Genomic DNA, 72,089 nt, shown 5'->3' with positions numbered 1-72,089 from the left:
TAACCAATACAGCAGCCTGACTTGAATTATCTCAGTAGAGAGGAATGGCTTCTCATGCAATTTGCAGAGCTTCATTAGTGAAGAGTACATTAAAGGCAAAGGGCTGTAATAAGGCATAAAGTTTGTTTTGTAGATATTTTTGCTGTACTTCACTAAAAGAACCTGTGGCTGTTTATTGAAGTTGTTTATCTAGACTTTTCAGGAATAACTGGGCTCTATTTGATTGATTGATTGATTGATTTTTGCTGTGTTGGATCTTCATTTCTGTGCATAGGGCTTTCTCTAGTTGTGGCAAGCGGGGGCCTCTCACTATCGCGGCCTCTCTTGTTGTGGAGCACAGGCTCCAGACGCGCAGGCTCAGTAGTTGTGCTTCACGGGCCCAGTTTGCTCCGTGGCATGTGGGATCCTCCCAGACCAGGGCTCGAACCCGTGTCCCCTGCATTAGCAGGCGGACTCTCAACCACTGCGCCACCAGGGAAGCCCCTGGGCTCTATTTGGATGCTGAGGCTTGCTGCTTAAATACCACTGCTTTCTACCAGTTACAGTTGGGGCTTACGGAGCTCAGGTGATAAACGGAGTTTTATCTTGACGCTGTCTCATAGTGGACATAATGGCTCCGCAAACATACCCTGGTTATTTCCGCCATTTATGAATATAGATTTTAAAATAGGAACATTTGGCAAGTAGCAAAATACATACATTGGCTCACTAACTTCTGAAGTAAAGCCTATTTTGATGTAAGTGCCAAGAGGAAGCATTTGTAATCACCCTTCCCTATCAAAAGGGTTAACCAAATGCAATATAGATTTTCTGGGTGATTACAGATGTTAACGTCATCGTTAAACACTTGAAATAAGTAGAAGTGGCTTTTCCTATCATGTTCCCTTTTAACTTGGGTTTTGTCTTAGAGAATAAAAAGGAATTTTTCTGAAATTAATAAGGCGGTGACTCAAATCATAATTGCTGTTCCAGATGTGCTCTATTGACAACACTGCTGTTAACATATGGTATGCAGCCATTGATTTGGAAACTGCTTACACTGAACCAGCTGGAAAGACTTCTAATGCCCAGGGCCAGTCAAAGCTGGCAGCTTTATGGCTTATCTGAGAGAGAGTAACACACACATACATATATATATATATATATATATATGCATATTATATACACACACACACACACACTCACAAACATACATCACAAATGCGACGTATGCTTCTTTCAAAATCCAAATCCTTTATAAAGGCCTTTCAAGCCTTATGCTTCTTCTTATTGGTGGTAGTGTGGAGTGGGGCAAGATGCAGCACTTTGTTTCATATCTTCACTTTGGAGATCGTATTCTGATATGTCCCAGACTCCAAAAAAAAAAAAAAAAAATCACTGAGATTGAAAGAATCTGCACTTTACCAGGTTATATCTCTTTCTGGCACATGACTATTTTACTAAGGTGTTTAGGAAGTTATAGCTACATCCTACTCCTAATGGCCTATTGTAATGATATCATCAGTATAGCTGTTCAGAAGGATGTCCTGTGAGGTTGATGATTCCATTAAAACGTGGCTACTGGGCTTCCCTGGTGGCGCAGTGGTTGAGGGTCCGCCTGCCGATGCAGGGGACGCGGGTTCGTGCCCCGGTCCAGGAAGATCCCACATGCGGTGGAGCGGCTGGGCCCGTGAGCCATGGCCGCTGAACCTGCGCGGCCACTTCACAACGGGAGAGGCCACAACAGTTAGAGGCCCGCGTACTGCAAAAAAAAAAAAAAAAAAAAAAAAAAAAAAGTCAGAAATATCCCAATAACCATAAAATATAAAAATATAAATATTTTAAAATTTTACCCTCCCTACACTTATCTTCTCTGCAGCTTTGGTCACTGTGAACCATTCCCCTTTCTGATCCTCTCTCTGCTATTTCTCTGTTCTTATGCTATAAATGCCCCCCTCTGAACATCTGCCATGATGTTCTGTAAGAATACCTATAACTTAGGTGTTTTCCTAGGGAGAAAGTTGTAACTCTTTCTAAACCTTAAATATCTGAGAATTGGGATTCCTTGATCATATGCTCTGTTGTCATGATGAACGGCAGTAAGAGGCAGAGAATTTGTAGAAAATTTTTTAAAAAGCAAAATCTTTTGCACAACTGAATATGCATGAGTGAAATGTCCCACGTGGTAACACACTGTAGTTCAACTGTTGGGTTGCAACCCATTAGATAGTCATTAATTTTGTGTGTTGCGTCCAGCATCTAAGATTCAGGGCAGGTTTCATAGGCTAACTGAAATACAGATGATTTCCAGAACAAAAATGATTATTATTTATCATACATGACTGAGAAGTCAGGAAACTAGATTATTGCATCCAAGCCATGAAAACAAAACCCCTAATACAGCTGGGTCCGTTCTAGAGAAACAGGTTGAATTTTCCTTAATTCCAGTCACAGACTTTCCCACCTAACTAGTGGTATTTATACAGGTGCAACAAGAGTGTTAGTTATAACACACACTACCCCAGTCCTGCCAAGACAAATCAAGAGCTATATAACTATCAGTGATAATCCTTGCTAGTAAATTTAAATAGTTTTGGGAGCACCTCAAGAACACTTGCAATACTACTAATAACTTCTTCCTGGGTTAGAAACAAATTTCATCCATATTTTCTAATTCAATTATGCCTACTGTTGGAATAACAGCCCATGCAGTACACATGGAGTGGGAGCCTGACTCCCTCATGTGCCCCTTCATGTAGTTCTCCTGAGAAGTCCTTATTTTACTCATTTTGGAGGTATCTAGGTATCCTCTGAAAGTCTCTAGCTATTATGCTATATACACAAGAGCATTTTGTGCATGGTAAGTAAATAAAGTTTGGTGTCCACTTAAGAAGTATTGATAGTATCTTAGTAGGGCACAGATGATCAGAAGAGGAGTAAGTCAATTACTGATCCTCTGCACTGGCTGGTAGATTTCTTAAGTGGAATTAAATAGGTACTACGAAGCTGGCTGGAGAATCTTAAAAAAAGTAATAATAATAACAGACTAACTACTACAGCCAAAATTATTGACCCAATACCTATTCTCAATGTGGTGAGGTCAACGCCACTGAAATGGAGGTATAGATTTCAGTAGAAGTATTTTGTTGGTTTGTGGTCCACATTCAATTTCCCTTAAGGCTGAAGACTGGCTCAATAATGTGAGGACACTGCAAGTACCTGAAGAGACCATTGAAAGGAAGTACACTTTCTGATATTGCAGCCTAATAGTTATTAAAGTTTTGTTAGGGGCTTCCCTGGTGGCGCAGTGGTGGTGCAATCTGCCTGCCAATGCAGGGGACACGGGTTCGAGCCCTGGTCTGGGAAGATCCCACATGCCGCGGAGCAACTGGGCCTGTGAGCCACAACTACTGAGCCTGCGCGTCTGGAGCCTGTGCTCCGCAACAAGAGAGGCCCCGACAGTGAGAGGCCCGCACACTGCGATGAAGAGTGGCCCCCGCTTGCCGCAACTAGAGAAAGCCCTCGCACAGAAACGAAGACCCAACACAGCCAAAAATAAATTTTAAAAAAATAATAAATTTTGTTAGCAGGATCAGATGGGAGAATAACAAATCCAGTAACCCATTAGATTCTCTCTCCTTTGCTGGTAGAGAAAAGTTATGGGAGGTCAAACTTCTGAAAATTATACGTATGTATAAAAACATATTGATAAACCATTTTGGGCAATTCTAGGGGTTACCAGAGTACAATAGCAAGTAAGATTAACAATAAAGAAAGGATAAATAGGATAGGAATGCTATCAGAAAAATAATCTTGTTGCATCATTTAAGATGGAAGCTGTCCACTTTGTCTTATCCTCAGCTTGATCTAAAGATCTTGGGTTAACAAGCTTGTTATGATTATCTTCAGTCTTCTGGATTCTCCAGAATCCTTGGTTTAAAGCGTCCTGATGAAACGGATGTCCAATGGTCCAGGGAAGACGATTTGTGTTTTTTAAATTAGAAAACAGGAATCCAAGGATTCCTAGGAGCTTACCATGGTACTATTATTAACAATATCTGATAAGTTCTTTTTCATCAAATTTTGAGGGCAATCTACTTCTAGAAGACTAAATCTCTGGATTTTAGATCATTCAGAGGCTGCTTAGTAGGACGGGGAATAATATGGGGAGGCTGCTTACACTTGCTGATGCTAAGATTGGGTATGTGAAGCCACCAATAAGGAATTAACCTCCAAAATATACAAAGAGCTCGTGCAGTTCAATATCAAAAAAACAAACAACCCAATCAAAAAATCAGCAGAAGATCTAAATAGACATTTCTCCAAAGAAGACATACAGATGGCCAAAAAGCACATGAAAAGATATTCAACATCGCTAATTATTAGAGAAATGCAAATCAAAAGAAACTACAATGAGGTATCACCTCACACCAGTCAGAACGGCCATCATCAAAAAATCTACAAACAATACATGTTGGAAAGGGTGTGAAGAAAAGGGAACCCTCCTACACTGTTGGGAATGTAAATTGATACAGCCACTACGGAGAACAGTACAGAGGTTCCTTAAAACACTAAAAATAGAGCTACCATATGATCCAGCAATCCCACTCCTGGGCATATATCCGGAGAAAACCATAATTTGAAATGATACATGCACTCCAATCTTCATCACAGCACTATGGAAGCACCTAAATGTCCATCGACAGAGGACTGGATAAAGAAGATGTAGTACATATATAATATGGAATATTACTCAGTCATTAAAAAGAATGAAATAATGCCATTTGCAGCAATATGGATGGACCTGGAGATTATCATACTAAGTGAAGTAAGTCAGACAGAGAATGACAAATATATGATATTGCTTATATGTGGAATCTAAAAAAATGGTACAAATGGGCTTATTTACAAAACAGAAATAGATGTAGAAAACAAACGGTTACCAAGGGGGAAGGCTGGGGTGGGGGGGAGGGATAAATTGGGAGATTGGGATTGACATATACACACTACTATATATAAAATAGATGACTAATAAGGACCTATTGTGTAGCACAGGGAACTCTTCTCAATACTCTGTAATGACCCATATGGGAAAAGAATCTAATAAAAGTGTATATATGTGTATGTAAAACTGATTCACTTTGCTGTACAGCAGAAACTAACATAACATTGTAAATCAACTAAACTCCAATAAAAATTAAAAAAAAAAAAAAAGACTGGGTATGTGCAGGAGTCCATGTAGTGCTTGGCTATATCAACTTGCAACAGGGATTGAAAGTGACATTCCTACACGCAACAGTCTCTTAAAAATGTAAAAGGACAAAGTTGAGGAATCCTGCATGTAGTTGACTTCACTGGCATTAAAGCTAACGAAATACCTTCGGCCAAGGGAAGTTGACTACCTCTGAAAGCATTGCTGATGTTAGTCTGAGAATTTCATTTATTTGCTCTACTTTTCCTGAAGATTGAGGATCAAGTTTTTGTTAATAAAAGCCAAGGCTTTGCAAAGTTCATTAGTAAAAGCCCCAGTGAAACGTGTGCCCTGTCATGGAGAGATGGGTTATATTTCCCCATATCAGAAACAAAAACATCAAAATTTTCACAACCATCAAAGCCTTCCTTTCCAGCAAAAAAAGCCTCAATGCATCCTGGAGAATAAGCAACTAATGACCAAAATATACTTGTTCCCAGTTTCTGGGGGTAGATAGCATTGGAAGTATTCAAAGGAGCTTTGAGGCTCTGAGTCTTGTCCATGTCCCACCTTTATAGTCTTGCCAGGATTATGTTGCTAGCAAGTAAGACATACACTGGAAACATCCTTGGCAATACTCTTAAAATTACCTAGCCAATGAGGATTCAATATCATGGCCAGTTTAGATATGCTATTATGGGTAAAATAATGAAGCATTTTTTCTAAACTCCAGAAGATCATTTTGTATGACCAGAAAACAGTTTTGTGAACACAGTTATCTTCAAGCACTTAGCATTCTGATCTTCCCCAATGTTTTTTCTCTGAATCAGGGGATTATCTTCAGCAATTAAGAATGGGCTTTTTTGGGGCTTGCCTGGTGGCGCGGTGGTTGAGAGTCCACCTGCCGATGCAGGGGACATGGGTTCGTGCCCCGGTCCGGGAAGATCCCACATGCCGCGGAGCGGCTGGGCCCGTGAGCCATGGCCGCTGAGCCTGAGCGTCCGGAGCCTGTGCTCTGCAGCGGGAGAGGCCGCAACAGTGAGAGGGCCGCGTACCGCAAAAAAAAAAAAAAAAAAAAGAATGGCCTTTTTTGAATCCCTTTGAGTGGTACGGGTGCAGTAATTTTAGTTACTGCTGCTTGTTCAGCGTCGTGACCAGGTAGGTAATTATCATGAGATTCTGGATCATTCTGCTTTGATTGAGTCTCCAGTTTTATTATGGCTGAATATTTAACTTGTTTTCATTTCTATGTGAGTGTCTGAAGAGATCAGCTCTTTGATTGGGGAGCATTGCCTCACCATGGCCTATCCTACAAGGTTACCTGCCCTCAGAGTAAACATTTGCTCTCTAACTCCTGTGATTTGATTGTCTCAGGGGAGAGTGATTAACCATTTGGCAGATTCAACTTGACAGAAGTTCATATTCTAACGGTGAATTTTGATCTATGATAATATAACCTGCTTAACATTTTTTTATTTCTTTTTTTAAAATTATTAATTAATTTTTGGCTGCGTTGGGTCTTCGTTGCTGCACGTGGGCTTTCTCTAGTTGCGGTGAGCGGGGGCTACTCTTTGTTGCGGTGCGTGAGCTTCTCGCTGTGGTGGTTTCTCTTGTTGCGGAGCACAGGCTCTAGGCGCACAGGCTTCGGTAGTTGTGGCACGCAGGCTCAGTAGTTGCGGCACAAGTGCTCTAGAGCACAGGCTCAGTAGTTGTGGCACGTGGGTTTAGTTGCTCCGCTGCATGTGGGATCTTCCCGGACCAGGGCTGGAACCCACGTCCCCTGCATTGGCAGGTGGATTCTTAACCAGTGCCCCACCAGGGGAATCCTTATTTCTTAATTTTAGGTGCAAACAAATGAAATTAGGATTAACCAAGGGAATTTCAAAAAAAAAATTCTCCCATAAAGATCAAAAGATTATAAGATTCTCCTTCCTAAGGTAGAGAGTTGCTGGGTTCCAGGTTTTGTTTTTTTTTTACTGTTCTTTTCATACTTTAAAAAAATATATTTTTTTAACTCTTCTTTTAATGTTCTGAGCATCCAGTTTCCCATGTGGGAAGTGGTGGTCGGTTCCCCCATACCTCCAATAAAGGAATTCTCAAGCACCAGCAGGGAGTTCAGGAATTCAGATCGATTCTGACATTATCTACCTGGAGATAGCATCAGATTCTACAGACTGAGGGCTCAATCCTACGAGACTGGCCTGCTCCATCCCCTCTTAAGACTTTGGACACCAGTCAGAAGCCCAGGTTATTACCTGTACTTCTGACCAAATGGCGATAAATCAGAGGTTCCCGAGACCCCATCCCTGGGTTTGAATAATTTGCTATAGAGGCCCAGAGGACTCAGAGAAACATTTTATTTACTAGATTACCAGTTTATTATAAACTGGTGTATAACTCAGGGACAGCTAGATGGAAGAGATGCATAAGACAGGTATGGGGAGAAGATGTGGCTCTTCCATGCCTTCTCTGAGTCACTCTCCCAACACCTCCATGAGTTCAGCGACCCAGAAGCTCTTCAAACCCTGTCCTTTTGGGGTTTTATGGAGGCTTCTTTGCATAGGCATGATTGATTATACCTCTAGCTCTTTCCCCTCCCCAGAGGTCAGGGGGTGGGATTGAAAGTTCCAACCCTCTGATCACATGGTTGGTTCTCTTGGCAAATCAGCCCCCATCCTTAGGTGCTTTCCAAAAGTCACATCATTCATATAACAAAAGACAATTATTATCACTCTCAACACTTGGGAAATTCCACAGGTTTCTAGAGCTGTGAACCAAGAACTGTGGATGAAGAACAGATATATATATGAGAAGTATATTTTGGTTATCTGAATGACCAAATATATATTTCTTATAAATCACAATATCACAATTAGTCTCCTATTGGTAGACATTGGGTTATTTCTGGTCTTTTGTTATTAAGTAATAAAGCCATGAATTCCCTTGAATATTCCACACGTGTGCCAGTCGAACTAGAGGTGGATATGGCTTCAGGAATCACTGGATCTGGGGCCAAAAAAAAAAAAAAAAAAATGATGGCAGAGCCTGCTTCTCTGTCCAGCCCCAGCTCTCCTTGTCTGGCTCTAGTCTCTAGCTGGCTCTTCCCACATTGCCTGGTGTGGGCTCTGTAGTCACACTCCGCAAATTTAAATACTGGATCTACCACTTACTGGTCATGCAATTTGTGGAAGTTCCTATATTTTCTATCTTTCAGGTGCTTCATTTTGATTTTTTTTGTTTTTCGGTACTCGGGCCTCTCACTGTTGTGGCCTCTCCCGTTGCGGAGCACAGGCTCCGGACGCGCAGGCCATGGCTCACGGGCCCAGCCGCTCCGCAGCATGTGGGATCTTCCCGGACCGGGGCACGAACCCGTGTCCCCTGCATCGGCAGGCGGACTCTCAACCACTGCACTACCAGGGAAGCCCTTCATTTTGAAAATGAAGGTAAAAATAATTACTATTTTATAGGATTACTTGAGGAATTAAAGAGATTATAAATGCAAATTACTAATACATATTTATTAGAGTTCCTGAAACATAGTAAGCACAAAATAAATATTAGCTTTATTATTGGTGGTGTTGTTTTTCTAAATGATTATTGAACCAATCACCACGACTACGGTTAAATGCCCTTGAAGGAGAAAAATCAACCCATGTAAACTATATGGATTGAGAATGGTGAAGTTTCTCAAAAGATATGCTAGAAAAAATTTATATATGTATATATGTGTGTATGTACATATACATCCATACACACATATATCTAATACATCCTGTCATAATCACAGAATACAACATAAAACTAAAATCTGAATAAAGGTGTATAGAGAACGAAAGCAAATTTATCAGAAATGTAATAGTGATTATGTTTGAATGGTTGAATATTGGTACCTTTTTTCAATTCCTCTGTTTTAAAAAATGTTAACTATGTATTATGTTTTTAATAATAACATCACCAATAGTACATTCAATAAAATCTTGTTGGGTGCCTGCCAGCTAGGCACTCATCTGGGCATTAGGGATAGAGAAGTGAGCAAGAGACAGAAAACTCCCTGCCCTGTGGAGCTCACATTCTAAAGACAATAGCACTCTACTAAAAATTAAAAGAGAAGCAAAACTGGCTTTGACAATAGAACTGTCAGCACAATCTTAAGTCTGCTACTTGCAGCTGTGTGACCTCCAGGGAGTCACTTAATGTCTCTGAGCCTCAGTATCCCGACCTAAGGATAGGGATAAAAGACTTACGTAACAAGATGACTGTGACAACTAAGTAAAATAATGAGTATATGACTGCTCTGAAGTGTAAATCATTGTACAAATATATAAGGTGTGATTACTGTGGACTTTTCCAAGAATAATACTGTCAAATTATTTTTTATGACAAATTGTGTCTATAGGAAGTACTGAATGATGCAATATTTAAATCCTTTTTATTGAAATTGCTTAATAGCATGAAGAGCTAACTGAATGTAAAATTGTGTCTTAAGTTTTATTTGACGAGGAACCTGGACACTAAAATATCCAAGATCTCTTTTATTACTTAAAATTGGAAACAAGAAAGAACATTTGGATAACACTCATAGTGGAAGTTTTTATTATCTAGGAAAGATATCTAATTTTTACCACTCCTGAAAGTGATTTCCTAATTTCTGCCTAATTTGCTAAGAATTCTATTCAACTTAAGCTATAATGAATTCCTTTTGACTTAAGTATCGTTGAATCCATAAAACGTTGCTTTTTCGTTGCTTTTTGATTTTCACCAAATACAATTTTCAGTGATCTCAGGCAAGTAAAGAGTGCATGGAGTTACTTATGCTATGAATCATAGAATTTTATTATTAGAAGGAACATTAGGGAAGCTCTAACCTAACCCCTCATTTTGCGTTGAGAAAGTGAAGCTCCTGAAAAAGGAAGTCACTTTCACCCACAGCCAGTGAGGTTTCCACCTGGGCAGAGCCCTCAGCTCTAGGCTCCCAGTTCAGCACTGCCAGCTTAGGCCTTGTTCCAATTCAGCCCAGCCTCTCAACAGTTTATGCCCTTTCATAAGTTTCACCGCATCCCTGGGGCAGAGCCCCTGGTGATACAGGAAATGAAAACTTAACAGTTACACTGTTAGATAACATCAGTGGGTTTTCTTTTTCCCATAGAAATGTTAATATTTCTGGGGTTGAAGTTTTTAAAAGTTTTCCTAAGAGAACTTGTCCTTCTTGGTCCGAGTTGCATTGTCACCCAATGCACCCCTTCTTTTTTTTTTTTTTTATTTAAGCCTCTTTATTTATTTATTTTTTAAACATCTTTATTAGAGTATAATTGCTTTACAATGGTGTGTTAGTTTCTGCTTTATAGCAAAGTGAATCAGCTATATGTATACATATATCCCCATATCCCCTCCCTCTTGCATCTCCCTCCCACCCTCCCTATCCCACCCCTCTAGGTGGTCACGAGGCACCGAGCTGATCTCCCTGTGCTATGCAGATGCTTCCCACTAGCTATCTGTTTTACATTTGGTAGTGTATATATGTCCATGCCGCTCTCTCACTTCGTCCCAGCTTACCCTTCCCCCTGCCCGTGTCCTCAAGTCCATCCTCTAAGTCTGCATCTTTATTCCAGCGCTTCCCTTCTAACAATCCAGCTCTGGCATTCAAGAGCAGAGCAATAAAACATCTCACCCTCAACTCTCCTTTTAGGTTAGATTTGTATCTTCATTTAGAAGGAAATAAAAGGATAGCTTTCGTACCATAAGCTTTTATACTTACTTTTAAAGCAGCCCATGCCACTAGCTTATCACTAAGATTGTCGTTTGACCCAATACTCTTATTTGAAATCCCTCAAATCTATATATTAGAGATGGGAAAAATAAACAAAGCAAACAACGAAACCTTCCAGTTTCACTCCTGACTGTTTACAATGGTGTATGAAACTAGCGCTGGCCCGTTTCACAACTCCCGCTGATACCACTGTAGCGTGGGAGACTCAGAGGTGCCCCAAAGAGCCCCGCGCTGGCTTCATCCTGCTCTTGCTCTGCAAGGTCTGGCTTCTCTGGAAGTCCTCTGCATTATTCCACATGTGACCAAACCCCCCAGCATCCTCTCTGATAAGCCCACCCTTCTTTTGTGTTGCTTGTGGCTCGTTCTTACTTTGAAGGATGGAGGATGTAGAGTTTCTGTTCTGTACCAGCTCTGTCATTTATCAAGCCTCATTGCCTTTAGCTTTGGCAAGCAATGCTTTTAGTTTCACCCAGAAGCCTGCAAACAACTGGTACCTTGTAAGTTTCACACAGTTGTTATTAATGATTATTGCTCCTCAGCCCCTCAGTAAGTAAGAGTGGGTCAGAACTTGTTTACCAAAAGAAAATAGACTTTGATTAGACGTGGAATGTCTTAAAGGGCAGCTAAAAGGAGAACTGATTTATAGGCCAATCTCTCATTTTAATGTTACTTTTGTTAATTGGTATATGCTATTTCTGAAGTCGTGCTCCAGGTAGTTTTAATGATCAATGTTATTGCAAGTTGGAAACGTGTAGGGGAGTAGAAATCTATCCTCCTGACCATCACATTTACCACTGAAATCTGAAATTTATATTTGCATGAAGTTTTGATTATTGAAAATACTTCTGAGAAATAATTATGACTATCAGCTCAAAGTTTGCTAACTAATTCTGAAATTGTGCCAGTGACTGGAGGCGCCAAACAAAGGAAATATTGTAGAAAAAAGCCTTTCAGTAGCAATCAAAGAACAGGCTCTGTAACTTGCTGTGTGACCCTGGGCAACCTGCTTCATCATTCTGAGACTGCCTTGTTAACTTTAAACTTAGGATGTTTGGATTAGCTGAGAGAGCTCTTCTAGGATTAATTATCTATAGTGGTCTCTCTGTGGTTTTATGACTTGCTAGAAATTACTTGGTGTGGAGGGGTGAGATTGTTTCCACTCTGTTTCTGGGTTGTTGACAGGGTAGATTGTTCATTTCTCATCATTTGAGCCCATCTGCTTCATAACATTGCAGTTTTACAGCCCTTGTTTCAAGGCACCCACGTTATCTATTTTGTAAATGTGGAGGATCACAGAATGTTTTTAATAAGTGAGGACTGAAACAGCAGGACCATTGCATAAGCTTCTTCGAACAGGCATGTGTTAAAGAAACTAATCACAAAAGCTCAAGTCATGACATTAAGCAGACCCAGAAGAGGGCCATTTACCTTTTATTTGCAAACAGACAGTTTTCGTCGGCCCTTGGTAGAGTATATGGCTTGGATAACACATTTAAATGGTAAGGTTTGCCAGCTCCCAATACATAGATTATTACTAACACACACTTTTTCTTCCATTATCAAATGAATAAATTTTCTATGGTTATTTTGTGATATAGGCAATGGGAAGTCATTGAATTTTTAGTTTCAAAATGTGTGTGCTTTCCAAGACTGTGTTATAGTTGTGTTTTTCCGGGACTCCATTCTGGTTTATAAGTAGGCAAAGGTAGTATAAGAGGAAACCTTAGTAAGACTAATGTCAACAACAAAAAAAATTGAAGGCTAAGGTTTTCTTATCTGAACTCAGGTTTAGTTTCAACGCAATTTCCTCTTTTGATCCTGATGTCTGCAATGGTGTCAGCAACCTTGAGTTTATTTATGGCTCCTTGGTATAATCTAACTATGTGTGAAATCCTGGTACCAGGCTTCCCTAAATGTCTGGGTGATAAAGGTCAGACCAAAGCAGAATTATGGGGGGGAAGCAGCTACCTTTACTCTGTTCTGTTTGACCTAGCAATAAAACATCTAGCCAGAGTTGGAAGTGGGCTTCCACAAAAGATGAAAATTTAGAGGTGGATATATAGACATGTATTTTATAGATACACACATACCTAAATAGGCATTCAAATATCATATTTGAATTTGGAAAGAGATGGCTGAGGACAAAATTAGTAAAAATCAAAGGATTTCAATGCCCCCAAAGAAGCAGTTTTCAGTTGTATCTTTGAATCTGCTTTCGAGGCTAATGTCATAACCAAGGAAAGAAACGCAACAACATAGAGTTAGTTTCCACATTCTTAAGTTTCTGGCATTTAGATTCTATACCTAGTAGAAAACTCAACTGACTCTCTTAAAATTTTGACTTAATATTTGTAAAATTTTCTTAAATAATAGTCTTTACCTAAACTTGAAGATCAAATATTAAGTACAGTTGAAATAATACCTTTAAAGCTTGTTTTGTTTGGTAGCATCTTTCTTTTATCAATTGAAAATGATGAGAAGATACTTGTTGGGTTTTTGAATCCCATTTGTTCTGCTAAAACAACATTGTAGCCAAAAGACCCTAATGAAAGTTTCCCTGTGACAAGCCTAAACAATGAGCCAATAGGAATGAAAAACCAAAATAATGAGAAAATGACGTAAAAGCCCAGCTTTCTGCTCTCCCCATAAGGATTTTAATTACAGAGAAATCAACACCTGTGAGAGACCTTCAAGATGGCAGAGGAGTAAGAAGTGGAGATCATCTTCCTCCCCACGAATATATCAGAAATACACATACATGAGGAACAGCTCCTACAGAACACCTACTGAATACTGGCAGAAGACTTCAGACTTCCCAAAAGGCTTTTTTTCTTTTGCCCTACTCTCCATGTACCTGGGTAGGGCAAAAGAGAAGAGAAAAAACAAAACAAAAGAATAGGGACAGGACCTGCACCTCTGGGAGGGAGCTGTGAAGGAGGAAAAGTTTCCACACACTAGGAAGCCCCTTCACTGGCAGAGAACGGGGTGGGCTGGGGGGAATCTTCGGAGCTGCGGAGGAGAACGCAGCAACAGGGGTGCAGAGGGCAAAGCGGAGAGATTCCCGCACAGAAGATGGGTGCCAACCAGCACTCACCAGCCCGAGAGGCTTGTCTGCTCACCCGCCGGGGCGGGCGGGGGCTGGGAGCTGAAGCTCAGGCTTCGGAGGTCAGACCCCAGGGAGAGGACTGGGGTTGGCTGTGTGAACACAGCCTGAATGGGGCTAGTGTGCCACAGCTAGCCTGGAGGCAGTCTGGGGAAAAGTCTGGACCTGCCTGGACCCTGTTTCCACCTGCGCGTGGAGAGGGGATTCAGAGCACTGCCTAAATGAGCTCTAGAGTCCAGCGTGAGCCGTGGCTATCAGCAGGGACACAACAGAAGGGCGTGAGATGCTAAGGCTGCTGCCGCCACCACCAAGAAGCCTGTGTGCGAGCACAGGTCACTCTCCACACTTCCCCTCCTGGGAGCCTGTGCAGCCCGCCACTGCCAGGGTCCCGTGATCCAGGGACAACTTCCCCGGGAGAACACATAGTGCGCCTCAGGCGGTTGCAACTTCACACTGGCCTCTGCCGCTGCACGCTGGCCCGGCATCCGTACCCCTCCCTCCCCCGGCCTGAGTGAGCCAGAGCCCCCTAATCAGCTGCTCCTTTAACCCTGTCCTGTCTGGGCAGGGAACAGATGCCCTCCGGCGACATACACGCAGAGGCGGGGCCAAATCCAAAGCTGAACCCCAAGAGCTATGCGAACAAAGAAGAGAAAGGGAAATTTCTCCCAGCAGCCTCAGGAGCAGCGGATTAAATCTCCACAATCGACTTGATGTACCCTGCACCTGTGAAATACCTGAATAGACAACAAATCATCCCAAAATTGAGGCGGTGGACTTTGGGACCAACTGTAGACTTGGGGTTTGTTTTCTGCATCTACTTTGTTTCTGTTTTTATGTTTATCGTAGTTTAGTATTTAGAGTTTATCATTGGTAGATTTGTTTACTGATTTGGTTGCTCGCTTCCTTTTTTTTTCTTTTATATATATATATTTTTCCTTTTTTATTTTGTGAGTGTGTGTATGTATGTTTCTTTGTGTGATTTTGTCTGTATAGCTTTGCTTTTACCATTTGTGCTAGAGTTCTCTCTGTCCCTTTTTATTTGTTTTTGATTTTTAGTATACTTTTTAGCACTTGTTATCATTGGTGGATTTGTTCTTTGGTTTGGTTGCACTCTTTTTTCTTTCTTTTTTTCTTTTTTTGCAGTATGCGGGACTCTCACTGTTGTGACCTCTCCCGTTGCGGAGCACAGGCTCTGGACGCGCAGGCTCAGCAGTCATGGCTCACAGATCCAGCCACTCCGCGGCATGTGGGATCTTCCCGGACTGGGGCACGAACCTGTGTCCCCTGCATTGGCAGGTGGACTCTCAACCACTGCGCCACCAGGGAAGCCCTTTCTTCTCTTTTTTTAAATTACTTTTTAGTTTTTTTAAAAAATTATTTTAATAACTTTCTTTTCTTTCTTTCTTTTTTTCTCCCTTTTCTCCTGAACTGTGTGACTGAAAGGATCTTGGTGCTCTGGCAGGGTGTCAGGCCTATGTCTCTGAGGTGGGAGAGCCGAGTTCAGGCCACTGGTCCACCAGAGACCTCCCAGCTCCACGTAATACCAAACAGCGAAAGCTCTCCCAGAGATCTCCATCTCAATGCTAAGACCCAACACCACTCAATGACCAGCAAGCTACAGTGCTGAACACCCTATGCCAAACAACTAGCAAGACAGGAACACAACCCCACTCATTAGGAGAGAGGCTGCCTAAAATCATAATAACATCACAGACACCCCAAAACACACCATTAGACGTGGTCCTGCCCACCAGAAAGACAAGATCCAGCCTCATCCACCAGAAAGCAGGCACCAGTCCCCTCCACCAGGAAGCCTACACAATGCACTGAACCAACCTTAGTCACTGGGGGCAGACACCAAAAACAATGGGAACTACAAACCTGCAGCTTGTGAAAAGGAGACCCCAAACACAATAAGTTAAGCAAAATGAGAAGACAGAGAAACACACAGCAGATGAAGGAGCAAGGTAAAAATCCACCAGACCAAACAAATGAAGAGGAAATAGGCAGTCTACCTGAAAAAGAATTCAGAGTAATGATAGTAAAGATGATCCAAAATCTTGGAAATAGAATGGAGAAAATACAAGAAACGTTTAACAAGGACCTAGAAGAACTAAAGAGCAAACAAACAATGAAGAACAACACAATAAATGATATTAAAAGTTCTCTAGGAGGAATCAATAGCAGAATAACTGAGGCAGAAGAACGGATAAGTGACCTGGCAGATAAAATAGTGGAAATAACTACTGCAGAGCAGAATAAAGAAAAAAGAATGAAAAGAATTGAGGACAGTCTCAGAGACCTCTGGGACAATGTTAAATGCACCAATATTTGAATTATAGGGGTCCCAGAAGAAGAAGAGAATAAGAAAGGGACTGAGAAAATATTGGAAGAGAGTATAGTTGAAAACTTCCCTAATATGAGAAAGGAAACAGTCAATCAAGTCCAGGAAGTGCAGAGAGTCCCATACAGGATAAATCCAAGGAGAAACATGCCGAGACTTATCTTAATGAAACTATCAAAAATTAAGTACAAAGAAAAAATATTAAAAGCAGTAAGGGGAAAACAACAAATAACATACAAGGGAATCCCCATAAGGTTAACGGCTGATCTTTCAGCAGAAACTCTGCAAGCCAGAAGGGAGTTGCAGGACATATTTAAAGTGATGAAAGGGAAAAACCTACAACCAAACCTACAACTTCTACCCAGCAAGGGTCTCATTCAGATTCAACAGAGAAATTAAAACCTTTACAGACAAGCAAAAGCTAAGAGAATTCAGCACCACCAAACAAGCTTTACAACAAATGCTAAAGGAACTTCTCTAGGCAGGAAACACAAGAGAAGGAAAAGACCTACAATAACAAACCCAAAACAATAAAGAAAATGGGAATAGGAATATACATATCGATAACTAGCTTACATATAAATGGATTAAATGCTCCAACCAAAAGACATAGACTGTCTGAATGAACACAAAATCAAGACCATATATATGCTGTCTATAAGAGAGCCACTTCAGACCTAGGAACATACACAGACTGAAAGTGAGGGGATGGAAAAAGATATTCCATGCAAATGGAAATCAAAAGAAAGCTGGAGTAGAAATTCTCATATCAGACAAAATAGACTTTAAAATAAAGGCTATTACAAGAGACAAAGAAGAACAATACATAATGATCAAGGTATCAATCCAAGAAGAAGATATAACAATTTTAAATATTTATGCACCCAACATAGGAGCACCTCAATACATAAGGCAAATGCTAACAGCCATAAAAGGCTAAATCGACAGTGACACAGTAACAGTAGGGGACTTTAACACCCCACTTTCACCAATGGACAGATCAACAAAAATGAAAATAAATAACGAAACACAAGCTTTAAATGATACATTAAACAAGATGGACTTAATTGATATTTATAGGACATTCCATCCAAAAGCAACAGAATACACTTTCTTCTGAAGTGCTCATGGAAGATTCTCTGGGATAGATCATATCTTGGGTCACAAATCAAGCCTTGGTAAATTTAAGAAAATTGAAATAGTATCAAGTATCTTTTCCCACCACAATGCTATGAGACTAGATATCAACTACAGGAAAAACTCTGTAAAAAATACAAACACATGGAGGCTAAACAATACACTACTAAATAACCAAGAGATCAATGAAGAAATCAAAGAGGAAATCAAAAAAATACCTAGAAACAAATGATAACGAAATCACGACAACCCAAAACCTATGGGATGCAGCAAAAGCAGTTCTAAGAGGGAGGTTTATAGCAATATAATCCTACCTCAAGAAACAAGAAACACCTCAAATGAACAACCTAACCTTACACCTAAAGCAATTAGAGAAAGAAGAACAAAAAAACACCAAGTTAGCAGAAGGAAAGAAATCATAAAGATCAGATCAGAAATAAATGAAAAAGAAATGGAAGAGACAATAGCAAAGATCAATAAAACTGGTCTTTGAGAAGATAAACAAAATTGATAAACCATTAGCCAGACTCATCAAGAGAAAAAGGGAGAACACTCAAATCAATAGAATTAGAGATGAAAAAGGAGAAGTAACAACTGACACTGCAGAAATACAAACGATCATGAGAGATTACTACAAGCAACTATATGCCAATAAAATGGACAAGAAGAAATGGCAAATTCTTAGAAAAGCACAACCTTCCAAGACTGAGCCAGGAAGAAATAGAAAATATAAACAGATCAATCACAAGCACTGAAATTGAGACTGTGATTAAAAATCTTCCAACAAACAAAAGTCCAGGACCAGATGGCTTCACATGCCAATTCTATCTAACATTTAGAGAAGAGCTAACACCTATCCTTCTCAAAGTCTTCCAAAATACAGCAGAGGGAGGAACACCTCCCAAACTCATTCTAAGAGGCCACCATCACTCTGATACCAAAACCAGACAAGGATGTCACAAAGAAAGAAAACTACAGGCCAATATCACTGATGAATATAGATGCAAAAATCCTCAACAAAATACTAGCAAACAGAATCCAACAGCACATTAAAAGGATCATACATGATGATGAAGTTGGGTTTATCCCAGGAATGCAAGTATTCTTCAATATACACAAATCAATCAATGTGATATACCGTATTAACAAATGGAAGGAGAAAAACCATATGGTCATCTCAATAGATGCAGAGAAAGCTTTCAACAAAATTCAACACCCATTTATGATAAAACTCTCCAGAGAGCAGGCATAGAAGGAACCTACCTCAACATAATAAAGCCCATATATGACAAACCCACAGCCAACATCATTCTCAATGGTGAAAAACTGAAAGCACTTCCACTAAGATCAGGAACAAGACAAGGTTGTCCACTCTCACCACTATCATTCAACATAGTTTTGGAAGTTTTAGCGACAGCAATCAGAGAAGAAAAAGAAATAAAAGGAATCCAAATCGGAAAAGAAGAAGTAAAGCTGTCACTGTTTTCAGATTACATGATACTATACAGAGAATCCTAGAGATGCTACCAGAAATCTACTAGAGCTAATCAATGCATTTGGTAAAGTAGCAGCATACAAAATTAATGCACAGGAATCTCTTTTATTTCTATACACTAATGATGAAAAATCTAAAAGAGAAATTAAGGAAACACTCCCATTTACCATTGCAACAAAAAGAATAAAATACCTAGGAATAAACCTACCTAAGGAGACAAAAGATCTGTTTGCAGAAAACTATAAGACACTGATGAAAGAAATTAAAGATGTTTCAAATGGATGGAGAGATATACCATGTTCTTGGATTGGAAGAATGAACACTGTGAAAATGACTCTACTACCCAAAGCAATCTACAGATTCAGTGCAATCCCTATCAAAATACCAATGGCCTTTTTCACAGAACTAGAACAAAAAATTTCACAATTTGTATGGAAACACAAAAGACCCCGAATAGCCAAAGCAGTGTTGAGAAAGAAAAACGGAGCTGGAGGCATCAGGCTCCTGGACTTCGACTATACTACAAAGCTACAGTAATCAAGACAGTATGGTACTGGCACAAAAACAGAAATATTGATCCTTGGAACAGGGTAGAAAGTCCAGAGATAAACCCACACACATATGGTCACCTTATCTTTGATAAAGGAGGCAAGAATATACAGTGGAGAAAAGAGAACCTCTTCAGTAAGTGGTGCTGGGAAAACTGGACAGTTACATGTAAAATAATGAAATGAGAACACTCCCTAACACCATACACAAAAATAAACTCAAAATGGGTTAAAGACCTAAATGTAAGGCCAGACACTATAAAACTTTTAGAGGAAAACATAGGCAGAATGATCTATGACATAAATCACAACAAGTTCCTTTTTGACCCACCTCCTAGAGAAATCAAAATAAAAACAAAAATAAACAAATGGGACCTAATGAAACTTAAAAGCTTTTGCACAGCAAAGGAAAACATAAATAAGATGAAATTACAACCTTCAGAATGGGAGAAAATATTTGCAAATGAAGCAACTGACAAAGGATTAATCTCCAAAATTTACAAGCAGCTCATGCAACTCTATGTCAAAAAAACAAAGAACCCAATCTAAAAATGGGCAAAAGACTGAAATAGACATTTCTCCAAAGAAGATATACAGATTGCCAACAAACACATGAAAGGATGCTTAACATCACTAATCATTAGAGAAATGCAAATCAAAACTACAATGAAGTATCACCTCACACCAGTCAGAAAGGCCATCATCAAAAAATCTACAAACAGTAAATACTGGAGAGAGTGTGGAGAAAAGGGAACCCTCTTGCACTGTGGGTGGGAATGTGAATTGATATAGCCACTATGGAGAACAGTATGGAGGTTCCTTAAAAAACTACGAATAGAACTACCATACGACCCAGCAATCCCACTACTGGGCATGTTCCCTGAGAAAACCATAATTCAAAAACAGTGAAGTACCACAGTGTTCATTGCAGCATTATTTACAATAGCCAGGACATGGAAGCAACCTAAGTGTCCATCGACAGATGAATGGATAAAGAGGATGTGGCACATATATACAATGGAATATTACTCAGCCATAAAAAGAAACGAAACTGAGTTATTTGTAGTGAGGTGGATGGACCTAGACTCTGTCATACAGAGCGAAGTAAGTCAGAAAGAGAAAGCCAAATACCGTACACTGACACATATATAGGGAATCTAAAAAAGAAAAACAAAATGGTTCTGAAGAACCTAGGGGCAAAACAGGAATAAAGATGCAGACATAGAGAATGGACTTGAGGACATGGGGAATGGGAAGGGTAAGCTGGGACAAAGTGAGCGAGTGGCATGGACATATATACGCTACCAAAAGTAAAATAGATAGCTAGCGGGAAGCAGCCACAAGGCACAGGGAGATCAGCTCGGTGCTCTGTGACCACCTAGAGGGGTGGGATAGGGAGGGTGGGAGGGAAACGAAAGAGGGAGGAGATATGGGGATATATGTATACATATAGCTGATTCACTTTGTTATAAAGCAGAAACTAACACACCAGTGTAAAACAATTATACTCCAACAAAGATGTTAAAAAACAAAAAAAGAAAGATTAGGTCATGAGCCCACGTGACTGGGATTAGTGTCCTTATAAAAGAGGCCTCAGAAAGTTAGCTCATTCCATGTGCGGACTCAGCAAGAAGTTGGCAGTCTGCAAGCCTTAAGAGGGCTCCAGAACTTAAGAGCCTCCAGAATTGTGAGAAATCAATTTAAGTGTTTATAAGCTACCAAGTATGATATTTTGTTATAGCAGCCCAGACAGACTAATGTTACTGAAACTGGGGTCCGGCTGCTCGCTGCTCAAAAGCCAATAAAGAGGCAAAGTTGGTGGAAAGGAAAGCTGCTGTAGTTCAGATGTCGGCAAGAGCTTTTATCGATGGAGGGAGGGGGCTACATACAGAAACAGCACAGTCAGCTCTCACAGTCGTCAGAATCGTGGCAGCTTATGTCATGGCTGCAGTCTGGTCATCATGTAGTTAACTGCTTCCACCTGGTGAGGGGTTTCAGTATCTATGCGACTGCTCACAGGATGTGGCTCGGAATATTATCTATAGCCCTTGAAGAGGAACTAAAGGTCCTTGACTTTGCTTAATGACTAAAGTATTATTATTTAGTCTTGTTGGACTGTTTTCCTTTGTTTCTGCATTTTCTCACTTCTCTGATTAAACTTCTTCTTTAGCTAAAGTTTTTCCACAGACAAAAGGCAGGCTGAGGACATGAGGGGCAGGGACCATAGGGTTCTGTTCTGTTTCACTGAGACAGAAACCAAGATCTGGGTGAGAGCTGTGTTTATTGCTACTGGGGTGTCACTGCTTCTACACTCTCTCATTGACAGAGCATAGAAATACATGTGTGTATACTAATCCGTGTATATACACGTATTGATAAACTTTTCTATACTAACCATCTGTATTTATATTATTCTAAACATGAGTTTGTACTGGCATCTCCAACTCTATTTCATCACCATCACATGGATCATTGTAGCCTCCTCTCCTTGTTTATCAGTAATCTCCCATTCCAACGGTGAAAAACCGGCTTCCCCCATCTGCCATGCATTTACCCAATTGTACAATTCCAGTATATACTTATAGCAGTACCAGAATTGTTAATACTTACCCCCATGGGAAACAACTTTGTCAACTGGACTATAGTGCTCATGTAAGTTTCTTTTGCTCTTAGTTTTACAAATTCCATTTCATTTCCAAATTTACTTAGGTCAGCAATTCCCTCCCCTCCCGCCCGCCCTCAGCAAAACCATCCCCTTCAGTGGTGTGGTTTCACATGCATTTGTAATACAATTAGATCCTCTGGCCAAAATCTGTATTCCCTTTTGGGATCCCCTGGCCTCCTAGATGATTTCTTAAAATTTGCATACATTAAACTGTGCAGTTAGAAAATAAAAAAGTGAAAATATTTAAGCTAAGTGATCAATCAACTCATGCAATTAAATGCAAAGAAAGCAGAAGGAGGAAAGCAATAGAGATAACATTAGAAATTAACAAAACATAAAACAAACAATTTAAAAGAGTAATAAAACCAAAAGCTGCTTTTTTTGAGAAAAAGAAAACAATTGACAAGCTCTTGGGAAGATTTAAGAAAATAAGACAAATAATTTAAAAATAATAAAGGAAATAAAATTAAAAGTATGTAAAATATTTAAAGAACACAATACTATGAATAAATTTGGAGCAGTGCATTTGAAAATTTAAGTAAAATGACAAGTTTTAAAGAAAATATAAATTTTTGATTTAAGATAAAATAGAAAACTTGAGAGAATACTATCAGTAAATAAATAGAATAGTCACACGCTCCAAAGGATAATAGAACCAGATGGTTCCCAGGTGTGTTTTATCAAGCAGTCAAGAAACCAGTAACTCCTAATAGTACACAAATTGTTCCTGAGGATAGAGAGAGAAGGAAAGCTTTCCAATCAGTTTTGTGAAGCAAAGAAAACCTTTATAAGAAAACCAGACAAAGGCAGTCTGAGAAAGAAAAATTAGAAGACATTCTCATTCTGGGACATGAAAGCATATTTTACGTCTTATGGTTATAGTCTATATATGGTTTTGTAAATTTTTTTTTATATTTTATGGTTATAGTCTATATATGGTTTTGTAAATAACTTTATATTCTCTGTGTATTTATATAAAATATACATAATTTTTGTAAACACATGTAAAATCAGGACTTGTACAACAAACCAGATGTTGGCATTAACTTTGATTTTATCTGTATTTTATCTTACCCAAAATGCAATAATCATTTTTATTATATAGTCTTTAAAAGTACTTTCCAATTCTTAGTTCAGTCCTCTATAGATCCCTTGAGAGTAGTTTCATTTTACTTTTTTATGGTTACTTCATTTAACCTGAATTTGTAATGAGCATGAAATGGGAATTTTAAAGGTATTTGCTCAAGCTCTTGTCAGAGAAGAGTGTCATGACATTTAACCCCGAGAGGATCCAGATACTGAACAAGTCTCTGCCCCCGTTGGTGCCTGCCATTCAGCCCCCTACCTGAACGCTTCAAAGAGCTGCCTGCAAAGGAGAAAGCCTCAGGGTGGCTTGAAGATGTGTGTCGTTTCCATCTCCGACAGAATTGTTTGGGAGCGCCGGGTGAATAGATAAGAGACTTTCCTGCCTCACTATTCTCACCCCTCCCGGGAAACTGATTACGATCCAAGACACATGTAGACTGAAGCTTTGATTGAAAGGACTTGGTTCCTTGCTCTCATGGTATTAAGTGGCTGGGGTGGGGTAGAGCTTTATGAGGGTGATCATAAAAGAGAAGCCAGGGAATGACCTGCTTTTAACCCAACTTCTGTGTCACATGGACTCAGGGACAATTTCTACGTAGCATCTCAGCTTTCCTTGCCAATGTCAACTTGAGTAGCGTGGATCAGAAACACAGATCCTCCCAAGAGTGTTAAATATAAATGTGAATATAACAATCATGTCAACTGGGCTTTGGAAACATTTCCTTTGAACTTACATTTGAATATATTTGCCTGATTGTGGGTATCATGTGTGCATGAACCCCTAAGCAGTATTCCACATGGTGGGTGAGCACTCCCACAGAGATACTGACAAGGCTGAAGATGAAGACAAGGTCTGGAAGTAGTTTACTTGTGCTAAAAAAATGCATTCTGATACTTGTTCAGATAGTAAGGTGGACTGTATTCAGGACTGTCGCAATAGGTGTAGGGACTACTGCAATGGGGTTTTGCAGCAAGGAGAGATTGGGCTTAACTCAGGATACAACAAAGAAAAGTAGAGATTTACAGCCAAAGAACAGGGTGGGAGGAGGGAGTCAGTGGATGAAAAATTATGATGGGAGTATGGTGATTCTTGTTAAACTGACCTAATGGGATTCTTGCTGAAGGCAGGCTGGGGTGATACAATATTATCTGAGGGGGGTGGTAGGGGATGAGAAATTTGGCCAGATGTCCAGAGTCATCAGATTCCAGGGTGGGGGATTTAGGTTAAACTGACTTAGCAGGATTCTTGCTAAAACTGGGCTATGCAGGCCCTCCCAGGATGTACACTGAGATCCAAGCCTAGGCAGCTCAGACCAGCCTGACTACAGGTCAAGGAGAGAGTCTGTCACTTGTTGGGAGAGGACGCCCGTATGCAACAATGAACACAGGAGAGGTCAGCGATGGTTCAGTCCTGAATTTGCGGATGGTTTAACATGTAACTGATAGAGACCATCACTGTGTGTTCATATTGATACACATTTTACATATCTGAGGAGAATGGGAAGAAAGGATGTTTAAATGGGATCAAGCTGACATGGAATGTGGGCCCAAATATCAAATTCAATGAAAAAAGCCAGTTGCAAAACTGTGTGTTTAGTATAATTCCATATTTTGTAAAACTGAATGGTAATAATAGTTTATACACAGGGAAGGAAAAAGTATTGGAATGTAAACAGAATTGTTAAAAATAGTTTTCATTGGGGAATAGAATTAGAGTGAAGGTTCAAGTTTCATGGTATAGGTTTGAGTAATTTTTTAGTTGTTGTAGTTTTCTTTTTATAACAAACACTACCTTAGCAATTAGGAAAAAAATAATTTTTAAATGGGGGAGGGGCTAAGGGGGCAACAGAGCCCTCATCTCTCCTTAGCACTGCCTAGGAAAGAGTTCAACAAAAGAAGTCATATCAACTAACTCACTGGCCCCAAAGGCGATACTCGAATCCTGTCGTCAGCTGCTCTTTCCCCAGGCAGGACACAGAGTTCACCAGCTTTCAGCCTGCGACCCAGGCAGTGGCTGTGTGAGCTTCTTAAATGCCAGGTACATAGGAAAAATTTATATGGGAACAAAGGTGTAAGAGAGGGAATCAGGAGAATGTCAGTATCAAATACTCAATATGCCAACAAAGTAAGTCCTTAGTAGAATGAGCACAAGTCCAGCAAACTTTAAAAGTAAATCTGTACCAGTGGGTTCTATGGGAAGTCAGAGGACCTTTCCCAAAGGCAGGAAATGAGAATCACCCTTTCCATCATTGGCTTTATCTATAACCCTGGATTTGACACTGAGTTGTACCCCTTATTAGCTGTGTGATATCGGGGAAGTTACTCAACCTCTCTGACCCTTGGTTTCTTCATCAGTAAAATGTGGAATAATAGTATCTACCTCAGAAGACTGTTGTGTGGATGATCACAATATGCCTCAGCTTGGGGGCTGGCATATAAATGAAGGCCCAGTAAGTATCTGCAATTAAAAAACCTATAACAAAAGAAAGTAAATCTGTACAAAACAAAATCCCAAACAACCACAGATAACTCTATATGCTAAAACACAAAAGCATTAAATAAAGGTTTATTGGCATCATATTACAGACACATTTTATCTTATGCAAGCATTACAGCAAATTCTGTATAATGAGATATATAAACAAATGGAAAGAAAGGTTGTTGTGATATAGTATAAGACATCATTAAATGGAGAAATCCTACACAGTAAAAGGAACTTAGTGATCCTTTGTGAATTATTTCTCTTTTATCTCTAGCTCTTCATAGTTATCCATGTCAAAGATAATTTGTTGATAAATGTCCAGGCCAACCTTTGAATATGTTTTAAATTTTCCACATTTTAATCAATTGTCTCCTCATGTATTCTATTCTGTAAGTTCATTAATAAGCACTAGAGCTCACACCACACAAATGGAAATAGAAAGATGCATACATTTGGAGCCAGACGTATCCATTTTTTATTCAGTTTGTGACCCTGAGCACATTATGTAATTTCTTTGTTCTTTGGATCCTTGTCTGTTCAATGAGACTGCAATAACGTCTTCATCTCAGAGTTGTTATGGGGATAAAATAATTGTATCTCACATGCTGGCACTCAGTTGTCAGTTTCCCTGCTTTACCAAAAGGAATCTTAAGAGATCATCACCCTTCTCATTTTACGAGTGAGAAAAGCTCAAGACCACAGAAGTTAAAAAAACCACACATCCTGAGTCCCATTTCTACACTCCTTCCACTGCTGTCCTCTCTCTTATTAGCTTGTTTATCTTCAATAGAGAAGAGAAAACTCAGTGGAATCAAAAAGTATTGTTTTCCTTTTTTTAATATAGGTAAGCCACCAAGAGACTTTTAAAGGAGGAGTAAGTTTTATGAAAGGTAATAAGTAGTCTAAGAACCGTCTGAAATCCTCAGAGATATTAAAAACAGAAGTTCTGTTTTTCCAAGATTTCCATAGCAGAACATAAGTATTCTGTAGGCTTTGGCACCAAAACCTCCAGCACTGAGTATTTATCTGCACATTTGAACTCAGGCCTTAGGAATGCTTGCCCATCGAATCGGCAAAGGAATTGGAGTTCAGTATTCAGAGCAGCGAAGTTTGCTCAGCACACAGCTGTATTTGAAGCCCGGCTCTGTTCCATTAGTCAATGGAACTTGCACAAAATGCAAAGTAGTTTAAATGTAAGTGCTGGGATCTTACCCTGCTTTCATATCTTTGTCATCTTTTTCCATACCTGAAGATCACCTGTGGATAAGCCAAGAGAACCCGTGATCGTGTGCATGATGGAAAAAGTCAAAATTGGGCAACCTGTAATTTAGACCTTGGCCTCTTTACTTGAGGAAGCACGGCAAGCTTTATTTGGCAGGAAGGAGATATTCAATACTACCATTAAAAACAGCTAAAAGAGGGCTTCCCTGGTGGCGCAGTGGTTCAGAGTCCGCCTGCCGATGCAGGGGACAAGGGTTCGTGCCCCGGTCCGGGAAGATCCCACATGCCGCGGAGCGGCTGGGCCCGTGAGCCATGGCCGCTGAGCCTGCGCATCCGGAGCCTGTGCTCTGCAACAGAAGAGGCCACAACAGTGAGAGGCCCGCAAGCTAAAAGAGTCTGTTATTTCCTTAAAAACATGTTTTTAAAATTACATTTTACCATAGTAAAATTTGTTGAATTTTATTTGGTTATTTAAAAAATATATGTACCTTTATTTGTCTCTCTCAGTTGTTTCACTTGCCTCTTTGCTGGTCTCAAGTAAAGTTCTTACTACATCCAGAAGCACCAGGAAACTTTAAATGTCACTAAGGCTACTTGTGGCTGCTCTGATACTTGGGAACACAACCATTGGAAATGGGCCATATTTGTGACTACACCAGTTGCTCGTAGCAAATTGCTCACACAGCAAACTATATCTGTGGTTATAACTCTTACATGGTTCAGCCACAATCCAGGTATTTTAACCATATGGATCCACAGAAGGGCACAAAATTGGTCAGTCAAATGCAGAGGCCTGTGCGACATCTCTGTGGCTTTTGAGGGTAACAAACTGCTTCCAAAAACTGCCTGTTGATTTGGCATTGGGGAAATTTTGCAACCTGCATGGTAAAAGTAGCAATATGTTAATTTTATTTAATAGGTCAGAGTTCATTTTATGGGAAGGGATGAGACTGAACAGTCAAACCTCTAACCCTGCTATGTATTAATGTACTTGGTTCTGCTTATTACAAATAATTTTTCTCAGAAGCAAAATCCTGTCAGAATTATAATTAAATATGGACATTTGGGAGTCTTGTCAAGTGTATCTTAAAACAACTGTTTATATAATCCTGTGCTGCCTTATTTACACAATGTAGAAAGATTATACCAAGGCCTAACTATAGACAAGAAATGGATATTTGCTCCTTTCCAAATTATGACAATTTGATTGGATATTAATATTGGCAAGTATTTACACGAGCAGAGAGAGACTTGAAACATTTTGAAATTGCTTCTTAAAGCTCACTTTCTGACAATAGCACCGGACTCAAAAACAAAGCAATGCGTTCATCGCTTCTCTTAGTTGTAAGATGGTGATTATTATTATTATTTTTAACTGTTCTGTCTGGATCTCATCACCCATAACAAGAACCTATCTGCTGTAACTTCTTTGTTTTGCACCTTAGTCTCAATTCATAAAATTATTTCAAATTCTGAAGTCTTGGGACATGTCCACATCCTGGGAGCCTGCTTGACGTGTCCCTGCTTCAAAGTTTCTAGACTCTAAGTTTCTAACAAGTTTCCAGAAAACCTTATACTTTTCTGAAAATTCTCCCCTGTAGGGCAATGGGATGACAAGTTACATTCATTCTTCTGTTTTCTAAGCGGTCTTTTACTAGGATGCAGTGTCCCTCCTGGCACTACTCTCTTCCCCCTCTAACACTAGATGCCACACTATCTTCATTAGAATCTGAATAATGACAATATAGCAACATAACCACCCCTAAGGCCTTGCACTCTTCCATCTTGGCACCAATTATTTTTCTGTGATGGCGATCAGTAGCCTTCTATATATTTTATACTTTGAAAGAATATTGTAAAATATCTTTGAAAGAGGTATAAGGGTGGATATGAAAAGCCATTCTAAGTAATTTCATCTCTAAACTTTGATTACTAAGTTTATTTCTCAAAGGTTGAGGAAGGGGAATGCAAAGAAACAGAAATGAAGGAAATCTTACCCAGATACATGATCAACCATTCCTAGCAAATAGCGGGACGCAATTTTAATAGAGCGGATGGTGATCTATTAAATTTTCCGGTGTCAGGTTGTGTGTAGAACAGAATCCAAAACCTTAATAAAATTAAGCTGTATTAGATCTCTCACTTCCCTTGATCTCTCAGACCACTTTGAGAAAGAAATTAGATAAAACTATACTTTGCTCCATGCTCCATTTCCTCTCTCTGTTCTCCTCTCTCCCATTTCCCACCTTCACAACAACAACAAAGACCCAAATCCCAAGCTACTGCATATTTTTCTGACCAAAACTCTCTGGGAAAAACACAATGATGAGTGTGCCCTGATGTCTCCCAGGTCCTGCGGACAACTTCAAACAGAGTACAGCTGAAATCGGGCTGCAGTCACTTTGCTTGGTCCTGGGGGAAGGACCCAAAGGCAAGTTCCCAGCTGACTTTATCTCTATTGCACCATATCTAAGTGGGGAAGGAAGTGGCTGGAGATGCTCCAAAGGACCTTGTTCTTCAAGTTAGATGCTGGTTTTTGTGTTGAAGCCAGCCAGTGAAGAGGGACAAAGGTGCACAGTCTGGGTGAGCGGCTCCATGTCTTCTGGAGTGAAGAAGTGTTTAAAATGAACTCCCGGAGTGAACATTAAACTGGGAGTACAGGAATCTGGGTTCTAGTCTTAGCTGAGCCTCAATTTCCTCATCTATAAATTGAGATAGTTGAACTAGATGATCTCTAAGAGGCATTAGTAATGTGTTGGAAGAGATTCCTGTTGGTTTCAGGTCCAACAAATTCCTTGAATTGTATTCAAAACGTGTGTGTGTGTTTGTGTGTGTGTGAGTGTGTGTGTGTGTGTGTGTGTGTGTGTGTGTGTTTTCAATGGTGTCTGGACCTCCCAAACTATTAAAAACCATTAAAACTGATTTCAAACTCTAAAGTTCATCTAAGTGATTTTTTATTTGAAGTTGCTTCATTTGGCTTTTCAGGATACAAAGATCACAACTTTTCCAAGTGTATTTGGAGTAACTAAAATAATCAGTGCATATATCCTTTCCAGCACTAATCCTCTGATGCATGTTTAAAAAATTAATCTAGACATTGATTATAACTTAACCAAGAAAATCATCTGCTATAAACTTGTATAGATTCTGAATAGTTTTAGATTAAAATAATTGACTAATGAACTTAACAGCCTCAGTTTGTGTGTACATGCAAACCTAGATTGGAATACCTTCTGTCTCTAAAAATAATCATAACTTTTTTTTTCTTACAAGCTTGCAGTTGTCAGTTATGGGTTACACACACAGTCTTAACGAAATTTGAAATGGTCTTTAAGAATGAGTTGCTTTGAAGTCATAAATAAGATAAAAATTTTATTTCCTTTTGGAAAATAATCCGTAAGTGACTTCTTTTCCCTAAGAATTGGTGATTTATATTCTAGTAAGGATTTTGGAGTCCAAGCAATTCTATTACTTATTTGTTTCGACTATGAGAACTTTCTTTTTATTTCTCTGGTATTCAATTTCCTTTTGCACCTGAAAAATAAAGATAGTGAACTCAAATAAAATGCCCTCAGAGATTCCTCCCTCCTCAATGATACTATGGCTATACTTGGTATTCTAAATGCCCTGTTCTCAATACAGCCATCCCAGAGCTTAATGGAGAAAAGGTGGTGCTTTCATATTAGCTTTCTAGTTCTTTTGTTAATTAAGAACAAATTTTTCTTTCTTGTCCTCAGTTCACCTGAATGCTCCTAAAATCTAAACACATTAGTAAATAAGAGAGCTTTGTTTTTAATAGGTTTCTCTCTTCCTTTATGAGTGATAGAAGTTTTACAATGTGTGTTTAATTTTCCCATAATTTTTAAAAGGCAAATTTCACTGGGGCCATGAAAGAATTCTCTGGTATATCCAGAGTACATAGAAATCGCCATCCCAGTTGGCTAAAAAATAAAAGCTTGGTTAAATTGATTTGGCCTGGCTCCCAGCGTTTCCCAGGCATTTAGCAATATCTGGGAGTTAAGTCCGTCACCTTCAGAAGCTGCAATAACTCTTTGATTCACTGTAGTCCCATTTAGCACATTGCTCTGTAATAATATATTTGTGAATAATATGAGAAAGTAGATTCTCCTTCCAAAGGCACCGTATTTATAACTTAGGATAAGAAGGTCTCTGGGATATTGTCAATTTTAAAGTTCTCCTTCCAAGTTGGATGGTTATGTGGCCACTGGGGACATGCTCTTTCTTCCTTTTAAAAAATTATTTCAGGTGTCACAATGCTTCATACAGATATGATAAATTTTGTTTTGATATCTTAACACTGATGAATTGGATGACACATTTTTAGAGGGGATATTTTCTCCTAAGGACCACCACTTATACTCTCCAAGCCATAGTGACTTTATACTCCATAAGAATGCTACTCGGGCTTCCCTGGTGGCGCAGTGGTTGAGAGTCCGCCTGCCGATGCAGGGAACACGGGTTCGTGCCCCGGTCCGGGAAGATCCCACATACCGCGGAGCGGCCGGGCCCGTGAGCCATGGCCGCCAGGCCTGCGCGTCCGGAGCCTGTGCTCCGCGGCGGGAGAGGCCGCAGCAGTGAGAGGCCCACCACATGAAAGGCGGTGCCAGCACATAGGGGAAATGCAGTGGTTAAGGAATTACACCTGCCCCACTTGTAGTTACAGAGACACTTTCTCATTTAGAATCATAGAATTCTACAAAAGACAATGTGTCATGATAGAAGGTATCCTATGATATCATCTTATCCACATCTATCACCACTTAATTTTATAACTGGGAAAGAGGAACAAGGGGACGTAGCAGATTTTCCTAAACCCGCATAGCCTAGTTGACTGGAAATCCCAGACTCTTCTAAATCCTCCAGTGTTTTCATGACACATCATGTATAGAACCTGTGGAGAATGAAACTATCTAAAACTGCCCTCTGTAAAGAGTTTTTGATAAATGAAGGTTCCTATTATTATTTGCCTAAATTTTATCTTACACCTAAATTACTTTTTGAAGATTCATGAAAAATCAAAGCTAAAAGTAACAGACTGTTAATGTTACAAACCAGCAGCTTCCATATTTTTCTCATGACTAATTAAAGTCCTAATTGGTGGTTGCTTAGTTGTTCCCACTAGAAATCAAAACAATTATTTTGCTAATATTCAAGCAGCTGGAAAATATTTGGCATACCCCAATTTTGTACTTAAAATAGATGGTTATTTTTAAAAGAGAGGTAATATATTTTAGGTTGTTAAGGACGATTTGTTGAATACTTATCGAGCTACAGTATTTTGAGGCTTGCCTTATTCCAAGTCCATTGGTGCGCTCTCAATTCTCACAACAGCTAGCTCCTATTCAATGTCAAAATACAAATTTCAATAACTGTCTCTAATGCCACAGTAACTTTAGAGAGATGCAGCATGCCTTTTAACTATTAAAAAAGGGTCAAACCTGGTGCAAAATTACATAAAGGCGCAGTTTGGGGGACAGAATAGAAATTGAATACACCAAGGTAGCTGCTTGGGAAAATGAACAGTATATAATCTAATATCTTTAATTTTATATACATGAATATAATGTATGTCAACTTTGTACATGAGATACATACAGTATTTAAACATTTTACTCAACAGATAAGAATTTACAATAGGGCTTCCCTAGTGGCGCAGTGGTTGAGAGTCCGCCTGCCAATGCAGGGGACATGGGTTCGTGCCCCGGTCCGGGAAGATCCCACATGCTGTGGAGCGGCTAGGCCCATGAGCCATGGTCGCTGAGCCTGCGCGTCTGGAACCTGTGCTCCGCAACGGGAGAGGCCACAGCAGTGAGAGGCCCGCGTACCGCAAAAAAAAAAAAAAAAAAGAATTTACAATAGCAATAGAACTGACTAAAGGGCTGTCCACTTAATATACTTAGATTAGATCCGTACTTTAACAGGAAAAGAATTTAATAGTTTACAATCATAGAAACACTGACATTTAAAACAAGACTTTATAAAATAATTTATATATATTCTAGCATCTATTGAGAGGAATAATTTGCATTTGTGGATGTGTGCAATGAATGGCATATTCAAAATTTTTAGGTGATAAAATAATTTAGAAGCAGTTCATGCAGTGGTCAAAGCAAGGGATGGCAGTTCCTTCAAGATGTCCTTTCTCTTTGACATCAGTGGATATCAGATACACACTAGGTACCATTGGGGCACACTAGACCAAGTCTCCTCCAACAATTACTTATATAAACATCAATATACACCAGCTGATATCCCTTCTTCCATAGTACAAGTACAGGTCACAACTTCTTTCAGCTGTGGGAGTAGTCAGTTTATACTTAAAGTGATTTAATGTCTCTCCTGGAGTTCTAAGTGATATATCTCTATACAAGGTAACTAACAGAACTTCCTGGTTTTTACAACTTTACTCTGATACTTCACAGAGTGCCCCCCGTGTCCTGTGACATAAACATCCAGCAGGTAAGATTTTCCAGGCTGAAGACCTTTGATTGTTTCTGTGGTCACTGCTTTGTGCAGGTTTTGACTGTGGAAATATTTACAGAGGACCTTCTCTGATTTCTTCCTTGTATCTGGTCCAAGGCATTGGTTTTGCTCTCTTTTCTTCTGGTCTTCACTGTAATTATCATCCACTTCCTTTTTGTAGATGCAAAACTTGTTCCTTTCCTGGGTGCCTAGCCAAGCCACGGTGGCTGAAGAACAGGTGCGCAGCTTGTCGAAGGCTTTGATGCGCGTGTCTTCAGGAAGAGAGGGAAATGACTGCTTACTGGGCCTGGTGGTAGCTAGTATTTTCAACATAGATGCTCCCTTCTTGTTTCCTTTCAGTCGAATGAGATATTTGGCTTTAGGTTTTCCTCTCAGCTGAAACTGTCGAATGCCTTCCACGTTCTGAGACAGAAGAAGTTTCCCATCTCTTCTCACTTGGATTTGGACAGCGTCCAGACAAGAGTGAATAAATAAGGTGACTTTTTGGTGAGACGAGACTGGAGCAAACCGTAGAAACTTTGCCCCCTTCCTTTTAACAAACACATCCGTAACTTTCCCATCTTTCAGCTCAACTGTCTTCTGTTTCGCTTCTTCCTTGGTCCTGGCAAAGGTGCCCACGTAAGCAGTGCTCATATTGCTGTTGCTGTTGGCCACGAAGACGTCAAAGTAGTACTGCGTATCGGGTTTCAGATCCGAGACGGTGAAGATGTTCTTGTTTCCTATGCAGATTTTCTGAATGTCAACCTTGGGCCTCGAGTAGGCGTGCCTCCCCAGTTTTGGAGACGGCTTTGTCAGGAAGCTGTGCTCTTTACCTGAATTATCCGAAGCAAATCCGAAGTGGGCAAAGTCAAAAGGGCTGAAGTCCAGACCGGGCTTTGGTGCCATCATGAAAGCGTCGTCTGCACTCAACTTCGCTTCCACTGCGCAGAGACTTTTGAAATTGTGCTCTTTGTTGATGACCACACAGTACTGAATGGGTTGTTTCAGCAAAGAGGCCGTGGGGCTCGGTTTCCAAGCCAAAGTGACCGTGGTGCATCCCAGGGAGGTAACGTCGACTCTTGGGTCATAAGGTAATTCAGGGTAGGGCTGGTCAGACTCTGGAGTTGTGGTGGCATATACTTTGAAATGTGTGTCTTTCTCTGTTGAAAGAAGCTCCAACTGATATAAACCAGATGGAGAACTAGAAGATATGAAATATTCCACGTCGTTGCCTTTGTAGGAGAATAACTCTGCGCCTTCCTCATTAATGATCTGCTGCTTCTGCTGAGCCAGAGGCTCTGGATCACCTAAAAGACACAAGAGAAGCACAGCCTACACGTCAGGGCATGTGCTGTGGCTTGCCAACCTTAAATTGTGTTCTTAAGACAATTTAATTTAGTTTTTCTCCATTATAAAAAGAATACATGTTCCCAGTAGAAAACTGGGAGATAGAGAACAAGATAAAAAAAAATCATCCATTAATACAAATCCATATAGTCCTTTATTAACAGTTTGGTCTATTTCTATCAGTCTTCCTTCTACACATGTTTATGCAGTTGTTACTATTTTCTCTTATTTTTCTCTGCAACTTTATAACATTTATGATCATGCATATATGTACCTAGAGAAACCTCCATTTTTCTCACTTAATATTATATCATAAAAATGAAACTGTTGGTTAATTTTTGACCATTATAATAATGCTGTTATATATGTAAGGCTTTTCTGATTTTACATTATTTCTTCAGGATAGATTCCAGCTGGTAGAATTTTTAGGTCAAAGACTGCAAACCTCTTAGAGACTAATCCCTACTGTCAATCTGCTTTGACCAGAAGGGTTCTGTCAGTTTGCACTTGGATGGCTAGCCATTTCACTAATTTCACTTTTGTTAGTAGGACTGGACAACCTCATTAAAATATAGACTATAAAGCACCAGTAAGAGGACCTAATTTTCAACGTGTAGAACACGCGCTCAGGAGGAATACAGGGAAAGTACTGAAACTAAAATAACGTTTTCCATTTTTTGTTCTTATTAATATCAGATGTCACACAGATATCGGTGTTAAGAAGACCCAGAGAAGGACTGTGTAGCCAGAGTGGGAATGGATCTTTTCCAGCCGATCACTGCAGGTTGAGAGTGAGGTTTGTAGAACTTCATATTCCTAAACCACGCAATTAACACAATCATCATGTGACTACTCATTCTATCGCAATCTCACCACTCCCCATATGCCCTTTCAATATTTTCCTAATTACAGTGTTCCCGCATCACTGTACGTATCTAGCTGGCTACCATCCTGTCATGGCACCAGTCTCAAGCCTTCACTTCAAGCTAGGATGCCTTTGCCCCTTAAAGGGAAGCAGCGTCAACCCAGGGCCTCATACAGACTCTACTCATTTCTTTGTATCTGTCATTTGCTTTCCACCATCTTCATCTTCTTCAAATGCCTGACCTATTCCTCCTGACTTTCTTCTCATCCTGGACTTTCCGTGGTGCTCGATGGCCTTTTGTTCTCTCTTTGTGGCGACCCTTTACTCCCCAGAGATCGGAGGCTCTTATCCTTGGGTGCATATTAGATTCACCTGGAGGGGAACTTGTACCATCCCAATGTCCAGACCCCACCCCAGGGCAATTAAATCACAACCTCGGAGGTAGGAGGCAGGCGTCAGTAGCATATACAGCCCCCAGTGGTGAGTCCAGTGGTTAGGCAAGACTGCAAACCACAGCCAGGGAAGCCGATGCTCACCCCTTGCCTTTCCTCACTCCTTCAGCCCACACACCTGTCTCTCTCAACCTTTTATTTCACCAAATCACCGCCATCTGATGTCATCCTCCGTTTCCCTCATCTCCAGCCCCAAATCTCCAGCTTCCCCCATGCATCCGTGCTGGTTTTTCTTACTAAGAGAAGGCTGTCTGTCTCATAAGCCTTTCAGCTATCCATCCAGAGGTCCGGGGTCAGGTCTGCCGCGCCGCTTACCTGAGCCTTCCCCGCTCGCCTCCTCTGGCAGCTCCTGGAGGCTCAGCGTCCACGCTAAGGGCGCATCGCAGGGAGTCACTGTGACTGACAATGGCGTGTTGTCTTCTTCAACCACAAAGAAATACCTGGGTGAAAGTGGACCACTTCAGACCGAGGTAATTCATCCTAACACTTACAACCAAGATTAGTGGGAAAAATCGCTTGGTTTAATTTGTATTCACTTAACAGAAAATCAAACTGGCTATCTGACATAAATCATGATATTTTCAGCAGTAACCGTGGAAGTCCAATAGCCCAAGGTTCTGCGACCAGATTTACCATCGACACAGTCTGAAATAACTGAAAGACATTGAACCAAAATGTGGAGTTTGGGTGTTACTCGAGTTAGGAATCAAAACTTACCAGTTTGGGGGTGTTATTTAACACCAGTGCAAAGTAAGTCACAACCAAGAGGAAGTTCCATGTACGTTGCCCTACAGGTACTGCATTTTCCATAAATTTGGCGATAAATTTATAAGTTACCCCAAGGGCACTCTAAAGCGCCAACCATTCCAAGAGATCATTTTCACAGCAGTGTCCTTCTAAAATGCATGTTGGTCTCTGGCAAAATAACACTGTATTCAGGCTTTCACAATCTTGACTTTTGTTCACAGTTTTACTATTCCATATCCTTTTGGAGAGAGGTATCTAATGACCATTTGAGAAATATTTTTAAAAGGTAAAGATAACTGTGTCAGTCAGTGGAAAGGCACATTTCTCTGTCACTAAGATTTTCTGTTGAATTAATAACCTAGTGATTTGAAAACATTTTAAAAGAACAAAACATTCTCCTCTATGCTTTCCCCTTAGATTTTTTAAATGATGTCTCAAAAGAACTTTTAAGTAGAATAAAAATATTGCCTATATATAACAATGCTATATATTCTTACTCTGAATAATTTAGATGATTCCATTTATCTTTCAAAGCCCATAATCTTGCAAGGGAGGAAACAGTGGTTTCCTCACTGGTTTCACGGCAAAAAATAAGCAAGTTTCACCTCCTAGAGATTGCACCTCCTGGGTACCTCTTTGCCTCTCGATTCTCTCTATATCTACCCCAACACCCTCTCCAAACTGACCACCGTGGCCAGCTGCTCCATCAGCCTCCTCTGCAGTTCTTCTCACCTCCCCGACCTCTAACCCATGGGGTGAACCAAGGGCCTGTGCTAGGACACTCTTTTCTACCCGTGCTCATTCCCTGTGTGATCTCACCCAGGCTCACAGCTTTAAGCTCTTCTATTTTAATGATTCTCAAATGTAAATTGTCAGCCTGAACTCTTAGCTAAATTTTAGAGACAACTATCTTCTCACCATCTTCCTTTAGAGATTACTGAAAGTTTCAAAGTTAAGATGTCTAATCCAAACTTCTCATTCTCTCACCAAACCAACTTCTGCAGTCTGTCTCTACTCAGTAAATGACAGCCCTAACCTTCCAGTTGCTCAGGACAAACGTTTTAGAGGCATTCTTGACTTTTTCTTACTCTTCCACTCCACATACACTGAATCAGCAGTCATTTTTTTTTTTTTTTTGGCTTCATCTTTAAAATATACCCAGAGTCCATCCCTTTGTTCCACTTACCCTGTTACCACCAGATCAAGCCACCATTTTTTCTTGTCTGAGCATTGCAATAGCCTTCTGACTGGCCTTGTTTCCACTTTGACCCCCTTGGTTTATTTACCTCCTTCCAGGAGGAGATATCCATGTACACCTAGGTCTGAACACACTCGCTGCAAACCCTCCAGGAGCTTCTTGTCTCATTCAGAACTTGCAATGATTTGCGTCCCCAACCAAATCTCTAAACTCGTTTCCTCTATTCTCTCCCTTCTTTACTCAGCTCCTTGCTCTCTGTGGAATGACTACGGCACACTCTTGCCTCAGGGCCTCTGAACTTGCTGTTTCTCCATCTGAGATGCTCATCCTCCAGCTGTTGACCTTACGTGCTCAGTCACTGCATCAACTCTCTTCTCTAGAGTCGGTCACCATCTCGCCATAGACCGACTCTGACCCCTTATGTAAGACATCACCTTCCTACCCGTGAAGCTGTTCTACTCCTCTTCATTTTTCTTCAAAGCACTTATCACTACCTGATGTATTAGATATACCTTTGTTTGTTTTTTTATTTTCCCACCTCCCCCAACTAGAATGAAAGCTACAAGAGGGCAGGACATTTAGCTCATTGATGAAGACTTAGAGACTAAAATAATTATTAATAAATATTTGTTGGATTCATGAATAAGTTTAGCTTTTCACTTTTGGGGAAAAAAGTCCTTAATTGTTCAGAGAGTCTACAACTTCCCCAGCAGTGGGGCCTCTGCCTACCTCACTGTCATGTCATCATCCCTTTTGCTTTCTGTGCTCGAACCACGTAGGGCTTCTTTGAGCCATTGGGATGTTGTTTGCTCTGCCTGAAATACACCCTTTAGTCCTTATTAATATTTGTAAATAAATAATTTTTTAATTGAAATATAGTTGATGTACAGGCCCTTACTAATATTTAAATGTCACTTCTTCAGGGATGCCTTCTCTAACTGTTCTGGCTCAGGTGCTCTCACATACTCCGAGTGTCCTATACTTTTCACTTTGGGCACCTATTGCAATTTGTTACTATATATTTATATTATTATTCGATTAATGTCATTTTCCCAACAAAGGCCCACTTAGGGTTCATTTTCCATGTCATTTTATTCTCAGCATTTAGCACAGATTTCTGTAGGTAGAAGGTACTTGATAAACTCTTCTTAATGAATGCATTACTAAATGAATAAACAGAACCCAAGAATCATAACACCTACCTTATTCTAGCCTTAGGATACCTACACTTAGTCTGTTTCTACCTGAAGATACTGAATCTGAATGGAAATATATGTGCTTTCCCCCCTTCATTATTCCAAGATGAATTAGGAGCTGGAGGGTGGAAATAGGGCTGTGGAAGGACAAATAAAGTGAAGACCCTATAAAAGCAAAAAAAGCTTGTTCGGAATATAGTAAACTTAGGCAATCATCCAAACAAAATAACTAGATGATTGCACTCTTTACTATATGGAAATTTTATGGACTTAAGCATCCCTAAAGAGAGGTGTCAGATGGTTTAATTTTCAAATTCAGTCAACTTTTGGAGAGTAGAATTTTGTTCCTTTGGCCAGGTTGCATAGGTGATATTAACCACATAAACATGACTGAACCTATGAACATTACAAAGAATTAGGTAAGACAAAATAATTTATTTAGCATCGTGTAATTTTAAAAGTATTCAAAACTTTTTAGTTTTGTTTGTTTTTGGTTTTTATGTGGGTAGCCGAGCTAACCAGTGCTGAAATCAATGTGCACGTTCACCTATTATCTTCTGTTCTCATTTCAATCAAGAAAGTAGTTTATTTCCAAAAGTATGCAACTGTGTCTTAGTAACTTTAATACAGGCCATAAGCAACCAATAACAGAGAAAACAATGCTTGCATTCCACAGGGTAATCATTTTACATATGAAACATCAGAGAGTCCCTCTAAGTCAACATTTTCATATGGAAGCACTTATGATTAGGGATAAAAGACCATCTGAATAAACTTTAACAATTTGACAAACATTTATTGCCTAGCATGCACAGTGCACTCATGGAAGGGAGCTGCAATCAGAGATGATAGGGCACGATCTATGAGCAACAGGTATTTACTGGCTAGTGAGGGAGACAGAAATGTGACAAATATGCTCCAAATTATAAGGCCAGAGTTGAGGGATAAACACTCCGTGAACCATTTAGACTTTGGAATCTATGTATAAACATAAGCATAATTAATGAATTTGTTTTCTTTTGCTATTCTCTGCTTCCAAACTTTATCTGGAATTTCATCTTTAGTTGTAATATCAACAATGTCTATGTGGGTTCTCCCATCACATATTTTACCCCTAGAAATGACTGTGGCCACAACTCTTTATTTAACTATTGTTAACATTGCATCCAAATGTAGATATCAAAGTCTCCAGTCATGATTTGTGGGGGGGGGAAAAAAACCCAAAAGAATGAACAAATGAAAGAAATAAAAACAGAAGGAGGAAAGGAGCATGTGTTGTTTTGAAATGTCTTATAATAAAAACATGTTGCTTCAAAGAAAAAAAAATGTAATTTTAAGACAGCGCTTAGAACCAAAACTTATTTAGTTTTTAAGAGACTGGAAGATCAAAGATAAACCATTTATTTGATTAAGTGAAATGATTACATAATGAGGAATGCTGTGCTTTAAAGAACACTGCAAAGCAGTGCACAAGTACATTTGGGAAATCAAAGTAATTTTTTAAAGAAAAATTTGGATTCACTCAAAAGTTTCAAGAGACAAAAGAATATGACAAGCAAAATGGTTCGGCATGAATTCAGCTGATATTTAAGACTAATTTGAATCATTAAAACTGCCTCCTCTACCCTTCCTTCTTTTCACAGACTAAGTCTCTGTAAATACTAAGACATCAAGTTCCTTTAGTGTAATCATCCTTGCATTTTGTGCCTTCAGTCTTAGGAATGTCATTGAAAGAGTCATAATTATTTTATATATTACTGACAAATCAGTTCCTAATCTATTACTTCCATTCAAACAAATAATTTCATTCAGATGGTGCTGAAATGATACCCAAACAATAGGTCACACCAATCAAAATATGAAAACTGATTATCTACTCTCACACAGACTGACCGGATGGTAACATGTCTGTGCCATTCAGTGGAAGAGGAGCACCACGTTCCATTCTTATTGTCAATTAAAACTGAAGTGACGGGGCTTCCCTGGTGGCGCTGTGGTTGAGAGTCCACCTGCCGATGCAGGGGACACGGGTTCTGTGCCCCGGTCCTGGAAGATCCCACATGCCGCGGAGCGGCTAGGCCCGTGAGCCATGGCCGCTGAGCCTGCGCGTCCGGAGCCTGTGCTCCACAACGGGAGAGGCCACAACAGTGAGGCCCGCGTACCAAGAAAAAAAAAAAAAAAAAAACTGAAGTGACAAGAGAAAGACGACAATAATTTGATACACCTCAATCTTTGGAAAATGGATTATTGATGACATGACATAGTTTTATCCTTTGGAATGCCAAGGTGCCCTAGGTTAAAAGGAGAAACTGTTTTTGAAATATGATAAAGAGGAGTTTGGGTACTGCAAAGTAAGTAACTTTAAATATAATTAGTTTATATGATTGATTGATTGATATATGTTGATATATGTAAGTTTTAAAGGTCAAAATACTTAGAAGCATTATGTGAGTTCAATATGTTGATGTTGGAGTGAAGATAAGTGAGGGGCCAGTTTTTTTTTTTTTTTTTTTTTTGCGGTACACGGGCCTCTCACTGTTGTGGCCTCTCCCGTTGCGGAGCACAGGCTCAGCGGCCATGGCTCATGGGCCCAGCCGCTCCACGGCATGTGGGATCTTCCCCGGACCGGGGCACGAACCCATGTCCCCTGCATCGGCAGGCGGACTCTCAACCACTGCGCCACCAGGGAAGCCCGAGGGGCCAGTTTTTATCTCTGTTTGGTTTGATGCTTTCAGAACCAATCATATTGATCAAAGAAATACTATCCTTACAAGCCAATGCAAACCCTTGAAGAATCATATGTGTTCAATTAATTGCATTCATCCTGTAGAGTCATTCTTAGAAATTTCCTACCATCCTGAAGAAAAGAAAATGACCATTCCAAAACGTTAGACACGCAAGGACTTCTCTCTCCACCCAAAAGATCACAATCAGCGAGAATCAAAGAGACGTCTAATGGCTAGACGTTGCACTGCCGTTTTATTTTCTTACTTAGAGAAAAATAGGCAATGCTATCCAGAGGTTGACTGCAAATTACCTAACTAAGTCTAAAAGGTCACTTTCTTTTTCAGAGACACCCGTTCTGAGCTTATTGATAAAGGAAGTCCTGCAGGGAGAATACCTTTTAGGTGTGTCTCTAAAGAGATAACTGCTAATTTCAGCTCCATCTGGAATTACTGACGAATCATGAAAAAATGCCTTGTCCCGAATTTGCATCTGAAAGAGTTCCTCATCTCGAGTGGGTAACTTCTGGGTCCTGGAGCTGAGTGGTAACAGCAGCCACAGCATACACCAGTGGAGAGGCACCATCCTGGGGCAACAAAAAAGAATTGCTTACATTAATTTTACAGGCAAAACACTTGGGCAAGTTGCGAACTTTCTGAAGGGTTCACACTATTTGGTTTTGACAGAAAGAGCCGTATTATGTATTTTGGATACATGCACATGAGCTTTAAGGCGACTTTCCAGTTCTTTTTTTTCAAAGTATTTCAACAAGTTGACAATGAATTCACCAGAATTTCAGATATTAAAAAGATTTTGAAACAAAAGGACTCTTGGTGCATTGACTTCCTTGGGTATTCAGGGAGAAAAGTTCCCCCTTCATTATGGCAGAAGCCAATATGGTCATTGTAGACATCTCCATACAAATGTCTCAAAGCTTAAACCATAACATAAGTCTCAGAGACCCACTGAGAGCCTGAAAATTACCACTACACAGTTACTTTTCTTTGTCCTTAAAATTTGATTAAGGATCATATATAGAATTATTCTGCAAATCAGATTTTCATAAATCAGAGATTTTAAGAGATTATAAAGTTTAACTTTCTTATAGGATAAGCAATTTGTCTAAAATCCCAAGGTGAGTTATTTGCCAGTGTCTAATATTACAGATTTACCAGACTCTTCAACACAACACTTATATATAAACTTTTACCATATTAAAAAGTGGGCTTGGATTCCCACTTCAAATCAAGAAAGACCACTGGGGACTTCCCTGGTGGTCCGGTGGTTAAGACTCCACGCTTCCAATGCAGGGGGAGAGGGTTCCATCCCTGGTCGGGGAGCTAAAATCCCACATGCCCTGTGGCGCAGCCAAAAAAAAAAAAAAAAAAAAAGACCATTGGAAAGTTCTATACTTAGGTCATTTGTCTTAACCTCCAGCAGAGTTATATATTTGCTGCTCCAGTTTTCATTGAGTTACACTTTGGCATTTATCACTGACTTTCATAAAAAATCCTATAAGCAGGGCTTCCCTGGTGGCGCAGTGGTTGAGAGTCCGCCTGCCGATGCAGGGGACACGGGTTCGTACCCCGGTCCGGGAGGATCCCACACGTCGCGCAGCGGCTGGGCCCGTGAGCCATGGCCTCTGAGCCTGTGCGTCCGGAGCCTGTGCTCCGCAACGGGAGAGGCCACAACAGTGAGAGGCCCGCGTACCGCAAAAAAATAAAAATAAAATTAAAAATCCTATAAGCAATCATGGATCATTCTCTAGGGCACCTTGCTTTAGGGATTGTTTCAAGGACACCATCTTCTACATGTCTCCCTTTCCCAACAGGAAGAAGCAGGTAGGTGAGTTCTTTTCACCTCAAGTGCTAATGAAAGGCTTTGCTTCCTTTGAGGATTTGGTGCCTGTTTTCCTCACAGAAGAAACTAGGTAAGGAGTTGTTTTCCCTTATCTCTTTGACAATATACATCAAGGAATTCAAGCATTAGGGAAATACAGTGTTTTTACATTGAAGTACTTTAAATAGTGAGAAAGTCAAATGCAAATATTTGCAATAATTTGAAATGAAGAGAATGCCAGTTTTATTTCTAAATAGTCATTGCTATAGCTATGCGGTCACCTCTACTTAAACCATCACTTGACTTTAAGTTTTCTTTGAGTGCTACCAAAAATAGATTCATACAACTGAAAATAGTTTTTTGAAGGGAATAAGCTTTTCTTTCTTCTATGAGAGTTTGAGAAGTAATTTTTCCCAGTGAGCTTGCTCAGAAAGTTCCTTTAACTTACTTTTTCAAAATTTGCTTTCTGCCATGTGCTCTGCAATCTTCCATATAAATATCCGCAGTAATTAGGAGTTACTATGTGCAAAACACGGTGCGAAGTTGCATTTATATTCACAGTAACCTTGTGAAGTAGGTGCTATTCTTATATAAGTATAAACCTCCTTTAACATAAGCAGCGAAAGGATATAAACCCAAGTGAATCTGACTGCAGAGCCCAAACATTTATTTCCCATCCTATTTCTCAATTGTATTGCCATTGAATGAGAGTTTGACTGAGAGCTAAGAAACTTGACTTTTTAGTTTCAGCTGCTAACTAGAAGTGTAATCTTAGGCAATTCACTTAAAATTCTGGACCTCAATTTTATGAAGGGTTTGGATGGATGATCTCTAAACTCTGAAAACAAATGATGATTCTGAGACTGAACACTGAAATCCTCTTCCCAAATAGCTAGCAGTTTAGGAATGAGAACAGGCCTCCTTGAGTTTCATTAAATAAACTGTCCCTCAGATATCCAGGTGATTGTCAAGGTGGAACCCAAGGAAAGCCGGGGATGTAAACGAGAGGTCATGGGAGTTACTAAAAGCAAACAAAGGTTATATCTACAAAAGATGGCTGGGGGGGATCAAAAATCAAAGCTCAGTGAACCTATTCAAAACAAATAGGGACATGGTGGAGTAGACTGAATGGGACCACCACTCACGACCCTCAGTCCCTCTCCTCTGATGCCCTTCATCCTGCAGCCAACAGAAACGGAAAATCTGAATAGAATTTGATATGCCGCCCCTATAAAGAAATACTTATTATTTCAGCATAATAAAACACATTCAGTTTACTTTGTAGTAGCATCTCTGAAAGTTTGCCTCCTGAGAGCAGAAGGGGCCAGATAATAAAATATGTCTCTTTAGAAAGGGTTAGAATTTGGCTTTCCATACTTATTAGGAACTTAGAGCAAACATGCCATGGCAGCACTTGAGTGTGAGACACTTGGGCGTATTTGCCCTAGAACCACTCAAGGGCAGCCTTCTCCCACGAGCCCCATATTTGCCCGCAAAGCTGTCAATTGCACAGTACCACTGCACAGCTGAACAGGACAAGCTGCCCAATGCCCCGGGTATTTGGGATATTTAGGTCAGCCCCAGAGTTAGACAGCTAGCATGTTATGACTGGTGGGAATTTTCCCAGCATCCTCAGCTGCCTGTGGGAGGAACTTTCTCTTTATTAAATCAGCTAATAAGCAGAGATGAATTTTGAGTTAATAACAATATTAATAAATTTGTTGTGTATGTGCTGCATGCCAGGCACTCTTCTAAGTGCTTCATGTCTATTATCTCATGAATGCCAGCAACAAGCCTATGATGTAGGCCCTATTATTTATCTCATCTCGTCTCAAAAATGATCAAACTGAGGCTTGGACACATAAGAACACATAGTGAATACAATATGATATGAGAAATATAAACTATCAGGAGTGTGGTAAATATGATTATTATATATTCCCCCACGTCAGCTACTTAGCCATGTAATATTCAGTAAAGTGAACAACTTCAGATGATAGGATTATGCAGAGTAAGTGTTCAAAAGACAATACTCCATGGGTTTCTGTGCTTGGTTGTGTATATGTGGGGAGCAGAAGAACTGACTGCCTTTGTTCCAGATTATCTTTTCAAGGATGTTTGTATAGTAAACAGCCTTGGAAGATAAAGCTTCTGGAGCAAAGAGCAGGCGTGATTGTTACCCATTATAAAAATCTGGGTTCCCTAAGCTCAGGGCTGCTCTCTTATAATAAGCCCCACTATATGGGCTGATGCCATCAGGCCCTCTTTCAATCATCCCACGAGAATTGGGGGGTCAGGCAGTGGGAGAAAATGCTGCTGCTGTGGATCTGTGGCTTCTGCTATTGTTGCATAATAAAGTCCTTTGTCGCCGACCCAGGAGTCTCATGCCATCTAGCATCCATGAAACTACGGCAGGCTAACTTGTTAGCTTGCAAGGAGGGTAAAATTTCATACTCTTCACAGTTATTGACACTAAGATTTTACTTGTTAAATTATTTTACTGGTTTATTGACTTCACACTGGCTCAGGTAGACATTTTTATTTAGATAATCACCAATAGGGAATAGACTAAACTATCTTTTGCTTTCTTTAAAAAAAAAAAAAATCGTATATCCTCAACTAAAGTTCTATCAGGTCACACTTTCCGTTTCTGAAACAATTTTAGCTATTTAAATTGCCACATCAACTATGGGCAAAACAGATACTTTTCAGAAAAGTGTTTAAAATGAGTATGATCCCTTTTCTTTTTATTGTATCTACAGGAGAAGATGGGTGTTAACTGAACTTATTGTGATAACCATCTCACAATGTATGTAAATCAAACCACCAGGATGTATGCCTTAAACTTATACAGTGATGTATGTCAGTTATTTTTCAATAAAACTGGAAAAAATTAGTATGATTCCCCAAACACAGGACTTTATATTCTGTAGGATTATTGTTTTCAAAATGTTATCTAATAACATCCATGTATTGCTGGGGAAAAACATACTCCGTTTTTAGGGAAGCCTAATAATTTGTTCAATTTGATCAGGTTACAGGCAGCATTTTTTTAACAAGATGTACTTAAAAGAAGCATTGAATATAGCTAATCAAAAAACGATTATGCAGACATATTGTGCATGTTTTCACAATTTATATTCACTTATTCAAATTTAAAGCTTTATGTAAGTATTGTTTAAAGGATGGAATTTTACAGATTTTTTTCCCTACCAAAAAAAATGTTCTCTCTTAGACATTCAGCTTAAGAATTAGTCACTTTTAAATAAACAACTGAAAATACATTCTGCTTAAGAATAAGCCTTGGGTAATCCAGTCTGTAAGAACAGACTTTTCTTCTAAGATTACAAAAGTGCCCTCTAATGGCATAACTTTTCCTCTCATTTCTTTTTGTTACTTCTAGGTATCTAGAGCTTATCTAGGTTTAAAGTTTAAAGTAAATAACGTTTCTTAGAATTTCTCATTCAGCATTATTACTTCTGTCATGGACACCTTGTGGATAATCTAGGAAATGTGTTTGCACAGCAAGAAATCTTGCTATCTTTCTACAGTCAAGGGTCTAGTTCCAACAGAAGTAGAAAGTTGCTAGGATAGTTCCAAATATTTTTATTTTACTAGGCAGATCAATCAACTTGGTTGCACAATGATTTTCAGCCCAGAAAAACTAGGTGGTGTTATTCTATTACTGAGAAGATTGACTTTGTTTCGATTGAAAAGTTCTGGTGAATCATGTTCATAGATGCTAATCTAAAACTCTGAGATTGTTCATATTGTCAGAGGCCTTCCCCATATTCGAACATTCCTTCCTATCCTACCAAAACAGAAGTGAGAAAACAAAAATGACCTAATGATTTGATATACCTCAAACTTTAATCTAGATTATTGGGAATCCAGATTATTGGAGATATGAGGTAGTTTTAACCTTTGGAATGCCAATGTGTCCTGGATTAAAAGGAGAAATTGTTTTGAAATATAATTGTCCAATGAGATTAACAATGTATTCTATACCTGGAAAGGTAGAGACAGGTTTGGGCACTGAAAAGTAAATAACTTTAAATATTATTAAAGTTTATTAGTTTAACTAATAAACTAAACTATTATTAGTTTAGACTATACACACACACACACACACACACACACACACACACACAGATATCTAAATTCAAGCTATTTAGATACACTATATGAATCCAATTAGTTGATGTTAGAGTAAAGGTACATGAGCAATGGTTCTAAAAGAACCTTTTAAATATGCAATTTTATTTTTATATTTGCTGCCCCCTCTCTGGCGAGCGAGTGAACACTACAGCTCTAGAAGGGTGGAGGGGAGCTGCTTTTGAATGTTTGAGGGCTGTGATGACTGGAGCTGCTTCTCCCATTTGCCTCCTTCCCTGCTGGGCTCTCTGCTGCCCTACCCCACAGAGAGAACGCGGAGCGTGGACCGCAGTGGGTGAATTGAAGATCAGTTTTAAACAAAATGCCAATGTAGAGATATAAAGCATTTGTATTGTCCCAGAATGGGTAGGGAGTAGAGCAGCTAATGGGTAACTGAAAACACATAAATAATTCTAAGACTTTATTTTCAGCATTAACATGACCTTTTTTTAAAAAATTTATTTGTTTAATTTATTTTTATTTTTGGCTGCGTTGGGTCTTCGTTGCTACACCGTGGGCTTTCTCTAGTTGCGGCGAGCGGGGGCTACTCTTCATTGTGGTGCACGGGCTTCTCATTGCGGTGGCTTCTCTTGTTGTGGAGCACGGGCTCTAGGTACGCGGGCTTCAGTAGCTGTGGCACTTGGGCTCAGTAGTTGTGGCTCGCGGGCTTAGTTGCTCTGCAGCACGTGGGATCTTCCCGGACCAGGGCTCGAATCCGTGTCCCCTGAATTGGCAGGTGGATTCTTAACCACTGTGCCACTAGGGAAGCCCCCAATTTTATTCTACGTGGCTTTTAAACAGTCAAACTGACCTGGCACAACCTTTTCCCACAAACCTGTGGAAATGCTTGAGAATTGTAAAATGGTCAAATGGTATGCAAGAAAAAAAATTAAAGGGGCCTGGAATAATTTATCAGTGTACCAACTAACCACCCAGGATGACCTCTATCACCACAAAAAAACCACAATAGGCCTAAAAGCAAATAAAACTTTCCCCAGGGAGTCAGCAGCAGCTCTACTACCGTCATTTTGCAAAAGTTATCTTCAGTTACATAGTCAACTTATCATCTTGGTTAATCCACTGATTCACTTAGTGAAAATAAAAATTTATTATTTGAGGGCTTCCCTGGTGGCGCAGTGGTTGAGAGTCCGCCTGCCGATGCAGGGGACACGGGTTCGTGCTCCGGTCCGGGAGGATCCCACATGCCGCGGAGCGGCTGGGCCCGTGAGCCATGGCCGCTGAGCCTGCGCGTCCAGAGCCTGTGCTCTGCAGCGGGAGAGGCCACAACAGTGAGAGGCCCGCGTATCGCAAGAAAAAAAAAAAATTATTATTTGAAACTGTGTAAACAATGAGAGTAAGTAAATAAATCTGGTTAATTTTTTTTTTACTTTGAAATAGGTATTCAATGAATTTAACCACAAATCCTAATTGAGAACCTTGTCTTAAGAGTAGTGAATATTTCAAACCATTAAAATGCTTGCGTTTAATATTTATAGACTGCTGTTTAGTTACATCATTTCACTAATCTAAGAAATTTGCAAGGCTGGTAAATAAAAAGTTCTTTAAGGTTTTCATGGAACTTCCAAGGCTCTGTGAATAGAAGATGTCATATAAATTAAGGCATTGCAACCTTTCTCAGTTCTGTAGATTTCTCAGAACAGCAGCCGGCAGCTCTACCTACCTGTGAGTTATATGATCAAAGCAAATCCCTCCATCCCTTTACCACCAACCACCAAGATTCTGCAAATTCCTTGTAGAACATGTGAACGTATTTGTAAAAAATGTCATCGAGCTCCTATAGACATTACATGGTATAAAACTTAATAATCAGATTCATCAGGATAAACAGGCCACACATAGCATACAATTAAAAAGAAAATTCATAGAGTCATTAAAATGCACTTAAAAACTATCCAATGCGCCCAATCATGTGTAGGCCACAAACATGAAATGAACTTACAATGACCAAAAAGAAGGATGGGGCGTTCTGAATTTACTTGAGACAAATGCATCTGGAATAAATAAAATCTAATGTTTAATTACAGAGAGTGGAAAGTGCATGATTATAATTTAGTGAGGATAATTTCAAGGAATGGTCTGCCGCAGAGATTTCTGTTATTTTCTTTTCCTTTTTAAGTGCAAATATTTAGTCTTTTAACTTCTATTTTTAAACTCAGGGGCATTTGTTTTTGTTTGAATCATCCATGCCACATCTGATAATAAATCTGAAGCATCTGATCTAGCTGTAAAGAAAAAAAAAAAAAAACGTAGCCTTGGTCGGGGGGGATGGCCCCCGTGCCTGCCAGGATGTGATCTGTGAGCAAGGAGAGGTGGCGGGGGCGGGGGGGTCTGTCTGTGCACTTGACGCAGTAGAATGTCCAGCCTGGACCTACAGATTCCCTCAAGGCAGAAAAAAGTGAAAAAAGCTGAATTCCCAGAAGTCGTTTTGTTCTGCCGTCTTTTGCAAACAATGAAAATGTTAACTGAAATTAGTTGGTTGTTCCTATAAATATACAAGTAGCCTCTACTATGGTTGCAAATTTGAGGGAAATAGAGCATTCTGTGGTTTGGTATGTTTCCATATTTGAAAAGGGTGAAAGAAGCAGGTAGAAGTCAAGGGCTTCTGGTCTGCGCTAAGGAGTGGTTTCCTGCCCGTGCTGGGTGAGCTGCAATATTTCTAACGCCTATAGCCCAACAGAGCAGAGCCAGCCTTGGGCACAGAACACATAGGCTAAAGCTCTCTAAATGCAGGCTGTCATTACAGAGTGGAATGATTATTAAGGGTTTTAGAGTTCATTATGTCAATAATCTATGGATTAGGGACCTTCACAGGCATTTCAGCTGCAATGATTCCAACCTCCTCTACCACTTCTCTAAATGATTGCCAACTTTCATTCTGGAAGGAAATTAAATTAGTATGAAAAAGCAATGTAAAATTAAAACATGCCAAAGATCTGAATACAGTTTCCATTCTGTCATCTCCTTCCCTCTGATCCTCATGGTGTGCAGTTCACAGCAGGGCCAAGGCTAGGGCACTCTAATTTTAAAAGATGGCCAAGCCTACGTAATAAGAACAGCTTGAAAGAGGATAAGGTTTGAAAGGAAGTGACCCTGTATTCCTACCATAATTAATGCCAATGGAAAGAATCATGAACAATAGAGATGGCCAAAATAAATGTACTAGAGATAGAGAGTAGTCTTTGATTCAGGAAGCCACACTCATTTTACTAAAGGAAGGAGCAGATCTCCTAAAATGCATCTGTTAGTTAGGTGATTCGAAGATATGATAAATTCAAAAGCAATTTAGAAGATAATGCAAAATAAAGCTGGAACAAGATACTGAATATCCTCCTCCTCTCCAAATTTCCTCTGTAGGTGCAATTGAGATACCTGGGCTCATTTCCACTGTCTTGGGAGAAGCTAATGATTCCTGGAATAATGAAAGCCCCTAAGGGAGGAGGAATATGCTCGCTTGCTTTTCTTACTTTAGTTTGGCAACTAAGCCTTATTTCCTGTTGATCTGCAACAAAATGGAAATGACTTCCTGTGCAATGTTCTCCAAAGCAGTTAAGAAACGACACACGCCATCCTCAACAGAAACTTAGCTAAGATGGAACGTGGCAATGTACCAGCAGCATCTAACAGCAGCACATATCAGCCTCAAAAGTGAATCGTCATGGTCAGCAGAGTCCCTGCTGTGTAAAACACGCCAAAAATACACTGAGAGTACAACAATATTGAATACACATCCATACCGTCCCACTCTCTACCATCGAGTCAAGCGGACATTAATCATGCATAAAAGTGCCCTCCAGTGTGAGCTAACGCATACCAAGAGGAAAAGGGTAGTTGAGATAATAAGTGCTTAACAGGGTTGGAGTGAAGAGTCACCGAGAGCTGGTGAGGACAGAATGGGAATCAGAGTGGAAGTAGGATGAAGGGAGAAGAATGAACTAGATTTGGGGAAGGGAGATGGAGGTGGGGAGGTCAGGGAGTTGAGGCAGAGAAGTAGAACTGCATCAGTAAACAAATGTCATCTGAGCCCCCTCCATGTGCTGGACACAGAACGGTGTGCCAGTTAACACAAGACATACTCTCCTCTTGAGGTGTTTATGGTCTAGTAAGAAGTAAGGAAGAAAATATTCTCAGGAGAGAGATCAGCAGGGAACTGCATTCTGAAGAGGGTCCTTAAAATTTCACATCATGTCCCTAAGATCACAGAGAAAGACCGCAGAGGCAAGGACAAATATTTCATCAAGACAAGCTACTTTTTTGAAGATCACTCTTCTTTTCCACACAGAGCCTCCCGCCACCCCCAAGGTCAAGAAGCATGGTTCAGTGGAAAAATCACAGACTGAGAGTCAAGACACTTCCACTGCAGGCAGGAGAGCTATTCATGTTGATGGCTTGTTGGCCCAGGTGTTCTCCAGGGTACCCTGTAGCTGTGAGCCCCTGAGTCTAGGGTTAGTTCAGCCTGTTTCTCACAAAAGCTGGTAGCATAGGGCAGAAACTAAGTTCCTCAAGGACACAATGCAACTTGGGTTCCTCTGTATCTAATTCTAAGATGAGAAATAACAGGTTAAGGACAGAAGTAAAGAAAAATCAACCTACCTTTACGGAAACATGTCCATCCATTTCATGTATTGAATGGTTGCTGCTGTAGGTTAACCTTGAGAAAGGGTTTCCACAGCCATGGTAACACTACAGAAGAATATTAATGTGAAATTCTACTGGCAAGTAAACCCAATTCTACTTTCTTGGAAATAATCATTAAAACACTGGAGGTGAGTTGTTGTAGACCTCCTGGAGGTTGGGACTATAGTATATGAATTATAGATTTGATATTTTTACAGTTATTTTATTCAAGAAGGGAACTTTTCAGTAAGATACTCCATAGATTTCTTAGGATACCAAAAACTAAATATGGTCAAAAGAGCTAAAAATCAAGAGAATAAGAATTTTCCAAGCACTGACTCCATATTCTAAACTGAAGTAGGTGACATAAGGGCTCAAAAGAAATATCCTAGGAATTTATAATCTACTCATAAAGACAAAAGTTACACAACCCAGACACCAGAGTCCAATCATGTCCGTATCACTCATTCACTATTTTATTACTTAACATATATGTAATGAGTCCTTGCTACATGCAAGGCCCTCTTCTGGGGCCAGGGATGATCTCATGAATCCATGTTCTCATGGGGGTCATAGCAAGACACAGATGCATAAGTCAGAAAGCACTATTGGCTGGTAGTCATTGCTATGCAGAGAATTAAAAGATGCCTGTGTGAAAGATAGTGTGGTGAGGACCACTCTAGATGGTATATTTAGAGAAGATTTCTTGGAGAAAATGACATTTACTCTGAGATATGAAGGAAAGGAAGCAGTGAAAAAAATGGCAGGGAGAAGAGCATTCCTGCAGAGAAACAGCAGGTGTGAAGGCCCTAAGTTGGCAGTAGGCCTGGGGCACTATGGAGAGGAAAGGCTATCAGTGTGGAACAGAGTGGAGGTCAAAGGGCAGATCACACACAGCCCTGCAGACCATAAGAAGGAGTTAGGATTCTATCCTGAGTGTGATGGAAGGCCCTTTAAGCAGGCCAGGACCGTGATCTGGTCCATGGTTTTTCGGTGTAACTCTGTCTACTGTGTAGAAAATGGGTTTTAGGGAAGGGATCATTGTCAAAGCAAAAACCAAGCTCATCTCTGTAAAAGCAGAAAGATCAGATGAAGGCAAGGCTACTACAGTTGTCCACGGTAGACATGCTGATGGCTTAAGCCTCGTGGCAGAGATGGACAGTAGTGAAGAGATTGGGAATATGTTTTACAGGCAGGGCCACCAGAATGTGCAGGTGAGTTGGAGGTAAGAAGTGAGGAAAAGAGAGGAATCGAAGATAACACCTTGATTATAGTAACACAGGTACAATAAAATGACAAAACCTAAGTAATGAAGAGATGGAAGAAAACAGAGGGAAATGAGATGAGTCAAGCAGAATTTCCAGCTGGCATCAAATAATTTTTGAGTTGCTGGCCATCTTGATGCAGTTTTTGAAAGCTAATTCTTATACTGGATAAAGTATTAGAAAAGAGGAGAAAAGAGGAAGGTGTTCTCTTCGTGTTATGACAAACATAAAGGAGCGCAGGCCAAGGTGGGAAGTAGCAGGAGTTCAGTTGTTAGGGTGGGAAATGGGATCCGCCGGATACAGGGAAGGTGGTGAGACATACTGGGGAAAGGCAACACACACACACACACACACACACACACACACACACACACACACACACACACACCAGTAGTTGCTTCAAAGGAAAGGATGCATGAGGTCAACTATTTTGTCAAAATTTCTGGTAAGGGGTTGTTTGTGGTAAGTGCGCAGGAAACGAAGAAAGACAGATACAGAAGTTATGAAGAAAATTTGACAAGAAACCATTGCCATTTGGCATATATGATCAGACCCCTTTATAAGCTATGTCCCAATGGATAGGCTAGATAAAACTTATGAACTTTCTGATGAAGCCACACCTGCCAAATGTCACGTAGCAGAGGCTCCCAGGCACTTTTCTGGCAAGCAGCACCACGAGAGGAATCCCAAGACAGAGGGATAATATGACAAGGAGGTTGACGACACAGGCGTGGGCAAGGGAGAGGCAGGCCGTGAGCTCACCAACAGGCAGGAAAAAGCAGCAGAGAAAGCAAAGATGTGACCTCGGCAGGGTCATTAGGACAGACGCCAGGCTCTGAAAGATAAGAGTCTAAGGGAGAAAAATTAGCAATCATTTCAGATATTTTGTAATACACAAATTAAGTGTTCACTAAATATTGATTGACCGATGGGCCAAACTGAATAATCACTACATCTTCTGAAATGAGACCATTACTGGTTTTGTGTGTTAGTGACACCAAGGATAAAACTAAAAGACAAAAGCAAAATACTGTAGCAGGAACAAAAGATTCTAAAAAGTGATCAAGCTCATCACTCATCCATCAGCAACAACCCTGACTATTTATGTCCTTTCCATCTATCTCAGGGCAGACGTACTACCTTCTCAAAGGAACTTCAAAATCTAAAAGGCTTTTTTAGTTCTATTTACCCTACTAACAAAATCAGGTACTTAAATTATTCAAGTTCAAAGATAGTCCTGTTCTCAGGACAAACCTGGTTTTAAAACTTGCTTTGGGGGCTTCCCTGGTGGCAGAGTGGTTAAGAATCCGCCTGCCAATGCAGGGGACACGGGTTAGAGCCCTGATCCGGAAAGATCCCACGTGCTGCGGAGCAACTAAGCCTGTGTGCCACAACTACTGAGCCTGCACTCTAGAGTCCACGAGCCACAACTACTGAGCCCATGTGCCACAACTACTGAATCCCGCCCACCTAGAGCCTGTGCTCCGCAACAAGAGAAGCCACGGCAATGAGAAGCCCGCGCACCGCAACGAAGAGTAGCCCCCGCTCGCCACAACTAGAGAAAGCCCACGCGCAGCAACAAAGACCCAACGTAGCCAAATATAAATAAATAAAATAAATAAATTAAAAAGAAAAAAACTTGCTTTGGTAGTTCTGCCAGCTATGTCTGCTGAACACATGGGCTGCATCTTCCATAAGTTTTGATCAAAGAAATGTTTTATAACAGAGCTTCTAGTGATGTAATAAAAAGCGGTACTCATCCACAAGGCAATGAGAACAGAAAGTTTTTTTAGGACAGCAAGCATGATGGAAATGCAGATCTCATTGGCTGATCCAACAAACAGTTTGGGGCACTTACTCTGTACCAGGCACCGCTTGATATCTAGAAATACAGTAGTGAACAAGATGTGTGCATGAGGTTCTCATGCTTGCAAAGCTTACACTTCGGCGGGTAAGAGAGAGATGATGAATAAGTAAATAACTACACATACTGATGCCAGAGAGCAGTAGCACCATGACGAAAATGAAACTGGTGACGAGGCTGGAGGGGAGCCACAGAGAGGGGCAAGCTGGGGGGACAGCGTGATTCTAGGCTGAGTGGTCAGGGAGGACCTCTCTGAGGAAGTGACATTTCAGCAGGGACTTGAATGGAGAAAATAAGCCATGGCGAGACACAGAACGTTGCGACTAGAAGGGATCTTTTACAGATGAGGAAACTGAGGAAGACAGAGGGGAAGGACCTATTTCATCTCCTGGGCTTCACATCCGGGAATCTGCCTCACCTGTGCATTAACTTCAACCCTCAGCACCCAAGAGGCTTTGCCTCCACACTGGCAAGCCTTGGGGACCAGAAGACAGGCACTGAGGACCGTGACAATCACATCAGGTGGGGGACAACTGGCCAATGTTAAACCCAGGGTGTGCTAGGAAGGGTGACACCAAATATTGTTAAGGCCCCTTAGCAGATAAAAGAGGGATTGAAGCCCTCTGGCTAGCCCAGCTAGTCTCAGTGGTTGGCACGGCATTATAGGGAAGGACATTGGGACTCAGTAAAATAAGGATTTATCTGATAAAGCCATTAAACTGAAGGGCGAAGGCGCAGTTTAAAAAGGAGGAGGTGTTCTGACAGAGGAAGGATGCTGCCTGACTTTCCCCAGGGAGATTCTTAATAGGATTGCAGCTGGGTGGTGTTTACTTAGATGGTCTGTTATCTGAGCTCTCTCTGTACACCGTCAGTAAATGAGCTAGTGTTTATTAAGTGCCTATTGTAAGTTCCCTGGGGACATCAGAGGCGGATAAGGCAGAATCACAGTCCTCCAGCGAAACCAGAGACTTTGATTCTTCTGTACTTTATCTCACTTGAATTATAGCTATTTTTATATTTTTTCTTGTCCCTAAAAAAAAGCTCTTCACGAGGCTTACATAACATGAATTTACTCAAGAAAGTGCCCCGTAGACCAAGATTACTTTTTTACTCTTTATATCCCCTGCATAGACTTTTTTAGTTCTTGCATAAAATAGGCACTAAATAAATATTTGCTTAATTATACTGTTTTCAAGAAGCTTATAGGAAGAGGAAGGTAATCAGAAATGTCTCCCATCAGAAAAATCCCTAAATGTTCTGAACTGTGCAAGGCAGTTGGGGGTGGTTATTGGCCAAACCCTCAAGGCTGATTGCTAGCTCCAGACCCATCTTCCTTCCTTTCCCAGGCACCCAACCCTCAACGGTGTGGAGTGGCTCAAGGCTGGCCTCGCCAAGCCAGACTCAGGAGTCAGGCTCGAATCTGAACCTGGGTTCCTTCCTCTGTCGAAACCCCTGGGTACCACTGCCACTGTGGGCAGATGAAGTAAGCGGAACTGCTCTGAGCCTTGGTTTCCATGTTTGTTGTCTGAAAGGGCACAGTAGCTCCTGGTGAGGCTGCTGAAGGGCTACCTTGACATCAGTGCACATCAGTATTACCTCAGCAGCCCGGTCCTGCCAGCAGCTAAACTAGAACCTCAACATTATCTGATATTTTGATCCCCGTGTCCCGTTACCCATCAAGTCCTGATGATCTCCCTGCTGCATCTTCTCTCAAAGTTGCTCTCTCTCCTCTAACCAAACGGCCAACGCCTCAAATTGTCCACTTACTGCATCTCCCCTGACTGTTCTCATACTCATTTCCTGCATCTTTGCTCAATCGTGCCGCACAGCACTGTACTGTCCCAGAGTGGAATCTGTTTCACTCTTCTGCTTAAAAAAAGTCAGAGGCTTCCCATGAAGTACAGAATGAAGGGCATGCATGCGAGGTCCTTTAGGCCCCTCCTCACTCTACAAACTCACTTCCTACAACTTCCCCGCACTCTGTTCACATTCCCAGCTCGCGGAGGAGCTGCCGCCTCCTTTGCCAGGATACCACTGCCCCCTCTCTGGTGGCAAAATCCCACTCATTCTTCAAGACGCCAGCATCTACAGCCACAGAGAAATTTAGTTGTGCACTAAATGTTCCACGCTCATACTTCTATTGCAAACCATTTTGAATTCTCTGTACGTATTCTTGACACCCCCCCCCCCAGGGTGGCAAGGACACATGGTCTCTCTCTACAACAGTGATATGCTGATCACGGAACCCAACCCCTAGCAGATGCCCATGATGTTTCATGAGTGTGTAACGAATAAAGGGAAATGAAAATAATAAAATTGACTGTTGTTGCTGATTTATGGAATCTGCTTCACAAGAGATAATACAAGCTAAATAGGAAATAAGTTACGGATGCTTTTGACAATTTTATGGGCGCTAAACTTATAATAGTTACTGTGTGAAACCTAAAAAGTTGGGAAGAATATCTTTAATCTTTTGAGGTGGACATCACAGACATCTGCTGGTGTGGCTGCCACAGACAGATGGTGTGTGCTAGGCAGTGCCGGGACTTCGTATAAGGATGCATTTCTTTTGCCCTTAAGAACACAAGAATGTCCTGGTAAGAATAACATAGTGCATTACTCAGGAAGGCCTCTGTCTTCTGTAAACACGTAAAATATGTTTGGTTGGGATACATTCTGATTAGAGAATAGGAGTGGTACAGACTAGTGCTTCTGAAACCTTATTATGCACACAAATCACCCAGCCTCCCTGGTAACATGCAGACTCTGATTCCAAAGGTCTGGGGTTGGCCCTGAGACTCATCCTTTCGAACAAGCTCCCTGGAGATGCAGGTGCTGATATTTCAGGGACGGTACTTTGAGTAGCTCTGACTCTTCCAATCCTATTAATCCGGTAAGATCAGCACTATGATTTTCATCTCCAAGATTTTCACTGTTTGAACTTTCTGATTTCTAATTTTCATTCATTACCAAAGTTTAACATTTTAAACATCTATTTAGGGAGAAGCATGGGTGAAATAGAGGTTGTCCACATCCTCTCTTCCTCTTACCTTGAGAACTATTATTATATCCACACAATTTCTCAGCTTTCTCTTTTCTCTACCTCCTTTAAATTAAAAAAAAGAATGACAGGCAGGTTTATTGCCTTTGAGGAATATGCCTAGGTTCATCTTAAAGCCCAATAATGGACAAGTGGACCATTTACCATTTGGGAAGTTGTGAGAAGGTTCAAAGTTATTCCAAAGTTTCTAATTTGTTCATATAGTGATACATACTGGAGTTGGCAAATACAGTCCTAGTAAATAAATGCTATCAAGAAGAAATTATTTATTATTACCATAGAATAATAAATATCACAGACTAGGAAGCGGTGTGGTTCCATGGACCCAATCCCATATTTTCCCAAATATCTGATGGTCCTAAAGCTTTACTCCTTCCTCTCCCCTGGCAGTTGTTTTGATATGACAGCATTAAAGCTTGTCTGCTACCAAAGAGGATTTAAAGGGGTCTCCGGTGCCAAAGCCCAGGACGAGATCAAAACAGCGATTTAGAAATAACTGTACTCACGATAACGTAATCGAAAGAGAGATGAGTGAGCTAGATATACCAGGGACCTTAAAGAGTCAAAATGGTTTAACCCTAGATTATTCTTATTTCCAGAAAAAAGGAGGGCATGCGAGTATGTTGTTCTTGTAAAAAGAAATAAGTTAAAGTTTTCAAACTGTTTGGCCTTAAAATCCAAGGCCAAAAACAAACTATAAACTTAGAGCCATGTCTTTGGACAGATGAGGTAATATTCTCCAAGGACACTGGTTCCTGACAATTTAGTAATTTAGAGATTCTCTCCTGTCTTTCTCTGTCTCACCCTCCTGTCTCCTGTCTCAGTGTCTCAGGTGACTATTCCCACATCTTGGGTTCCTATCAATTCAGGATTGAATATTTTTACAAAAACTTGAATTTAATTTTTGGCTTGTTCTTTATTCTTATCCATTCTCCCCCTGTCATGTAATTTTTATGTATGTATTAATTTATTTATTCAAGTTTGGGGACAGTTAAAAGGCTGCCAAAATTTCTATTTAAAATAGAAAACAATCACTGGACTGAGAGTAAGAAGATCTGGGTTGGAGAAGTTCTGACCAAATAATTATCGGCTTTCGTTCTTGGAGCAAGTCTCAATCTCTTTGAGTCTCAGTTTCCTCATCTACAAAATGAAGACAATTATTCCCAGGATTGTTATAAGATTAAAAAATCGTAGACATGAATGCTCTTTTGAAAGTAAAGAAGGCTCTATTTATTTACAAATACTATAATCCAGCTACCCAACTAGTTGTAAAATTGTATTCAATGGCAAAAGATACAGGTTTTGACTCGCTCTTAAAACAAGATATGAGAAGGAGTTTCAGCATCAGATTATTCTATCTTTATTTACCTAATCTATCAGGTAAAAGGTTAGGTTCCTATTTAATAAGAGACTGACTAGAAACACGGAGGAAAGGCCAAGATGTTGGGTTTTTAAAAACAACCACACAGACAGTAGAAACTCTTAATATTCTTTTTGTTATCCTTGGTATGCCTTATCTGAGGACATCAGTACTGTTTAATAAAAACAAAGCTGGATTAAAACTGATTCAAAGGTGAGTGTGTGCCAGCTTTTTAGGCACTAGATCTAGCAAAGGATTTAAGATGCATGTGCTGAGATCAGAGAGTTGAGGGTTAGGCTCAGTCCCTGCGGATGTTCTGCATTATTATTCCTGGATTAAGAGATGATTGAAGAACAGGACATTCAAAAGGCAGACGATGTGGACTGATCTCACAGTCACTTTTAATAAAGAGTCTATAGCAAATTATGATGAAATAATACAAATATATAAGCCTGAAACAATTAGCGAGATGACAAATCACAAAACACTGACCCAATATGGGTATTCAGACCCACAATTACTTCATTCCTTTCCTCCCCGAAAAGTAAGAGGTATAGGTAGGTGTGGTTTTTATTCTTATTAAAAACTTTTTAAGGGAAACATTGAGGAAAGGCTGCAGCTGGTGAGTGTTGGGGGTCAACAGTGTTCAGTGCTCATTACAAGACAGAACCTGCCAAGAGAAAAGATGTTTCCAAACTGCCTCTTTGTGGTCGTAGCTTTGTAAGTGTGAATAAACTTTAAATGTAGAGACATTTTTTCAATTATAGACTGAATCTGGTGGCTGAAGTGTTAATATGGGGGTGTGTATAAATACTTTCATTGTCTGAACTTACTTATTCCTCACTGTGTTTTAAAGGGCTTTAAACTTTTTGGATATTTGGAATATCTTATCATATATGTCTATAATAGCTCTCATTATTCCATTGAAAAATAAAATTTCATCCAAGTTTTTGGGAAATCACTGTTTAAAACAATCTTAGCACTGAACTAACTTGAAATCTTACCTCTCAAAAATGTCACATTATTAATGGAATAACTGTAGTGTGAATTACTATTAATTACTACTAATTACTATTCATTACTACTAATTACTATTCATTACTACTAATTTTAAAAGGGATTCTGTAGCTTATTGATTTTTCAGTACTATACCTGCCACATATACTTGGAATATGTGTCAAAATCATAGCTTATATGCCTCTAATACACTTATAACTCAATTTTAATCCCTAATTTTCTTATTAGTCTCCACTTTCTGAGGAAAATGTTTTATTGTTTCCTTTTCCAGACAACTTGTCTCTAAAGTATGTTAAAGACTTTGTCTGTTATACACACACACTTACACACAGACACACACACACACACATCAGATGCAACCAATAGCGTATCTTAGGGCATTTTAACACCAAGGGTTGGATGGCTGGTCAGTGAGACCATAAGAGGAAGGCTGAAGAAAGGAAAAGAGATTTGCCTTCAAGAATTGATTCCATGGCTATATGTAGATTTAATAAAGCAAAGTGATGAACTACTTTGCCTTTTGTGATTGGGGTAGAATCTGTGAAAACAGAGGTTGGGATTGTGGGGAGGTGGGGCAGGTTTACACCAGAACTTACACATATAGTCAGAAATCGATACCCCATTTCACTTTCAAAAATTCTCCTTATTAAAAAAAAAGTCTTTAACCTTCTAGAAGGACAGGTGTGGGGCATTGTTTTTCTATTTATCCTTGCTGGACCTTTGTGTTATTTTCAACTAGAATGTGTTTATTCTCAAAGAAAAGTTGTTTAGCCATGACCTTAAATAATGATTTAAAACTGGAAAACGTAATCATTTTCCCCTAAAAGATTCCGTAATACGTTAACTAATATCAAAACAAACAAACAAACATGTAGCACATAAAAAGCTTACGATTAAAGTCTTGTGGATTTAGACTAAATTGATGATATTTTTGAATCATTATATTTAAAAAAATTCTAAGCAAATTGTGTCCTTGCAAATTAATTTGGCAATTAATCTAAATTAAAAAATTTTAGACATTTCTATCAACTTTCCTTCTAAAATCAAAGAGTTATCACTTTATTTTAAAAGTGTGTGTTTCGGTAAGTCTTTTAATCCGAAACTGAGTCTCAGATTTCTCAGGAGAAAGAGGATATAATAACTTCCTCACTGAGTTCCTGTGAAGATGAAAGAAAACGATGGATGCGGAAGCACCTTGTAAACAGTCAAGGGCTATAATATTATTAGTAAACAGAATCTTTTCCATTCACTCTGTGAAACCCAAAGCACAGAAACAACTTTAACACAGTTAATAACTAACCATACTGAAAACTAATAAAATTTCAAATAAAAATTTCAAAAGGTAACACAATATACATTTTTATGAGAGCATTAAGAAGGTTAGATAACTTTTTTTAACTCTTAAAATACTGAAATTTCAGAATATAATGCAGTATAATATCTAATTATCGATAACAGAGGACTTATGAAATGTTTGTACAAATAACTAAGAATACCCTTGAAGATAATGGTGGCTAATTTAATTGAGGGTTCTTCCAGCTACCTGTCCACCTCCTTTCAAGACCTCTGGCTCTGTAATGGGTTGTCTCCAAATCTCTTAGAATTCTGATTAAAATATATAGATATATTTCATTTACATAAAATAACTTAAGGCATTCTATACTGGAATAAGTATCATAATTAATTATAGTGGATGAAATTGTATATTTAAAATTTTTTTCTAGTTAATCTGTGGCGAGGGCTGACTTCCCGTAAAAGCTGATTAGAATGTCATTTTTACTTTGTCTTTTTACGTCATAGAAGCTGTCACCTCTGCCATGTTGTTTTTGTTGTTCAATGACCATCTGATATGCTGAGAGTGCCTTTTTCAATAGATACATTGAAAATAATGTTAACAAAACATATTCCTTCTTTACACATAAAAGTAAATATAAATAAAGCATCTGATATTTTCTCCTTTCATCATAATGAGACACCGTGTGTTCTGTAATGAGGGCAAAAGGACACTCTGTTTTAGGGAATTTTGCTTTACAAGACTGACACTATTGGAAGCTGGATAGCTACTCAATATAATTTTGGAGGCAATGGGAAACCTTTACCTCAATTGTTTAAAGAAGTATCCTGTCTCTTTCATTTTAGTTAAAGACATGTTTTTAAATCAAATATTCACTGGACCTAACCTTGCAAAAATAATCTCAAATGTCCTTTCCAGTTCCTTGACATGAAGATTCTGTCTTAAATTCACACCAAAGGAGAATGAAGGTGACTTCCATGATTTGTGGGACACAATGCAAGATTTCTTGTTCATAAATTAAGAATTTCAAGATGACAACAGCAGACTACTCAACTGAGCACAGGGGTTCCTCCTAACTGCAGCCCATGAAGCTGGCCCTGAGTATAACTTATACTAGAGTATAAGAAACTGAGAATCGATTACCAGAGGAAGAGACCATAGAACAGGTACATACTAAGGGTAGGTTGTCTACAGAAGGAGAGGCTAAGACAGCCCAAGATATACATCATTCCTCTCTAAAATTCTGCTTAAAACTAGCCTCATTTCAATCTGGCTTTATCTAGCCATTAACATCTTTGGAAGATGTTGGCCAATTGCAGCTTACCCTGTTTCCCATCTTGGGGATATTTTCATATTTATAGGGGATGCTGAAAAACAAAATTACTTTAAAAATGAAAAATCATCTTTTTTTAGGTGGTGTTTTAGTACCATGAGAGACCATACTGACATTTGGGGCAGGGTCCCTCTCAGGCCATCTCTCAGGAGACCCGTCTGTTGGTTCATCTACTAGTACCTAATCCTGCTACTGCAATTGTTAGAGTGTTAAATTTGTATCTCCTATTTAAGAGGCAGTTTTATTTTTCCATTAAAAAGTAATATATTTTCATAGCAATTTTTTTAAAGAATTTTTTTGATGTGGAACATTTTTAAAGTCTTTATTGAATTTGTTACAATGTTGCTTCTGTTTTGTTTTGGTTTTTTGGCCGCGAGGCATGTGGGATCTTAGCTCCCCCAATAGGGAACGAACCTGCACCCCCCTGCATTGGAAGGCGAAGTCTTAACCACTGGACTGCCAGGGAAGTCCCTCATAGCAATTTTAGCAAATTTTGAAGGATCAGTCCTAGAACTGAGACTTGGAGAGGCCAAGAGGTAAGTGATTGCTGTCTCTTCTCAGTTGGCCAGGTGTTTTAGCCAGCACTGCTGTTTCTGATCTCTGTCACCACTGTTGGCAACAAATATCTCTTCAATTACAGGATCCAGTTACTTCTGAATCAATCTCTATTTGAAGCTTTTGATAATATCAGTGAATTTTAGTGAATGCTGTAATCTAATATGAAATTACAACATTTACTGAGTGCTATCAACATATGAACAATATTTAGATTTAAATCATGATAGATATACTAGTATTTATTATTTACCTTTAAATGTATTTTAAACAAGATAACTAAGAAGGATCAAGTACATTTATGTTCGTGTGTGTGTATGTGTGTGTGTTTGGTATGACTGATAATTTAATCAGAAACACATTTTATTACTGGAATAAAATGCATAATGTTACACTTGGCAAGGCCTATGGGCTTAGAGTACATATGACCTGAACAAAAGAGAGTAATCAAAGCCATCTCCTAGGTTCACATGCATTGCTAGGGTTTACTTTTCACGGCGATGTGCTATAAATTGTAACCATCTATACTCCAAGAGGCACCTATATTGGAGAAATTAATCCTAAATAAATCAAGCCCTTTTACGTTAGATTTTTCCCTTTTAAACATAATATCTCCAAGTAACTACCACAATGTTTATCATTTTGTCAACTGTCTAGATATGGTATTATCTATCTTTGCATATAAACACTTGTTCATAGTTTCTATAACTTTAAAAATAATCATGGTAATTTCAAAAAGGTGTCACACCTCACAGATCTTTCTAATTATGGGTTCAGTTTTTACTAATTATTTTAGAAAATGATAAATTTCAGTCTTATACTTTACTTAGATCTGTGTATATAAGGACATGCCTCAGCGAACAAGATGTACTTATGATAATCTTTTGTTGTTGGTAAAACACCCATTTGAATATAGCCCATATTTTTTGGCTATGTCTTTAGATTGTGGAATATAGGCTCTTTGATCACACAGCTGGAAGAAGAGGGCGTTTACCCTGATTTCACGTTAGGGAGAAGAAACACTAACAGACAAAAATCTTACGTAGTCACCATTTACTTCAGTCGGTCTCCACTACTTGTGCTATTGTGTGAAATCATTCCAACTAGAAAACAGACACGAGTGCATAACTTGATTTTTTTGTTATTTGGTTATTATATATAAAATCTCCACACTGCAGAGGCAGTGTGTAAGAGTTCCACTCAAATGAACTGATTTTCAATCATGTGTAATCATGTTTTTTGTTGTGTTCCTTCCAAACTTTATATAACCCCGTTACTTCTAAAAATGTTTTTTCTTTTCTCATAACTATATAAAAGGCAGCAAATTCTTTCAAAAGAATAATTTAAAGAGATATTTGATAACCATATGCATTCTGCCACATTTTTCTTTTTCAAAGAAAAGATTCATTTCAGAGTTTTTACAAGTGAAACTAAAAATAAATACTTCAGAGAGATATATGAAACAGTAAATATATGTCATGTCCAAATTTGCTACAGGAAAAAATTAACAAATGAAAACCAAAAACTATTCACCAACTTACTAAAATAAATCAGTTTCCAAAGGATCCGGAACTTATTGAAGGAGTAATAACATGTAATTTTGGAAGTTTCTATACTTATAAACTTGAGGTCTGCAGACTTTAAAGTTAATTTTAAATCAAATCTAGCTTGATGAGTTCTTTAAAAAATTGACATTGTAACAGGACCCAATATCCAGCTGTTCTGTGGTCAAATCTGATTCTTCATCCCAAAGGGAAAAGTCTGCAGAAACATATTGCTAGTTTGCTTTTATTCCATACTGATCAAATGCTTCACTCTTACTTTTTAAAATGCAAAGCAAGCAATGCCTTTTTTATTTGGGGTGAATTAAAATTATATATTTCACGTGTTCCAAATATCTCAAAAGACTAAAATGTGTGGATTTGTTGGTTTGCAGTTTTTGGTAAAATACCAAAACGAAGGGGAAAGGTGCAGATATAGCATCTTTGGGTTTAAGAAGCGTGTTTAGGAAATAAGCAGCCACGAAACCACCTGCTTCCTATACTGGTTTGGGCATTGGTGGGATATAGAACAGCAAATCTCAGGTGTCATCTCAGAAGTGGCAATAGATACATAAGTCTGTACGCACAACCAAACCACAGATTCACACTAAAAGGGTGCTGGTTTTCCCAGCAATATAACTGAATTTATGGTCAATATACCACTGTGTAATTCAATAAAATATTAGCAATTCTGTTTTTCCATGTCATACTATACAATTCTCTTTTTTTTTCTTTAACCACAATAACAACAGCAGTATTTACTTTTCTTCCTAGGTAGAAATTAACAATGTGGAAACATCACTGTGTATCCTGGGTGTCAATTTGCATTGTAATACAGTGGGAAAATAAAGCAGAATTTAGCCTAAATTCAGGGCTTAAATCACAAAGTAGTTTTAAATGGGGTATTTAAATACTGGAGGACTTTAATTTTAAAATCAGTCTTCAAGGCACAGACCTGGTGTGACTGACTATTCAACCGTAACTTTTAAAGCTATTGCTTCTGCTAAATGATTGTGAACCAATGGGGAAGAGAAAATTACATTCTTCAGAATAATCGTTCCAAAATAAATATTTAGAGGTATTCGATATCATTTCAAGGTCAAATGAATACTCTGAATGATTCTTGCAGGTTACGCTTGCCTTTGACCCAGTACAGATCATAGGAAATGCCTTCTTTCTGGTGAATGGCTGATGGCAACTGACCCTGGCAAGTTTCATTAATACAAGGCTGCTACTACGGATGCGCTGGTGCCCAAAGCAACGCCTGACAAGAAGACAACGAACAAGCAAGTGTCAGAGAACCCTGCTTGGTTACTAGAATCAACCACATAATCATTGGGAAAACTAAGGAAGAGGGATTACAATAATTTCAATCAATGCAAATTATGTGGAATCACACTACTCCCACACTATCTGTTAGTTCAGGCACAACCGTTCCATTTCCAATATCTACTCATCCATCATAGCAAAATGCAAAATAAGTTCTGTCCTAACAATGACAACAAAAACACAGTCGGTTTTAAAATAAAAATTCTGACGTCTAGATAGACTGAATAGAAAAATGAACATAGGAAGATAACCGACAGTTTATGCTTTATTTCTACCTTTCCCCCCTTTATTTCAAATAATTTGTCGGAGCTTTACAACACATTTCCCCCACTATCACACAGAGAGCCTGGTCAGTAAATCCAAGTGAGGAAACTAAAATCTGAATCACCAGGCTCATGAAGCCGACTGAAAAAGTTGCTGCATTAAGTTATCTGAAGACTGACCCACTGTGGCTACTTCGAATGTAGCGTTCCCTCAGCATGCCATTATTCTTTACTCTTTAACATTCATACTTCACCACACGGATGTTCAATAAACCCAGGACAAATAAACTGAGGGCGGGGGCTTCTCTCATTCTTACAAGGGTATTTTTCAATTATATATTTTGCTACATTTTAAAGAGATAAAAGCTGTATCTGCAAGTGATTAAAAGATGTTTTATATTCATGGTTTCATTTCTGCTGAAATAAATGCGTAATTTAAACCACACATAATTCATACCAATTTAGGCCCATTACAGAGTTCTAGCTTCTTTTTTTATGATAGCTACTAATTAAAACAGAGTGTTACTGTCACGCTGAGCCTGTGACTTCGACATACAGGTTAATGAATAAAACAGCCTGACATAAAAATGAAAACAATGATACAGACAGAGCTGCAAGCTGTTATGTTCCCAGTGTGTGGTAAAGATTAAGTAGATTCGCTGAAGTTAAGAACTGTGCAGAGAAAAACACTTGTAATTTCTTCTTTTCTTTTTTTTTTTAAAGGAATTAGTGAAGGATTTTTGAGAGAAATCTGAAATAGTATTAATTTCTCTAACTTCTGGGGCCCTCATTCCCAGCTCCCCATCCAAGAATTTAAACTCATCAGAGTCACTTTTAAAGGATAAATGATGGGATAGTTTAATATAATCCTGAATATAGGTTTAGATTGAAAATGGGAATTGGGACCATAATTAATTATGTTGCCAAGTTTTTTGAACTTTAAGGAGACAGATTGAGGCAAATGAGGACATTTATAAGACTGCAACCTTATAAAAGTTCATGGGTTAAAACTTTGGTAAAACGACAGTATCTTTCTGACATTGATTAATTCCATGTGCAGCATGAGTGTGAGGAATTAATACCCTTTTGGTGTTTTCACTTTCTGAAACCACTGTAATAAGAGACTGACGTAAAATTAAAACCAAATATAAACATAGTCTTCAGCCAGGGTTACGGCCTTATTATCACTCTTAATAAACGATAATGAGTAATAATAAATACTGATCGCCCTCAGTACCCTCTGCTCTGCACGCATATTTGCTCTCGCATCCATCCATCACGTCTTTCAGGATAATAACACAATTCAATCCCATCAAATCCTCAAAACCGCTCCCTCGGGAGGGATGTTTTATCTCTACTTCTGCAAGCCCAGGGAGGATTTTACTTGTTTGAAGGGGGCGGAGAATGGAGCGGGGTCCTATTTATTTCCATTGATAACTCCCCTGGTTCTCACAGGCGCTCAGGGATCGGGTGGGAGGAAGAGAGGAGGAGGTGCGGAGATTCCCTCCTTCAGAAAAGAAAAAGGGTTCAGGAAACGAGGCAGGAGGAGGAGGGGTGCGGGGGGAAGAGAGGGTAGCGTGTTCGGAGCGATCAGCAACGAAATGAATATATACACATATGTATTTTGCGTGATTTAGCGGGATCGAGGGATGAGGAATAAACATTTACAACCCAGCTAAGTTGCTAAAAAGAACTTTGTTAAAAACACACAAACAAACCAACCCAGAAACATTTTCTCAGGTTCATTTCCCGCTCAAGGTCTTGGTGGTTTCAGGGAACTGCTTTTACAGAGCAGGAGATGGACAGCGCCCCGAAGGGGACCGGGAGAGGAACCGCGACCTGACCCGAAGGACAGCTCAGCGGCAGCGCCGAGGTGCCCGCGGTGAGCTCCAGGGGCCTTGGCGACCCGCGCGGAGCGGGGGCTGGGGGCTGCGGGGAATTCTCCCGCCTCGACCTCTGGGGGCGGGAGTGTGCAGCGAGGAAGGGGTAGGAAGGGCGCACGAGGAAACGAAACAGCACCCCAAATTCAGCAGTTTGCGAAGTGCCCCCAAGAGAACAGCTGGGACCTAGAGCCAATCGTTCGGATTCCTGAGGGTCAGAGCTGCCCCGCCTGCAGTCCTGAAGGCAGCGCCAGACTCCCTCATAGACGGTGCTACGGCCGGATGCCCTGTCGCTCCAGCTGGGGCGGGAAGGAGCGTCCCCTCGGTGGCCGCTCTGCTTTCCCGGTACAAGTAGGATCGGGTCCCAGGCCACCCCGCTGAGCTCCAGGAAGTTTCTCTAACGATGCTCGCCTACCACGCAGAGGGCAAACGAGGAGCCAGAGCGGTGGGGGGTCCGCCGGGCGAGGCCGGCGAGATCCCAACGCCCCCGGGGGCTGAGCGGCTCCGGACCGCCCGCCAGGAACCTGCGCCGCCCCGCCGGCGGGCGAGCCCCGCGCGCTGTCCTGACTTCTCGCTTTTCGCCTCACACGCAGACGCGCCCTGCAAGACCCCACCAGCCCCGCAGGCTTTCTCCAGCGGCCGGCGGAGGGCATGAACCAGGGGAGGGAGGCAGCAGCCCTCCCGGCGGGCGGGCAAAGAAAGTGTCCAGGCCGAGTCGGGGATAAGGGCTCGGGGGCGGCTCCCCGGACTCCGCCGCCCCCTGGGCACCGGACCCCGTGCCCCCGGCCTATGCACTCTCTGCGTCTCCTCCCAGCACCGCTGGGGCCGCCCAGCCACGAAGCCAGCCTGGAGAACTGAGGGAGACCTGCTCCACGCCCCTCACGCCCTCGGCTCCTCGGGAGCCGGCGCCCTCGCCCTGCTGTGACCGAGAACCTAGCGGGGCCCCACCAAGTGAGGAGACGCGCGCCTCCACCCCCATCCCAGACGAGCCCTCGGGTGCGAACGCTTCTTGCGCCAGGTCTCGGGTGGCGGGCTAAGGCGTCGGACGTCGGGGGTTTTTCTCTCGCAACTTACCTTACAAAAAATGTTTTCCTGCGGGGAAGAGGAAATATCCCTTCCCGAGGTGTGATGGGGCCACGTCCCCGGCTCCGGCCAAGATGCTAAGCACCAGTACTCAGGAACCAAAGGGACTTGGGGGAGGTGGGTGGAGGAGGAAGCGGATAAAGGAGAAAAATGAAATGGGCCGAAGTGTCCCAACTTTGCGGCCGGCGCTGCAAACTTCAAAGGCGGGCGAGGGCTGGCGGCGCGCGGCCGCCGAAGTTGCTGCGAAGTGGCGCGGGGAGAAGCGCAGAACTGGGGGGATCCCGGGGCAGAGCGAGGGAGCGGCGGAAGGTCCTTTTAAAAGGCAGGGGGAGTGCGGGGGCCGGGCGGCGGGAGGATGCTGCAGCTGAGAGGGGATCCGGCGCGGGCTCCACGGGCGGCCGCTCAGGGCACCGGCTCCAGGCTGGAGCGCCGCGCGGGGAGAGCTGGGCGCACGGGGCGGCGGCGTGTGAGCGGCTCGGTTCGCTCCGCTCTCTCGCGGCTCGGAGCTGGGAGTGTGTGATCTCTCCCGAGTGTCACTGCTGAAGCCCGGAGCCGCTCCCCTCCCGCCCCACCGCTGCCCGCCCGCCCCCTCCCTCTCTGCCCGCTGCCTCCCGCTCCGTTCCTCCCTCCCTCCCGCTGCGCGCCACCGCGCGCGCGCGCGTACACACACACGCACACACACACCCTCCCCCCCCCCTCCCAAACGGACCCTCGCGGGCGGCGTCGCGGGGGGCGTACTCCCCTCCGTACCTCCCAGACAGCCGCGGGGAAGCAGAGGGAGGCCCACCGAGACCCCCTCAAAGCTACGAAACCAAGAGAGACGCATAACGGGACCATCGCCCTGTCTGGGAGACCTGGGTGCACAATAAGGGGGAACTCGGGTTGATTTGAGGGCGGGGTGGGCAGACGAGCTAAATGGAGAGGTTGGAGGCGGAAGCAGAGTGTGCAAACTGTGCATTCCTGTCCCACTTTTCACCCGGCCGCCTGCCTACCACAGCCTTCAGCCGGGGAGCGCTTCCCCCTCTGCGCACTCCGAGCCTCCTCGGGTTTGAAACTCAGCAGCTGTTTTAACAATTGAAAAGCGGCCCTGCAGGACCAGAGAGACTGAGCGGAGTGTGTGAAGCCATTAAGGCTGACTAGGTAATTATGATAAGAAGTTACCTAATTTGCAACCTGGCCTGGGCGCAGCAAAAGGCTGCGGGAGGGCGGAGGCGGGGCGGGACTAAGTGATTTAGTGACCTCACTTTGGCAACTTCGAACCTAGTTTTCGGCTAACCTGGTTTGTAGACCCTTGCACTTTAAGTTCTCAGAACATATAGTTTATTAAGATATAGTGTCAGGAATGAAAGCAGGAAAAATACTTGCCCGCTTCTCGTTGCCACAGAAAAATGAAGACAAGATGAAAATCAACCTTACCGAGGTAATATTCTTGTTAAATACCTGGTCACAGAGGGCAGCCCAATGCAGCTCCTTAAGTTTTGTGGCTCCTGGATGAGAACACTGCAGTAGGTGGATTTATGAAACCGATTTACTCCACAAAATCGCTTTATAAAAGCCTTAGAATTTTTAAGCGCTAAAAGCGACG

General features: G+C 40.5%; 1 protein-coding gene across 1 annotated transcript; it reads right to left on the bottom strand.

The window, feature by feature from the left end:
- Positions 1-32,426: 32,426 nt before the first annotated feature.
- Positions 32,427-70,991, bottom strand: NDNF (neuron derived neurotrophic factor). Its single transcript, XM_030863956.3, has 4 exons — positions 70,496-70,991; positions 42,428-42,616; positions 36,481-36,605; positions 32,427-34,808 (listed from the first exon to the last, which is right to left on the bottom strand). Exons 2-4 carry the CDS (start codon positions 42,613-42,615, stop codon positions 33,415-33,417), a joined length of 1,707 nt encoding a protein of 568 aa, XP_030719816.1. The 5' UTR covers position 42,616; positions 70,496-70,991; the 3' UTR covers positions 32,427-33,414.
- Positions 70,992-72,089: the final 1,098 nt, after the last annotated feature.

Source organism: Globicephala melas, chromosome 5, assembly GCF_963455315.2.
Source record: "Globicephala melas chromosome 5, mGloMel1.2, whole genome shotgun sequence".
Taxonomy (NCBI): Eukaryota; Metazoa; Chordata; class Mammalia; order Artiodactyla; family Delphinidae; genus Globicephala; species Globicephala melas.
Note: the sequence above shows the minus strand (reverse complement) of the source record. Positions and strands in the feature narration are given on the sequence as shown.

Coding starts and splice junctions, on each gene's coding strand:
- NDNF (XM_030863956.3), bottom strand. CDS start 42,615: ATGGTGCCTCTCCACTGGTGTATGCTGTGGCTGCTGTTACCACTCAGC. Junction 36,606..42,427: donor TTTAGAGACACACCTAAAAG/GTATTCTCCCTG, acceptor ACTTTCACCCAG/GTATTTCTTTGTGGTTGAAG. Junction 34,809..36,480: donor GGCGAGCGGGGAAGGCTCAG/GTAAGCGGCGCG, acceptor TGTGTCTTTTAG/GTGATCCAGAGCCTCTGGCT.